The following is a 72,089-nucleotide window of genomic DNA, read 5'->3' as shown; positions in this document are numbered from 1 at the left end:
ACCCATTGGCCCCAGCCAGCAGCATACCACCCTGCATCCCTATTGGCCCCATTGGCCCCAGCCAGCAGCATACCACCCTGCATCCCTATTGGCCCCATTAGCCACAGCCAGCAGCATACCACCCTGCATCCCCATTGGCCCCAGCCAGCAGCATACCACCCTGCATCCCAATTTGCCCCATTGGCCCAGCCAGCAACATACCACCCTGCATCCCTATTGGCCCCATTGGCCCCAGCCAGCAGCATACAACCCTGCATCCCTATTGGCCCCAGCCAGCAGCATAACACCCTGCATCCCTATTGGACCAATTGGCCCCAGCCAGCAGCATACCACCCTGCATTCCTATTGGCCCCATTGGCCGCAGCCAGCAGTATACCAGCCCTGCATCCCTATTGGCCACAGCCAGCAGCATACGACCCTGCATCCCTATTGGCCCCATTGGCCCCAGCCAGCAGCACACCCTGCATCCCTATTGGCCCCATTGGCCCCAGCCAGTATCATACCACCCTGCATCCCCATTGGCCCCAGCCAGCAACATACCACCCTGCATCCCTATTTGCCCCATTGGCCTCAGCCAGCAGCATACCACCCTGCATCCCTATTTGCCCCAGTCAGCAGTATACTAGCCCGCATCCCTATTGGCCCCAGCCAGCAGCATACCACCCTGCATCCCTATTTGCCCCATTGGCCCCAGCCAGCAGCATACCACCCTGCATCCCCATTGGCCCCAGCCAGCAGCATACCACCCTGCATCCCTATTGGCCCCATTGGCCCCAGCCAGCAGCATACCAATCTGCATCCCCATTGGCAGCCCCATACCACCCTGCATCCCTATTGGCCCCAGCCAGCAGCATACCACACTGCATCCCTATTTGCCCCATTGGCCCCAGCCAGCAGCATCCCACCCTGCAGCCAGCCATACCACCCTGCATCCCTATTGGCCCCAGCCAGCAGCATACCACCATGCATCCCTATTGGACCCATTGGCCCCAGCCAGCAGCATATGACCCTGCATTTCTATTGGCCCCAGCCAGCAGTATACCAGCCCTGCATCCCTATTGGCCCCATTGGCCCCAGCCAGCAGCATACCACCCTGCATCCCCATTGGCCCCAGCCAGCAGCATACCACCCTGCATCCCTATTGGCCCCATTGGCCCCAGCCAGCAGCATACAACCCTGCATCCCTATTGGCCACATTGGCCCCAGCCAGCAGAATACCACCCTGAATCCCTATTGGACCCATTGGCCCCAGCCAGCAGCATACCACCCTGCATCCCTATTGGCCCATTGGCCCCAGCCAGCAGCATACCACCCTGCATCCCTATTGGCCCCATTAGCCACAGCCAGCAGCATACCACCCTGCATCCCCATTGGCCCCAGCCAGCAGCATACCACCCTGCATCCCAATTTGCCCCATTGGCCCCAGCCAGCAACATACCACCCTGCATCCCTATTGGCCCCATTGGCCCCAGCCAGCAGCATTCAACCCTGCATCCCTATTGGCCCCAGCCAGCAGCATAACACCCTGCATCCCTATTGGACCATTGGCCCCAGCCAGCAGCATACGACCCTGCATTCCTATTGGCCCCATTGGCCGCAGCCAGCAGTATACCAGCCCGCATCGCTATTGGCCACAGCCAGCAGCATACGACCCTGCATCCCTATTGGCCCCAGCCAGCAGCATACCACCCTGCATCCCTATTGGCCCCATTGGCCCCAGCCAGCATCATACCACCCTGCATCCCCATTGGCCCCAGCCAGCAACATACCACCCTGCATCCCTATTTGCCCCATTGGCCTCAGCCAGCAGCATACCACCCTGCATCCCTATTTGCCCCATTGGCCCCAGTCAGCAGTATACTAGCCCGCATTCCCTATTGGCCCCAGCCAGCAGCATACCACCCTGCATCCCCATTGGCCCCAGCCAGCAGCATACCACCCTGCATCCCTATTGGCCCCATTGGCCCCAGCCAGCAGCATACCAATCTGCATCCCCATTGGCCCCAGCCAGCAGCATACCACCCTGCATCCCTATTGGCCCCATTGGCCCCAGCCAGCAGCATACCACACTGCATCCCTATTTGCCCCATTGGCCCCAGCCAGCAGCATACCACCCTGCATCCCTATTTGCCCCATTGGCCCTCAGCCAGCAGCATACCACCCTGCATCCCTATTGGCCCCATTGGCCCCAGCCAGCAGCATACCACCCTGCATCCCTATTATTGGCCCCAGCCAGCAGCATACCACCCTGCATCCCTATTCCCCATTGGCCCCAGCCAGCAGCATATGACCCTGCATTTCTATTGGCCCCAGCCAGCAGTATACCAGCCCTGCATCCCTATTGGCCCCATTGGCCCCAGCCAACAGCATTCAACCCTGCATCCCTATTGGCCCCGGCCAGCAGCATAACACCCTGCATCCCTATTGGACCAATTGGCCCCAGCCAACAGCATTCAACCCTGCATCCCCATTGGCCCCATTGGCCCCAGCCAGCAACATACCACCCTGCATCCCTATTGGCCCCATTGGCCCCAGCCAACAGCATTCAACCCTGCATCCCTATTGGCCCCAGCCAGCAGCATAACACCCTGCATCCCTATTGGCCCCATTGGCCCCAGCCAGCAGCATACCACCCTGCATTCCCTATTGGCCCCATTGGCCGCAGCCAGCAGTATACCAGCCCGCATCCGCTATTGGCCACAGCCAGCAGCATACGACCCTGCATCCCTATTGGCCCCATTGGCCCCAGCCAGCAGCATACCACCCTGCATCCCTATTGGCCCCATTGGCCCCAGCCAGTATCATACCACCCTGCATCCCCATTGGCCCCAGCCAGCAACATACCACCCTGCATCCCTATTTGCCCCATTGGCCTCAGCCAGCAGCATACCACCCTGCATCCCTATTTGCCCCATTGGCCCCAGCCAGCAGTATACCACCCTGCATCCCTATTGGCCCCAGCCAGCAGCATACCACCCTGCATCCCCATTGGCCCCAGCCAGCAGCATACCACCCTGCATCCCTATTGGCCCCATTGGCCCCAGCCAGCAGCATACCACCCTGCATCCCCATTGGCCCCAGCCAGCAGCATACCACCCTGCATCCCTATTGGCCCCATTGGCCCCAGCCAGCAGCATACCACACTGCATCCCTATTTGCCCCATTGGCCCCAGCCAGCAGCATACCACCCTGCATCCCTATTTGCCCCATTGGCCTCAGCCAGCAGCATACCACCCTGCATCCCTATTGGCCCCATTGGCCCCAGCCAGCAGCATACCACCCTGCATCCCTATTGGCCCCATTGGCCCCAGCCAGCAGCATACCACCCTGCATCCCTATTGGCCCCAGCCAGCAGCATACCACCCTGCATCCCTATTGGACCCATTGGCCCCAGCCAGCAGCATACCACCCTGCATCCCTATTGGCCCCATTGGCCCCAGCCAGCAGCATACCACCCTGCATCCCTATTGGCCCCAGCCAGCAGCATACACCCTGCATCCCTATTGGACCCATTGGCCCCAGCCAGCAGCATACCACCCTGCATCCTATTGGCCCCATTGGCCCCAGCCAGCAGTATACCAGCCCTGCATCGCTATTGGCCACAGCCAGCAGCATACGACCCTGCATCCCTATTGGCCCCATTGGCCCCAGCCAGCAGCATACCACCCTGCATCCTTATTGGCCCCATTGGCCCCAGCCAGCAGCATACCACCCTGCATCCCCATTGGCCCCAGCCAGCAAGCATACCACCCTGCATCCCTATTTGCCCCATTGGCCTCAGCCAGCAGCATACCACCCTGCATCCCTATTGGCCCCATTGGCCCCAGCCAGCAGCAACATACCACCCTGCATCCCTATTTGCCCCATTGGCCCCAGCCAGCAGCATACCACCCTGCATCCCTATTGGCCCCAGCCAGCAGCATACCACCCTGCATCCCTATTGACCCATTGGCCCCAGCCAGCAGCATATGACCCTGCATTTCCTATTGGCCCCAGCCAGCAGTATACCACCCTGCATCCCTATTGGCCCCATTGGCCCCAGCCAGCAGCATACCACCCTGCATCTATTGGCCCCAGCCAGCAGCATACCACCCTGCATCCCTATTGGCCCCATTGGCCCCAGCCAGCAGCATACCACCCTGCATCCCTATTCCCCATTGGCCCCAGCCAGCAGCATACCACCCTGAATCCCTATTGGACCCATTGGCCCCAGCCAGCAGCATACCACCCTGCATCCCTATTGGCCCCATTGGCCCCAGCCAGCAGCATACCACCCTGCATCCCTATTGGACCCATTGGCCCCAGCCAGCAGCATACCACCCTGCATCCCTATTGGCCCCAGCCAGCAGCATACCACCCTGCATCCCTATTGGCCCCATTGGCCCCAGCCAGCAGCATACCACCCTGCATCCCATTGGCCCCATTGGCCCAGCCAGCAGCATACCACCCTGCATCCCATTGGCCCCAGCCAGCAGCATACCACCCTGCATCCCTATTTGCCCCATTGGCCCCAGCCAGCAGCATACCACCCTGCATCCCTATTGGCCCCATTGGCCCCAGCCAGCAGCATACCACCCTGCATCCCTATTGGCCCCATTGGCCCCAGCCAGCAGCATACCACCCTGCATCCCTATTTGCCCCATTGGCCTCAGCCAGCAGCATACCACCCTGCATCCCTATTTGCCCCATTAGCCCCAGTCAGCAGTATTGCATCCCTATTGGCCCCAGCCAGCAGCATACCACCCTGCATCCCTATTTGCCCCATTGGCCCCAGCCAGCAGCATACCACCCTGCATCCCTATTGGCCCCAGCCAGCAACATACCACCCTGCATCCCTATTTGCCCCATTGGCCTCAGCCAGCAGCATACCACCCTGCATCCCTATTTGCCCCATTGGCCCCAGTCAGCAGTATACTAGCCCCATGCCCTATTGGCCCCAGCCAGCAGCCCTGCATCCCCATTGGCCCCAGCCAGCAGCATACCACCCTGCATCCCTATTTGCCCCATTGGCCTCAGCCAGCAGCATACCACCCTGCATCCCTATTGGCCCCAGCCAGCAGCATACCACCCTGCATCCCTATTGGCCCCAGCCAGCAGCATACCACCCTCCCATCCCTATTGGCCCCAGCCAGCAGCATACCACCCTGCATCCCTATTGGCCCCATTGGCCCCAGCCAGCAACATACCACCCTGCATCCCTATTGGCCCCATTGGCCCCAGCCAGCAGCATACAACCCTGCATCCCTATTGGCCCCAGCCAGCAGCATAACACCCTGCATCCCTATTGGACCCATTGGCCCCAGCCAGCAGCATACCACCCTGCATCCCTATTGGCCCCATTGGCCGCAGCCAGCAGCATACCAGCCCTGCATCCCTATTGGCCCCAGCCAGCAGCATAACACCCTGCATCCCTATTGGCCCCATTGGCCCCAGCCAGCAGCATACCACCCTGCATCCTTATTGGCCCCATTGGCCCCAGCCAGCAGCATACCAGCCCTGCATCCCCATTGGCCCCAGCCAGCAGCATACCACCCTGCATCCCTATTTGCCCCATTGGCCCAGCCAGCAGCATACCACCCTGCATCCCTATTGGCCCCATTGGCCCCAGCCAGCAGCATACCACCCTGCATCCCTATTGCCCCATTGGCCCCAGCCAGCAGCATACCACCCTGCATCCCTATTGGCCTCAGCCAGCAGCATACCACCCTGCATCCCTATTGCCCCATTGGCCCCAGCCAGCAGCATATGACCCTGCATCCCTATTGGCCCCAGCCAGCAGCATACCACCCTGCATCCCTATTTGCCCCATTGGCCTCAGCCAGCAGCATACCACCCTGCATCCCCATTGGCCCCAGCCAGCAGCATACCACCCTGCATCCCTATTGGCCCCATTGGCCCCAGCCAGCAGCATACCACCCTGCATCCCTATTTGCCCCATTGGCCCCAGCCAGCAGAATACCACCCTGCATCCCTATTGACCCATTGGCCCCAGCCAGCAGCATACCACCCTGCATCCCATTGGCCCCAGCCAGCAGCATACCACCCTGCATCCCTATTGGCCCCATTGGCCCCAGCCAGCAGCATACCACCCTGCATCCCATTGGCCCCAGCCAGCAGCATACCACCCTGCATCCCTATTGGACCCATTGGCCCCAGCCAGCAGCATACCACCCTGCATCCCTATTTGCCCCATTGGCCCCAGCCAGCAGTATACCAGCCCTGCATCCCTATTTGGCCCCACAGCCAGCAGCATACCACCCTGCATCCCTATTAGCCCCATTGGCCCCAGCCAGCAGCATACCACCCTGCATCCCTATTGGCCCCATTGGCCCCAGCCAGCAGCATACCACCCTGCATCCCCATTGGCCCCAGCCAGCAACATACCACCCTGCATCCCTATTTGCCCCATTGGCCTCAGCCAGCAGCATACCACCCTGCATCCCTATTTGCCCCATTAGCCCCAGCCAGCAGTATACCAGCCCGCATCCCTATTGGCCCCAGCCAGCAGCATACCACCCTGCATCCCTATTTGCCCCATTGGCCTCAGCCAGCAGCATACCACCCTGCATCCCTATTGGCCCCAGCCAGCAGCATACCACCCTGCATCCCTATTGGCCCCATTGGCCCCAGCCAGCAGCATATGACCCTGCATCCTATTGGCCCCAGCCAGCAGTATACCACCCTGCATCCCTATTGGACCCATTGGCCCCAGCAGCATACCACCCTGCATCCCTATTGGCCCCATTGGACCCAGCCAGCAGCATACCAGCCCTGCATCCCCATTGGCCCCAGCCAGCAGCATACGACCCTGCATCCCTATTTGACCCATTGGCCTCAGCCAGCAGCATACCACCCTGCATCCCTATTTGCCCCATTGCCCCCAGCCAGCAGCATACCACCCTGCATCCCCATTGGCCCCAGCCAGCAGCATACCACCCTGCATCCCTATTTGTCCCATTGGCCCCAGCCAGCAGCATACCAATCTGCATCCCCTATTGGCCCCATTGGCCCCAGCCAGCAGCATACCACCCTGCATCCCTATTGGCCCCATTGGCCCCAGCCAGCAGCATACCACCCTGCATCCCTATTGGCCCCATTGGCCCCAGCCAGCAGCATACCACCCTGCATCCCTATTGGCCCCAGCCAGCAGCATACCACCCTGCATCCCTATTGGACCCATTGGCCCCAGCCAGCAGCATACCACCCTGCATCCCTTTTGGCCCCATTAGCCACAGCCAGCAGCATACCACCCTGCATCCCCATTGGCCCCAGCCAGCAGCATACCACCCTGCATCCCAATTTGCCCCATTGGCCCCAGCCAGCAACATACCACCCTGCATCCCTATTGGCCCCATTGGCCCCAGCCAGCAGCATACAACCCTGCATCCCTATTGGCCCCAGCCAGCAGCATAACACCCTGCATCCCTATTGACCCATTGGCCCCAGCCAGCAGCATATGACCCTGCATTCCTATTGGCCCCATTGGCCGCAGCCAGCAGAATACCAGCCCGCATCGCTATTGGCCACAGCCAGCAGCATACGACCCTGCATCCCTATTGGCCCCATTGGCCCCAGCCAGCAGCATACCACCCTGCATCCTTATTGGCCCCATTGGCCCAAGCCAGCAGCATACCACCCTGCATCCCCATTGGCCCCAGCCAGCAACATACCACCCTGCATCCCTATTTGCCCCATTGGCCTCAGCCAGCAGCATACCACCCTGCATCCCTATTGGCCCCAGCCAGCAGCATACCACCCTGCATCCCTATTGGACCCATTGGCCCCAGCCAGCAGCATACCACCCTGCATCCCTATTGGCCCCAGCCAGCAGCATACCACCCTGCATCCCTATTGGCATACCCATTGGCCCCAGCCAGCAGCATATGACCCTGCATTTCTATTGGCCCCAGCCAGCAGTATACCAGCCCGCATCCCTATTGGCCCCATTAGCCCCAGCCAGCAGCATACCACCCTGCATCCCCATTGGCCCCAGCCAGCAGCATACCACCCTGCATCCCTATTGGCCCCATTGGCCCCAGCCAGCAGCATACAACCCTGCATCCCTATTGGCCACATTGGCCCCAGCCAGCAGAATACCACCCTGAATCCCTATTGGACCCATTGGCCCCAGCCAGCAGCATACCACCCTGCATCCCTATTTGCGCCATTGGCCTCAGCCAGCAGCATACCACCCTGCATCCCTATTGGCCCCAGCCAGCAGCATACCACCCTGCATCCCTATTGGCCCCAGCCAGCAGCATACCACCCTGCATCCCTATTGGCCCCATTGGACCCAGCCAGCAGCATAAAAGCCTGCATCCCCATTGGCCCCAGCCAGCAACATACCACCCTTGCATCCCTATTTGCCCCATTGGCCTCAGCCAGCAGCATACCACCCTGCATCCCTATTTGCCCCATTGCCCCCAGTCAGCAGCATACCAATCTGCATCCCCATTGGCCCCGGCCAGCAGCATACCACCCTGCATCCCTATTGGCCCCATTGGCCCCAGCCAGCAGCATACCACACTGCATCCCTATTTGCCCCATTGGCCCCAGCCAGCAGCATACCACCCTGCATCCCTATTTGCCCCATTGGCCTCAGCCAGCAGCATACCACCCTGCATCCCTATTGGCCCCATTGGCCCCAGGGGTATACCACCCTGCATCCCTATTGGACCCATTGGCCCCAGCCAGCAGCATACCACCCTGCATCCCTTTTGGCCCCATTAGCCACAGCCAGCAGCATACCACCCTGCATCCCTATTGGCCCCAGCCAGCAGCATACAACCCTGCATCCCTATTGGCCCCATTGGCCCCAGGGGTATACCACCCTGCATCCCTATTGGACCCATTGGCCCCAGCCAGCAGCATACCACCCTGCATCCTAATTTGCCCCATTGGCCCCAGCCAGCAACATACCACCCTGCATCCTTATTGGCCCCATTGGCCCCAGCCAGCAGCATACAACCCTGCATCCCTATTGGCCCCAGCCAGCAGCATAACACCCTGCATCCCTATTGGACCCATTGGCCCCAGCCAGCAGCATACGACCCTGCATTCCTATTGGCCCCATTGGCAGCAGCCAGCAGTATACCAGCCCGCATCGCTATTGGCCACAGCCAGCAGCATACGACCCTGCATCCCTATTGGCCCCATTGGCCCCAGCCAGCAGCATACCACCCTGCATCCTTATTGGCCCCATTGGCCCCAGCCAGCAGCATACCACCCTGCATCCCCATTGGCCCCAGCCAGCAACATACCACCCTGCATCCCTATTTGCCCCATTGGCCTCAGCCAGTAGCATACCACCCTGCATCCCTATTTGCCCCATTGCCCCCAGTCAGCAGCATACCACCCTGCATCCCCATTGGCCCCAGCCAGCAGCATACCACCCTGCATCCCTATTGGCCCCATTGGCCCCAGCCAGCAGCATACCACCCTGCATCCCTATTGGCCCCAGCCAGCAGCATACCACCCTGCATCCCTATTGGACCCATTGGCCCCAGCCAGCAGCATATGACCCTGCATTTCTATTGGCCCCAGCCAGCAGTATACCAGCCCGCATCCCTATTGGCCCCATTAGCCCCAGCCAGCAGCATACCACCCTGCATCCCCATTGGCCCCAGTCAGCAGCATACCACCCTGCATCCCTATTGGCCCCATTGGCCCCAGCCAGCAGCATACAACCCTGCATCCCTATTGGCCACATTGGCCCCAGCCAGCAGAATACCACCCTGAATCCCTATTGGACCCATTGGCCCCAGCCAGCAGCATACCACCCTGCATCCCTATTTGCGCCATTGGCCTCAGCCAGCAGCATACCACCCTGCATCCCTATTGGCCCCAGCCAGCAGCATACCACCCTGCATCCCTATTGGCCCCAGCCAGCAGCATACCACCCTGCATCCCTATTGGACCCATTGGCCCCAGCCAGCAGCATATGACCCTGCATTCCTATTGGCCCCAGCCAACAGTATACCAGCCCGCATCCCTATTGGCCCCAGGCAGCAGCATACCACCCTGCATCCCTATTGGCCCCATTGGACCCAGCCAGCAGCATAAAAGCCTGCATCCCCATTGGCCCCAGCCAGCAACATACGACCCTGCATCCCTATTTGACCCATTGGCCTCAGCCAGCAGCATACCACCCTGCATCCCTATTTGCCCCATTGCCCCCAGTCAGCAGCATACCACCCTGCATCCCCATTGGCCCCAGCCAGCAGCATACCACCCTGCATCCCTATTGGCCCCATTGGCCCCAGCCAGCAGCATACCACCCTGCATCCCTATTGGCCCCAGCCAGCAGCATAACACCCTGCATCCCTATTGGACCCATTGGCCCCAGCCAGCAGCATACGACCCTGCATTCCTATTGGCCCCATTGGCCGCAGCCAGCAGTATACCAGCCCGCATCGCTATTGGCCACAGCCAGCAGCATACGACCCTGCATCCCTATTGGCCCCATTGGCCCCAGCCAGCAGCATACCACCCTGCATCCTTATTGGCCCCATTGGCCCCAGCCAGCAGCATACCACCCTGCATCCCCATTGGCCCCAGCCAGCAACATACCACCCTGCATCCCTATTTGCCCCATTGGCCTCAGCCAGTAGCATACCACCCTGCATCCCTATTTGCCCCATTGCCCCCAGTCAGCAGCATACCACCCTGCATCCCCATTGGGCCCAGCCAGCAGCATACCACCCTGCATCCCTATTGGCCCCATTGGCCCCAGCCAGCAGCATACCACCCTGCATCCCCATTGGCCCCGGCAAGCAGCATACCACCCTGCATCCCTATTGGCCCCATTGGTCCCAGCCAGCAGCATACCACACTGCATCCCTATTTGCCCCATTGGCCCCAGCCAGAAGCATACCACCCTGCATCCCTATTTGCCCCATTGGCCCCAGTCAGCAGCATACCACCCTGCATCCCGATTGGCCCCAGCCAGCAGCATACCACCCTGCATCCCTATTGGCCCCAGCCAGCAGCATACCAATCTGCATCCCCATTGGCCACGGCCAGCAGCATACCACCCTGCATCCCTATTGGCCCCATTGGGCCCAGCCAACAGCATACCACACTGCATCCCTATTGGCCCCATTGGCCCCAGCCAGCAGCATACCACCCTGCATTCCTATTGGCCCCAGCCAGCAGCATACCACCCTGCATCCCTATTGGCCCCAGCCAGCAGCATACCACCCTGCATCCCCATTGGCCCCAGCCAGCAGCATACCACACTGCATCCCTATTGGCTCCATTGGCCCCAGCCAGGGGTGGATCCCAAAATAAACAACGTTAACAGGGGTGGGTCCCGAAATAAACGACCTTAACAGGGGTGGATCCCGAAATAAATGACGTTTACAGGGGTGGATCCCAAAATAAATTATGTTTACAGGGGTGGATCCCAAAATAAATTATGTTTACAGGGGTGGATCCCAAAATAAATTATGTTTACAGGGGTGGATCCCAAAATAAATTATGTTTACAGGGGTGGATCCCAAAATAAATTACGTTTACAGGTGTGGATCCCAAAATAATTTACGTTTACAGGTGTGGATCCCACAATTAACGACGTTAACAGGGGTGGATCCCAAAATAAACGACCTTAACAGGGGTGGATCCCGAAATAAACGACCTTAACAGGGGTGGATCCCAAAATAAACAACGTTTACAGGGGTGGATCCCAAAATAAATGACGTTTACAGGTGTGGATCCCAAAATAAATGACGTTTACAGGGGTGGATCCCAAAATAAACTATGTTTACAGGTGTGGATCCCAAAATAAACAACGTTTACAGGGGTGGATCCCAAAATAAACGACCTTAACAGGGGTGGATCCCCAAAATAAATGACCTTAACAGGGGTGGATCCCAAAATAAACAACGTTTACAGGGGTGGATCCCAAAATAAATTACATGTACAGGGGTGGATCCCAAAATACATGACGTTTACAGGAGTGGATCCCAAAATACATGACGTTTACAGGAGTGGATCCCAAAATACATGACGTTTACAGGAGTGGATCCCAAAATACATGACGTTTACAGATGTGGATCCCAAAATACATGACGTTTACAGGTGTGGATCCCAAAATACATGACGTTTACAGGAGTGGATCCCAAAATACATGACGTTTACAGGAGTGGATCCCAAAATACATGACGTTTACAGGAGTGGATCCCAAAATACATGACGTTTACAGGAGTGGATCCCAAAATACATGACGTTTACAGGAGTGGATCCCAAAATACATGACGTTTACAGATGTGGATCCCAAAATACATGACGTTTACAGGTGTGGATCCCAAAATAAACAACGTTTACAGGGGTGGATCCCAAAATAAACTATGTTTACAGGTGCGGATCCCAAAATAAATAACTTTTACAGGGGTGGATCCCAACATAAATGACGTTAACAGGTGTGGATCCCAAAATAAACGACATTTACAGGGGTGGATCCCAAAATAAACAACGTTTACAGGTGTGGATCCCAAAATAAACGACATTTACAGGGGTGGATCCCAAAATAAACAACGTTAACAGGGGTGGATCCCAAAATAAATTACGTTAACAGGGGTGGATCCCAAAATAAATTACGTTTACAAATCAAATCAAATCAAACCTAGAGAGGAACCAGGCTATGTGGGGTGGCCAGTCCTCTTCTGGCTGTGCCGGGTGGAGATTATAACAGAACATGGCCAAGATGTTCAAATGTTCATAAATGACCAGCATGGTCGTATAATAATAAGGCAGAACAGTTGAAACTGGAGCAGCAGCACGGTCAGATGGACTGGGGACAGCAAGGAGTCATCATGTCAGGTAGTCCTGGGGCATGGTCCTAGGGCTCAGGTCCTCCGAGAGAGAGAAAAAAAAGAGAGAATTAGAGAGAGCATATGTGGGGTGGCCAGTCCTCTTCTGGATGTGCCGGGTGGAGATTATAACAGAACATGGCCAAGATGTTCAAATGTTCATAAATGATCAGCATGTTCGAATAATAAGAAGGCAGAACAGTTGAAACTGGAGCAGCAGCACAGCCAGGTGGACTGGGGACAGCAAGGAGTCATCATGTCAGGTAATCCTGGGGCATGGTCCTAGGGCTCAGGTCCTCCGAGAGAGAGAAGGAGAGAATTAGAGAACGCACACTTAGATTCACAGGAGAAGTACTCCAGATATAACAATCTGACCCTAGCCCCCCGACACATGAACTACTGCAGCATAAATACTGGAGGCTGAGACAGGAGGGGTCAGGAGACACAGGGGTGGATCCCAAAATAAATGATGTTTACAATGGTGGATCCCATAATAAATTGTAAATTGATAAAAACAAATGAAGTTTGTTAAGACATTTTATCGATAAAATAATAAGTATCATATTGTTTTTAAATGTGTGCATGTTTTTTCCTCTGACAAAACAAAGCTGATTTAAAGAGGGTGTGGAAGATCTCAAAACTCTTCAGTTGTAAGGTACACAGGATGCACATATTCTCCATGAAAATCATTTTCAGCAGATGTTATTGGTCACATACACATTTTCAGCAGATGTTATTTGGTCACATACACATTTTCAGCAGATGTTATTGGTCACATACACATTTTCAGCAGATGTTATTGGTCACATACACATTTTCAGCAGATGTTATTGGTCACATACACATTTTCAGCAGATGTTATTGGTCACATACACATTTTCAGCAGATGTTATTGGTCACATACACATTTTCAGCAGATGTTATTGGTCACATACACATTTTCAGCAGATGTTATTGGTCACATACACATTTTCAGCAGATGTTATTGGTCACATACACATTTTCAGCAGATGTTATTGGTCACATACACATTTTCAGCAGATGTTATTGGTCACATACTCATATTCAGCAGATGTTATTGGTCACATACACATTTTCAGCAGATGTTATTGGTCACATACACATTTTCAGCAGATGTTATTGGTCACATACTCATATTCAGCAGATGTTATTGGTCACATACACATTTTCAGCAGATGTTATTGGTCACATACACATTTTCAGCAGATGTTATTGGTCACATACTCATATTCAGCAGATGTTATTGGTCACATACACATTTTCAGCAGATGTTATTGGTCACATACACATTTTCAGCAGATGTTATTGCGGTGTAGCAAAATTCTTGTGTTCCTAGCTCCAACGGTGCACAATCTAACAATTCATAACAAGACACACAAATCTAAAAGTAAAATAATGCAATTAAGACATATATAAATATTAGATTGAGAAATGTAGGAGTGGCATTGACTAAAATAGTCTAATAGAATACAGTATATACATATGAAATGAGTAAAGCAGTATGTAAACATTATTAAAGTGACAAGTGTTCCGTTATTAAAGTGACCAGTGACATCTATGTATACAGGACAGCAGCCTCTAAGTTGCAGGGTTGAGTAAATTTCTTCAGCCTCCTGGGGTTGAAGAGGCACTGTTGTGCCTTCTTCACTACACTGTCTGTGTGGGTGGACCATTTCAGATCATCAGTGATGTGTACACCGAGGAACTTGAAGCTTTCCACCTTCTCCACTGCGTTCCCATCAATGTGGATGGGGGGATGCTCCCTCTGCTGTCTCCTGAAGTCCACGATCAGCTCCTTTGTTTTGTTGACAGTGAGGGAAAGGTTATTTTCCTGGCACCACTCTCCCAGGGCCCTCACCTCCTCCCTGTAGGCTGTCTCGTCATTGTTGGTAATCAGGCCTACTATGGTTGTGTCGTCTGCAAACTTGATGATTGAGTTGGAGACGTGCATGGCCACGCTGTCATGAGTGAACAGGGAGTACAGGAGGGGGCTGAGAACGCACCCTTGTGGGGTCCCTGTGTTGAGGATCAGTGAAGTGGAGGTGATGTTTCCTACCTTCACCACCTGGGGGCGGGCCGTCAGAAAGTCCAGGACCCAGTTGCACAGGGCGGGTTTCAGACCCAGGGCCCCGAGCTTGATGATAAGCTTGGAGGGTACTATGGTGTTGTATGCTGAGCTATAGACAATGAACAGCATTCTTACATGCTGACCAGACTTCACACATGTTAATTTTGTCCCCTCACACCAGATGACTCCTGCCTGAGCCGTTGAATTGCGACTATACTTTGTCCCTGTACTGACGTTTTGCCTGTTTGATTACCTTACAGATGGAATAACTACAGTTTTTGTATTCAACAATATTCCCAGTCACCTTTCCATGGTTAAAAGCAGTGGTTCACGCTTTCAGAATAGTGGCTATCGAGAGGGGAGGACAGTCTTCCATTTGCCTACTAACGAATTGACACACTACTCGACCACTTATCGGTTTTCGGCACAAAGGAGAGAGGATGGAGGATGGTCTTTTTCACAAACGGGAAAACCCCAATGTCGACTATTGAGATGGAGCTAGGTGATGAAATATGAAGCAACAGTACCACCTGCTGGTTCTTAGTGATGATGCAGTGCCTGCAGTTCACCATCTCACCAGCAGTGGCAGCAGAGGATCTGGTGGGAGACAAGTTCAGAACATGCAGGGGATGTCCTGTTTTTACTGCGTGTGTCTGTGTGTACTTGGCTGAAGGGCTTGAGAGCATATCCTGGTTGATTGATTAAATCCCTTCAGAAACACTGGTTTAGCAGTAGTGTACACATATCACACACACAGCTGGTCAGTAAAGGTGATGTACAGTTCACAAAAAATGCAGTATTTTCAAAGGACTCTTTTTACTGACTTGAGAGTCATGATTAATTTTTCTGAGTGACTCGTTCATTTTAATAGTTTGTTTGACCTGCAAGTGCTGTCCGCAATGAGTCCTACAGCAGGATTAATACACGCTCCTTGGCTCAGCGGATCCAGAGATGTCATCACCTGTCTGTCAAATGCACACAGGGAAATAGATCATGAGCATAGACAAGAACAATACATGTTTAGAACTAATCATTGATCACATGGTGCAAAAATGAATGCAATGAATTCATTATTGAATTTTATGATGGACACAGTTTTGTGGAACCAAGACATACACAGCCTCTGCTCAACAAACTCCAACCAGTAAAAATTGTTTGGAGGGGCTGCAGTTCGTGAATGACATTGTAGCTTATCACCCTCACGGCAGTCAAGCAATGTATTTTGTCAAGAGTCGTTCACAATCTAGTCCGGTTGCGGCCACAACTAGAACTCAATTCAAATGCATCTAGAAATAATCTTATTTGGATGCATAACAATCAACAAATGTAACTTCTCATCACTAGTCAGTAAGTGAAGACTGAACTTCCCATCACTAGTCAGTAAGTGAAGACTGAACTTCCCATCACTAGTCAGTAAGTGAAGACTGAACTTCCCATCACTAGTCAGTAAGTGAAGACTGAACTTCCCATCACTAGTCAGTAAGTGAAGAGTGAACTTCCCATCACTAGTCAGAAAGTGAAGAGTGAACTTCTCATCACTAGTCAGTAAGTGAAGAGTGAACTTCCCATCACTAGTCAGTAAGTGAAGAGTGAACTTCTCATCACTAGTCAGTAAGTGAAGAGTGAACTTCTCATCACTAGTCAGTAAGTGAAGAGCGAACTTCCCATCACTAGTCAGTAAGTGAAGAGTGAACTTCTCATCACTAGTCAGTAAGTGAAGAGTGAACTTCTCATCACTAGTCAGTAAGTGAAGAGTGAACTTCTCATCACTAGTCAGTAAGTGAAGAGTGAACTTCTCACTAGTCAGTAAGTGAAGAGTGAACCTCCCATCACTAGTCAGTAAGTGAAGAGTGAACCTCCCATCACTAGTCAGTAAGTGAAGAGTGAACTTCTCATCACTAGTCAGTAAGTGAAGAGTGAACTTCTCATCACTAGTCAGTAAGTGAAGACTGAACTTCTCATCACTAGTCAGTAAGTGAAGAGTGAACTTCCCATCACTAGTCAGTAAGTGAAGAGTGAACTTCTCATCACTAGTCAGTAAGTGAAGAGTGAACTTCCCATCTTTAGTCAGTAAGTGAAGAGTGAACTTCTCATCACTAGTCAGTAAGTGAAGAGTGAACTTCTCATCACTAGTCAGTAAGTGAAGAGTGAACTTCTCATCACTAGTCAGTAAGTGAAGAGTGAACTTCTCATCACTAGTCAGTAAGTGAAGAGTGAACTTCTCATCACTAGTCAGTAAGTGAAGAGTGAACTTCTCATCACTAGTCAGTAAGTGAAGAGTGAACTTCTCATCACTAGTCAGTAAGTGAAGAGTGAACTTCCCATCTTTAGTCAGTAAGTGAAGAGTGAACTTCTCATCACTAGTCAGTAAGTGAAGAGTGAACTTCTCATCACTAGTCAGTAAGTGAAGAGTGAACTTCTCATCACTAGTCAGTAAGTGAAGAGTGAACTTCCCATCACTAGTCAGTAAGTGAAGACCCAAACTTCCCATCACTAGTCAGTAAGTGAAGACTGAACTTCCCATCACTAGTCAGTAAGTGAAGAGTGAACTTCCCATCACTAGTCAGTAAGTGAAGACCCAAACTTCCCATCACTAGTCAGTAAGTGAAGACCCAAACTTCCCATCACTAGTCAGTAAGTTAGTGAAGTCAGAGAGGAAGAGGCAAAGTGGGCCCAAAATCTGTCTTCTCCAGTAGGTGTTGTTCTTTTTGGCTCGACAAGCAAAGAGTTTTTGAATGGAGGTCAATGAAAACGTGTATGGCTTATTTGTGTATGGCTTATTTGTGTATGGCTTATTTGCTATGTATGGTGTATTTGATCAAATATAAGTTTCATAGTGCTTAGGTTGTTTCGAGTGTATTGATACGTAGGACACATGACATGCTGGCAACTTTGAGAAAAAACACTTTACATTGGAGTTGTGCCTGTTGTTCACACGCATATCTGTCCTCTCATTGGCTAGAGTGGCCCCACCTGATCTTGCCTCCTCCCATTTATTTTATTTGTTAGAGTGGCTACTTGAGTATCTGGTCAATATAATGGATCTGCTGAAATTAAGTCTACTTCCTGTCGTCTGAGTGATGAGTTGGTCAGGATGGAACAAACCAAAAGAGACAGTTCTGTTTTTTTATATGGCATTCTTGTGTTGAAACACCCCAGACACTGTCAGTTTAGAAGAGGGAAATGACTAAATATTATTGTTATGTTTGATGTGTTAATAATAATAAAAGTCACTACCCCATGGAAAATACTGAAACGGTACTAAAGTAGCAGAATTTAGAGTGATTGGTAACACCCACTACATGAACATGAGAATATATGACATCATTCAGCTTGACTCATTGCTGGGATCGTCAAACCTCTGGCCAGACACCAACCAGCAAACACACCCCGACCAGCACGGACGGGAACCGGTGGCCATTTTGGATTAAAAAAAAAAAAAAATTCCACCAGTGGAACCAAAGATTTTTTATAAATAACCCAAGATAGACCACAGCCTGTTGTTTCCAACGGGAGCAAATTAATCATAGTGGGCAGAACAAGCAAGGAGGTGGGTAGAGCCAAGCACGAGTTAGCGAGAACCCATTGGCGCGTTCTACCATGTATTTACATATTTCCGTTAGGGAACGCCTACTCCGTGAAGCGTTCGTGTCCAATAATTCAATTCACCTTTGCACTCCTTCTAAACAACGCAATTTTTAAGAAACGTTGGAAAATAATAAAGTCTAGAAAACTCTGTCCACTCTGTGCGTAACAAATGTTAATTTTAGAAACAGAAAACGCTATTAAGATCAAATGTTCCATCGATGAGAAAATGAGCAGAATCTCGGCCAAAATCCATCTCGCCCCATCTTCTCCAACTGACGGTCATTAGGCTTCCATTGGGCTTCCTCTCACCACCATATAAGGTAGAGGGGAAACACTAACCGGATGCTTCACATTTATACATCCGGGAAAATACATGTTTCATTGTTCAATCTGTAGTAGAACGGAGAGTCCGAGCCTGGGATTGTTCCGGAATGGTCATGCAGAAAAACATTTGCCCTTTCTACAAGTCAACCTAAATTACGCCTTGACAATCTGTCCAATCGGGTTCAGCTGTATATTTGGAAAGCAGTAATGTGAGCCAATCACCGAGCGAGATTTTGACAGAAGGGGCGGAAAACAGACGTATCGCTAGGGTGTCGCGGTTGTGCCTGCATTTGAAGGCGACGTCACGGCTGTCGTTTGTTTCGGGGTCTAATCATCGACAAAACAAATAATTGTAATAAGATCGTTAATTTACACACTTTTTAACCTACGAAAATTTATAATTCTTCTCGATCGCAAGTCCCGATGAAGTTGTAATGACGGGGAATGCCAATAATTTTAATGAGCTCGTTGGTAGTTTGAAGAAAGAGTAAGTCGGGGAGGGGAGCCATTTTGTCCCGACAGTGCAAGAGAAAGAGAGTGGAAAAGGGGGAATCACACGGGATACCATTTTTTTTTTGTGTTTTTTAATTCAAATCCTGTAAGAAAACCCGTCTTGGTTACTCTTCGGTTACTGTTGCGACACGCTACCCCTGGTGGTATATAGCTAACTAGCCAACTAGATATCAACATAACTCAAATATTACAGACCGTTCCTCTGCTTGTAACTCAGGCTGGCTCTAGACCTGCGGGAGATAGTTTCTGCTCTGTCCGGCGAACACAACTTGTCTATCGATGGCGAAGAAGACCTACGACCTGCTCTTCAAGCTCCTGCTGATCGGGGACTCGGGCGTGGGGAAGACGTGCGTGCTGTTCCGCTTCTCAGACGACGCCTTCAACACCACCTTCATCTCCACCATAGGTGAGTTACCGGGACAGGGGTGTCAACACTACTGGGGGGACCACAGCTGTATGGATTCTGCGGGGGCAAATTCTCGCTAATAAATCACCACCCGTAGCTTCGTTGACGTAGATATTTCAACTGTCACGATGACTGACGGTCCCTAAATAGCAGCTAACAAAAAGGCCCATGGCGCAAGTTTGCTGTACTCTCTAACTAAATGGTTAGTTTTTTAAAAACGTTTTAAAATGACCTGTCAGTTACAAACTAACCAGTTTGTTCTGGTACATTATGCCTGTCTTATTTCTAAATTTCACTTATTTGTTTGCTAACATCAGCTAGTTGACTAGCTGGTTGGGTAACATACATGTACAATGTGTAGACTTAACTTACTTTACCTAGCTATCTGGTGGCCCTCAGTTGTCAACTAACTAGTCTAGTTTCAGAGAAACCAAGTAGTATAACCGGTTATGTATTTTGAAATGCTGGCTTGCCAAGCCACCAGACTGTGCCAGCTTTCACGTAGAATGGGCCGTTAGCTGGCTAATGATATACATTCGTACACTATATAAATTTTTTTAGTCATAGTTGTCAGGCAAGGGGCTTTGATAGCTAGCTTTCACTGATCTCTGTATGTCTTGGTATGTGAGGAAGATTCTAAAAACATCTAAGTTTTACTCTTCTGAAATCATAAACAATTCATGATGATGGCGTCACTCTGTATTTTGTCGCTTTTGCTGCCGCGTTCAAACAACTGGGAAATTGGGGTGGAAAACGAGCTCTGACTGGGGAAAAATAGGTTTGAAAGGTCAACCAACTCGAAATTTCAAATAGAACTCAGACCTCTTGCTAGAGCTCTGACCTGAAGATCACTGATATCATGATTTGACTTAATATTTTTCAGAGTTTCCAGTTGTCTTCAAAGCACCATAAACTCATGGTAGACGACCGACCCTTTGCTAGGCCGTATCTGTGTGATGCTGGATTCAGTGCTCTCATCTGCATTAAAACCAAATATCAATTTAGGTTGGATGTGATAGCAGCTATGAGAAAACTGAACCCAGCTTCACACAGATATGAGCTGGCAAATGGTTTTGTGGTGCTTTCAAGACAACTGGTAACCTGTCAGTGATCTTCAGGTAGGAGCGCTAGAAGATGCCAGAGTTCTCAACTTCGAGTACCGAGTTGGATGACCATTCAAAACACTTTCTCCCTATCGGAGCTCGTTTTTTCTTGAGTTCCCAGGTGGAGGCTGGGTCTAGATGTCTACACTTGAAACTTATATGCAACTTTTGCTATCAGAATACGAAGAGTGCGTTGAAAAGACTGGTCTAGCTGCACAGAGTTCAGATTGTGTTGAGATCTGTCTGACCACTTCAGGAGGTGGTCAGGGGTGTATTGTGAGGATTCCTCCTCAGTCTGGAGGAATTCAGGCTACTGAAAGCACATACAGGGGGTGACGTCATCACTCTGCCCACAAGTCTCCAGAAAACGTGTTTTGGGAGCAAGGTACTTCTATTTTTTTAATTATTATACATTTTTATAAACATTGGAAGAAATATATTCCTACCGTGTGAGGAATGTGTTTGTTGGCTTCATAAATGCTAGTTTATTTACCCTGTACAAAAATATAAATGCAACCATTTCAAAGATTTTACTACAAACTACAGTCACCACCAGACTATACCAGACCAATACAGGCTTCAGTCACCACCAGACTGTACCACACCCAACACAGGCTACAGATTACAGTCACCACCAGACTGTACCAGACCAAGACAGACCACAGTCACCACCAGACTGTACCAGACCAATACAGGCTAGACTACAGTCATCACCAGACTGTACCAGACCCAAGACAGGCTACAGACGACAGTCACCGCCAGACTGTACCAGACCAATACGGGCTAGACTACAGTTACCACCAGACTGTACCACACCCAAGACAGGCTACATTCACCACCAGCCTGTATTAGACCAAGACAGGCTACAGTCACCACCAGACTGTATTAGACCAAGACAGGTTACAGTCACCACCAGACTGTATTAGACCCAAGACAGGCTACAGTCACCACCAGACTGTTCCAGACCCAAGACAGGCTACAGTCACCACCAGACTGTTCCAGACCCAAGACAGGCTGGAGTCACCACCAGACTGTTCCAGACCCAAGACAGACTACAGTCACCACCAGACTGTACCAGACCAATACAGGCTAGACTACAGTCACCACCAGACTGTACCAGACCCAAGACAGGCTACAGACGCAGTCACCACCAGACTGTACCACACCCAAGACAGGCTACAGTCACCACCAGCCTGTATTAGACCAAGACAGGCTACAGTCACCACCAGCCTGTATTAGACCAAGACAGGCTACAGTCACCACCAGCCTGTATTAGACCAAGACAGGCTACAGTCACCACCAGCCTGTATTAGACCAAGACAGGCTACAGACTACAGTCACCACCAGCCTGTATTAGACCAAGACAGGCTACAGACTACAGTCACCACCAGACTGTATTAGACCAAGACAGGTTACAGTCACCACCAGACTGTATTAGACCCAAGACAGGTTACAGTCACCACCAGACTGTTCCAGACCCAAGACAGGCTACAGTCACCACCAGACTGTTCCAGACCCAAGACAGGCTACAGTCACCACCAGACTGTTCCAGACCCAAGACAGGCTGGAGTCACCACCAGACTGTTCCAAACCCAAGACAGGCTGGAGTCACCACCAGACTGTTCCAGACCCAAGACAGACTACAGTCACGACCAGACTGTACCAGACCAATACAGGCTAGACTACAGTCACCACCAGACTGTTCCAAACCCAAGACAGGCTGGAGTCACCACCAGACTGTTCCAAACCCAAGACAGGCTGGAGTCACCACCAGACTGTTCCAGACCCAAGACAGACTACAGTCACGACCAGACTGTACCAGACCAATACAGGCTAGACTACAGTCACCACCAGACTGTACCAGACCCAAGACAGGCTACAGACGACAGTCACCTCCAGACTGTACCAGACCAATACAGGCTAGACTACAGTCACCACCAGACTGTACCAGACCCAAGACAGGCTACAGTCACCACCAGACTGTACCAGACCCAAGACAGGCTACAGTCACCACCAGACTGTTCCAGACCCAAGACAGACTACAGTCACCACCAGACTGTACCAGACCCAAGACAGGCTACAGTCACCACCAGACTGTACCAGAGCAAGACAGGCTACAGTCACCACCAGACTGTTCCAGACCCAAGACAGGCTACAGTCACCAGCAGACTGTACTAGATCAAGACATGCTACAGTCACCACCAGACTATACAAATCCAATCAAATGTTATTTGTCACATACACATGGTTAGCAGATGTTAATGCGAGTGTAGCGAAATGCTTGTGCTTCTAGTTCCGACAATGCAGTAATAACCAACAAGTAATCTAACTAACAATTCCAAAACTACTGTCTTATACACAGTGTAAGGGGATAAAGAATATGTACATAAGGATATATGAATGAGTGATTGTACAGAGCAGCATAGGCAAGATACAGTAGATGGTATCGAGTACAGTATATACATATGAGATGAGTATGTAAACAAAGTGGCATAGTTAAAGTGGCTAGTGATACATATATTACATAAGGATACAGTCGATGATATAGAGTACAGTATATACGTATGCATATGAGATGAATAATGTAGGGTAAGTAACATTATATAAGGTAGCATTGTTTAAAGTGGCTAGTGATATATTTACATCATTTCCCATCAATTCCCATTATTAAAGTGGCTGGAGTTGTGTCAGTGTGTTGGCAGCAGCCACTCAATGTTAGTGGTGGCTGTTTAACAGTCTGATGGCCTTGAGATAGAAGCTGTTTTTCAGTCTCTCGGTCCCAGCTTTTATGCACCTGTACTGACCTCGCCTTCTGGATGATAGCGGGGTGAACAGGCAGTGGCTCGGGTGGTTGATGTCCTTGATGATCTTTATGGCCTTCCTGTAACATCGGGTGGTGTAGGTGTCCTGGAGGGCAGGTAGTTTGCCCCGGTGATGCGTTGTGCAGACCTCACTACCCTCTGGAGAGCCTTACGGTTGAGGGCGGAGCAGTTGCCGTACCAGGCGGTGATACAGCCCGCCAGGATGCTCTCGATTGTGCATCTGTAGAAGTTTGTGAGTGCTTTTGGTGACAAGCCGAATTTCTTCAGCCTCCTGAGGTTGAAGAGGCGCTGCTGCGTCTTCACGATGCTGTCTGTGTGAGTGGACCAATTCAGTTTGTCTGTGATGTGTATGCCGAGGAACTTAAAACTTGCTACCCTCTCCACTACTGTGTTCCCTCTGCTGTTTCCTGAAGTCCACAATCATCTCCTTAGTTTTGTTGACGTTGAGTGTGAGGTTATTTTCCTGACACCACACTCCGAGGGCCCTCACCTCCTCCCTGTAGGCAGTCTCGTCGTTATAGGTAATCAAGCCTACCACTGTTGTGTCGTCCGCAAACTTGATGATTGAGTAGGAGGCGTGCGTGGCCACGCAGTCGTGGGTGAACAGGGAGTACAGGAGAGGGCTCAGAACGCACCCTTGTGGGGCCCCAGTGTTGAGGATCAGCGGGGAGGAGATGTTGTTGCCTACCCTCACCACCTGGGGGCGGCCCGTCAGGAAGTCCAGTACCCAGTTGCACAGGGCGGGGTCGAGACCTAGGGTTTCGAGCTTGATGACGAGCTTGGAGGGTACTATGGTGTTGAATGCCGAGCTGTAGTCGATGAACAGCATTCTCACATAGGTATTCCTCTTGTCCAGATGGGTTAGGGCAGTGTGCAGTGTGGTTGAGATTGCATCGTCTGTGGACCTATTTGGGCGGTAAGCAAATTGGAGTGGGTCTAGGGTGTCAGGTAGGGTGGAGGTGATATGGTCCTTGACTAGTCTCTCAAAGCACTTCATGATGACAGAAGTGAGTGCTACGGGGCGGTAGTCGTTTAGCTCAGTTACCTTAGCTTTCTTGGGAACAGGAACAATGGTGGCCCTCTTGAAGCATGTGGGAACAGCAGACTGGTATAGGGATTGATTGAATATGTCCGTAAACACACCGGCCAGCTGGTCTGCGCATGCTCTGAGGGCGCGGCTGGGGATGCCGTCTGGGCCTGCAGCCTTGCGAGGGTTAACACGTTTCAATGTCTTACTCACCTCTGCTGCAGTGAAGGAGAGACCGCATGTTTTCGTTGCAGGCCGTGTCAGTGGCACTGTATTGTCCTCAAAGCGGGCAAAAAAGTTATTTAGTCTGCCTGGGAGCAAGACATCCTGGTCCGTGACTGGGCTGGATTTCTTCCTGTAGTCCGTGATTGACTGTAGACCCTGCCACATGCCTCTTGTGTCTGAGCCGTTGAATTGAGTTTCTACTTTGTCTCTGTACTGACGCTTAGCTTGTTTGATAGCCTTGCGGAGGGAATAGCTGCACTGTTTGTATTCGGTCATGTTACCAGACACCTTGCCCTGATTTAAAAGCAGTGGTTCGCGCTTTCAGTTTCACACGAATGCTGCCATCAATCCACGGTTTCTGGTTAGGGAATGTTTTAATCGTTGCTATGGGAACGACATCTTCAACGCACGTTCTAATGAACTCGCACACCGAATCAGTATTCGTCAATATTGTTATCTGACGCAATACGAAACATATCCCAGTCCACGTGATGGAAGCAGTCTTGGAGTGTGGAGTCAGCTTGGTCGGACCAGCGTTGGACAGACCTCAGCGTGGGAGCCTCTTGTTTTCGTTTCTGTCTGTAGGCAGGGATCAACAAAATGGAGTCGTGGTCAGCTTTTCCGAAAGGGGGGCGGGGCAGGGCCTTATATGCGTCGCAGAAGTTAGAGTAACAATGATCCAAGGTGTTTCCACCCCTGGTTGCGCAATCGATATGCTGATAAAATTTAGGGAGACTTGTTTTCAGATTATCCTTGTTAAAATCCCCAGCTACAATGAATGCAGCCTCCGGATAAATGGTTTCCAGTTTACAGAGAGTTAAATAAAGTTCGTTCAGAGCCATCGATGTGTCTGCTTGGGGGGGGATATATACGGCTGTGATTATAATCGAAGAGAATTCTCTTGGTAGATAATGCGGTCTACATTTGATTGTGACAAATTCTAAATCAGGTGAACAGAAGGATTTGAGTTCCTGTATGTTTCTTTTATCGCACCATGTCAGGTTAGCCATAAGGCATATACAGTTTACGGACGACCAATACAGTTTACGGACGACAGCTGGTTAGAAGTCTGTGTGTCGGTCGCTGTCTGTGTGTCGGTCGCTGTCTGTGTGTCGGTCGCTGTCTGTGTGTCGGTCGCTGTCTGTGTGTCGGTCGCTGTCTGTGTGTCGGTCGCTGTCTGTGTGTCGGTCGCTGTCTGTGTGTCGGTCGCTGTCTGTGTGTCGGTCGCTGTCTGTGTGTCGGTCGCTGTCTGTGTGTCGGTCGCTGTCTGTGTGTCGGTCGCTGTCTGTGTGTCGGTCGCTGTCTGTGTGTCGGTCGCTGTCTGTGTGTCGGTCGCTGTCTGTGTGTGTCACACATGAAGACCCATCCATAACTGTAGTGTGGAGGCCTGCCCTATGTCCCGTAATGGATGGAGACCCATCTGTACAAAAGTGCACCATTCCATCCCATGGAATCTGTTTTTTTATCAATATAGCAACTCACTGAACATCCCATATTTCATTTCATGCTCTGTAATCATGAGAAAGAACAATATGTCCCCATGAACAGCATCCCCCAACATGTTTATCCAACAAAAGTCAAAGCATGGGCATCTCGGTCCTCACAGCTGATGTCCATTTGGAGAGCATAATCTGGGGAGTTCTTGAGTCATTCATCAGAGTATAAATTCTTAGTTTAATGGTGTTATCTGACACAGGCATTGATGTGAGTTTCTGTGCCTCTGTCTCCCCACACATTGTTTTCACCATATTAATTGCGTCCGGTAATATCAAAGTCCCTGCAATAGTGTGTGGTTTCATTGTGTAGCTAGTCATTCACCGTAGGAATGTTTCAATAGTGTGTGGTTTCATTGTGTAGCTAGTCATTCACCATGGGAATGATTCAATAGTGTGTGGTTTCATAGTGTAGCTCGTCATTCACCATGGGAATGATTCAATAGTGTGTGGTTTCATTGTGTAGCTAGTCATTCACCGTAGGAATGTTTCAATAGTGTGTGGTTTCATTGTGTAGCTAGTCATTCACCGTAAGAGTGTTTCATAGTGTAGCTAGTCATTCACCGTAGGAATGTTTCAATAGTGTGTGGTTTCATTGTGTAGCTAGTCATTCACCGTAAGAGTGTTTCATAGTGTAGCTAGTCATTCACTGTAGGAATGATTCAATAGTGTGTGGTTTCATTGTGTAGCTAGTCATTCACCATGGGAATGATTCAATAGTGTGTGGTTTCATAGTGTAGCTCGTCATTCACCATGGGAATGATTCAATAGTGTGTGGTTTCATAGTGTAGCTAGTCATTCACCGTAGGAATGTTTCATAGTGTAGCTCGTCATTCACCATGGGAATGATTCAAGTACAACGGTCAAGTGCTGCCTTTTCCCATGATCCCATTAGGGTGCTCTCTCGTTGAATTGTATCTTTTAGATTATAATTATTTATTTAGATTAATATTAATCACACTACAATCATTTTGACATACATAGATGATATTAGAATATATATATTACATTTTTCTTCAGGGTTTTGGAAATTCTCCCGCGACCTTATTTTCATATCAGGCGATCCCTAGTTTGTAAACCGCTGTTATTTAGGTTACTATTCAAATGGTAAACCAAACTACAACAATTCAGCCAAAATTTATTTTGTTCAGAAGTAATAACTAGTGATTCCAGGCTATTGTGACATGGAGGAACCTGCTCTATGTAGCCTGCTCTTCTCCATTACCAAAACATGATCTATTTTTAGCCGATATTGGAATTAATACACACGCACTATATTAAACAGGGATAATGTTGTAGGTTACACCAGCAAGTAGAACAATATTTCCAGGGCTTGTTTTACATCTATTATACATCTGATTATTTGACATGAAGGTGTGGTAAGCTAAAACGGTTAGCTAGCTTGCTATGTTTTTAGCCACGCTAAAGCCACCTAGCCAGACTGCCAGCTAGCTACTACTAGCAAGGGAAGGTGTCTCTTCCTTGTTTTAACAAAATTAAATGACATAAGAAAAACGTTGCAATCATCCCCTTGTTCATGGTTGTGGGACTAGGGAGGATATCATGGCTCCAAAAGGTGTCTGTGGCTCCAAATCCCACTCCACCCACAGAGCAACAGAGTGGAGCTTGCAGTAACCTTTACTGGACACAGAGTTGGGCAGTGTGTACATCAGTATAGCCCAATAGGTGTGTGTGCACAGTGTAATAGGAGTGTCCCCCCCCCCCTTCTCTGACGCAGCAGTCATACCTTCAGAGACATGCAGCTTCTTCTCAAAATACACCACCGGAAACCCCTATTCTCTCTCGCCCTCTCTCTCCTCTCTCCTTTCCTTTCTCTCTCTCCTCTCTATCCTCTTTTGCCTCTCTCCTCTCTCTCTCCTTTCCTCTCTCCTCTCCTCTCTATTCTCTCTCTCTTCTCTCTCTCTCTCCTGTCTTCTCTCCTCTCAACCCTCTTTTTTTTCAACTCGTCCTCCTGTCTTTCTTCTGGCTCCCAAGTGGGTCAGCGGTCTAAGGCACTGCATCTCAGTCCTAGAGGCATCACTACAGACCATGGTTCGATTGCAGGCTGTATCACATCTGGACGTAATTGGGAGTCCCATATGGTGGCCCACAATTGGCCCGGCGTCGTTAGGGTTTGGCTGGTGTAGGCCGTCATTGTAATTGAAAATGTGTTCTTAATTGACTTGCCTAGAACCTGTTAAGCTTCCCCCCTACTTTTTCTGAAATTCTGTTAAAAATCGCGCAACATTTTGGCGTCCTGCTACTCAGGCCAGGAATATAGTATATGCATATGATTAGTATGTGTGGATAGAAAACACTCAGACGTTTCCAAAACTGTTTAAATCACGGCTGTGACTATAACAGAACGTCTGTTTCATCGAAAAGCGCAGGAAAATCTGATCACTGGAGATGGAAAAAAATATCCATGCGCCACTCCCATGAATTGTTAAAGGTGAACCGTAATATATTAGGCCAAGCTTGCAGTACCTACAGCTACCACAGGATATATAGAGTCTCCTCATTTGAATCTGAATTGATTCTTGGTAGATCCGCCCAAAGGGAACCGATTCTCTCCGACCACCGACCCGAGGCATTGTCTCTGTGTTTTTCCGGACATTTTTCCACACGGCAGGCTATGAATTTACATCGCCTCCTGATGATTTTTATAGCTTATTAACGTGTAGTTATACCTAAAGTTGCATTAGAAAGGTATTTCGAAGTGTTTTGTGAAAGTTTATCGTCGAATTTTTAACTTTTAAAAAATGACGTTACGTTATGAAACGCTCTTTTTTCCGTTTTCCACACAGTCTTCATAGATCGATATCTAGGCTATATATGGACCGATTTAATCCAAAAAAAGACCCAGTATTGATTATGGGACATCAAGGTGTGCAAAGAAAGAAGATGGTCAAAGGTAATTAATGTTTTATATTTTATTGTGCGGTTTGTGTAGCGCCGACTATGCTAATTCTTTTGTTTACATCCCCTACGGGTCTTTTGGGGTGTTGCATGCTATCAGATAATAGCTTCTCATGCTTTCGCCGAAAAGCATTTTAAAAATCTGACACGGTGGCTAGATTCACAATGACTGTAGCTTTATTTTAATACCAAACATGTGTATTTTAATGAACGTTTGCGTTTTAACTAATACTATTAGCATGTAGCGTCGCGCATGTGCATTTCTACAGCTCTAGGTGGGACGTCTGCGTCTCAAGTAAGCTCAAGAGGTTAAATAAAAAATGAACACCTTTCCTCTGCCTCCTCTCCTTAACCAGAAGCAGTTTGAACCTAGAATCTGTTTTCAGTCAGTAACTCTCCTGTGTCATAGTACTTATCTAGCAGTCGTTTTTTTAGCGTTCTTCATCAGAACTATTGGATTGATAGTGAAAGTTAGGGAGTATCTCCTAGTGTGTGCGTCAGGGTATCCGTTAGCCAGTAATAGCTGGCTTTTGGCTTGTCAAAAATGATTGAAAAGCCGATCAATAAAATTGGCCCTGGCTAATTGTCTGGGAGAAGGGAAAAAATCCCACTGCAAAATAATGCTTTTTAGCCTATTCATTGATGGAAATACCAGTTGGTGGAAATATATTTCACCAGTCATGCATATGTCTATAGGTTCATTTGTATAATTTATTGGAATTAAATTTATTTAGCCCGGTTAGCCAATGTGCGGGACTATCTGCATTGTGTCCCACCACCTGCCAACCCCTCTTTTACGCTACTGCTACTACTCTCTGTTCATCATATATGCATAGTCACTTTAACCATATGTACATGTACATACTATCTCAATCAGTCTGACTAACCGGTGTCTGTATGTAACCTCTTTTTTGCACTATTGTTTAGAGCCTGTAAGTAAGCATTTCACTGTAAGGTCTACCTACACCTGTTGTATTCATTCGGGGCACGTGACAAATACATTTTGATTTGATTAGTCGTTATGTAGCCTATATCATACATAAACTGTCTGCTGCTGCACCTCCTCGCTCAGCTCCTGTGGCTGCACCTCCTCCTCGCTCAGCTCCTGTGGCTGCACCTCCTCCTCGCTCAGCTCCTGTGGCTGCACCTCCTCCTCGCTCAGCTCCTGTGGCTGCACCTCCTCCTCGCTCAGCTCCTGTGGCTGCACCTCCTCCTCGCTCAGCTCCTGTGGCTGCACCTCCTCCTTGCTCAGCTCCTGTGGCTGTTTCACCATTGATGTGCATATAGGCAACAGTAGGCAGGCTTTAGCATGTCACACCACTTTGCAATGAGCTGGAGGCAGTTTTACTTCATGAGTCATGTCTTAAGTTGCTTCAAAGTATCAAATAATTTATGTTAGGCTATAGGCTTCAATTGAAACCACTATGGTTTCTCTCATGTTCTAATTGGTTTTCAAATCGACTTTCTGCTGTTGCCCAGTAGCCGAACGTCAAACCTAGTCATATGCTAGTTGATGTTAATCCTAGTCATATTAGCAAGCCATGCTAGTTGATAATAATCCTAGTCACATTAGCATTAGCAAGCCATGCTAGTTGATAATAATCCTAGTCACATTAGCATTAGCAAACCATGCTAGTTGTTGATAATCCTAGTCATATTAGCATTAGCAAGCCATGCTAGTTGATGATAATCCTAGTCACATTAGCATTAGCAAGCCATGCTAGTTGATGATAATCCTAGTCATATTAGGATTAGCAAGCCATGCTAGTTGATGATAATCCTAAGAATATTAGCATTAGCAAGCCATGCCAGTTGTCGCGTCTTTAGATCTCCTCCCTTTCAACATTTCTAACAGATGTTTTCTTCTGTCGCATGATACCACTCGTGTGGTGTGCTTTCGACAAGTGTTTTCCCTCTAATTGCATTATGGAAGGAACAGTCATGTGCAGTTTACTGCCTTGTGCACATTTCTGCACTTATGTGAATAAATAATAGTTGATCAATGTTTTAAGCTAAACATTCTGATCTATTGCATTAGACTCATTGCTTTTTGTTTTATGTAGCCTGGGCCTACTGATTGCCTGAATTTGAGATTTGTCGTCCCAGAGTCTGTTTGGAGTAGGCTATTTCTTTCTAGCACAGAACGACAAGCTGACCAATATAATAGGTAAACTTTTTTACTGTGGTGGCTAGTACAGGGCTCGACATTAACGCTGGTCCTCTTGTCTACTATGGGGTTGTAGTACAGGGCTCGACATTAACGCTGGTCCTCTTGTCTACTATGGGGTTGTAGTACAGGGCTCGACATTAACGCTTGTCCTCTTGTCCACTATGTAGTACAGGGCTCGACATTAATGCTTGTCCTCTTGTCCACTATGTAGTACAGGGCTCGACATTAATGCTTGTCCTCTTGTCTACTATGGGGTTGTAGTACAGGGCTCGACATTAACGCTTGTCCTCTTGTCCACTATGTAGTACAGGGCTCGACATTAATGCTTGTCCTCTTGTCTACTATGGGGTTGTAGTACAGGGCTCGACATTAACGCTTGTCCTCTTGTCCACTATGTAGTACAGGGCTCGACATTAATGCTTGTCCTCTTGTCCACTATGTAGTACAGGGCTCGACATTAATGCTTCTCCTCTTGTCCACTATGTAGTACAGGGCTCGACATTAATGCTTGTCCTCTTGTCTACTATGGGGTTGTAGTACAGGGCTCGACATTAACGCTTGTCCTCTTGTCCACTGTAGTACAGGGCTCGACATTAATGCTTGTCCTCTTGTCCACTATGTAGTACAGGGCTCGACATTAACGCTTGTCCTCTTGTCCACTATGTAGTACAGGGCTCGACATTAATGCTTGTCCTCTTGTCTACTATGGGGTTGTAGTACAGGGCTCGACATTAACGCTTGTCCTCTTGTCCACTGTAGTACAGGGCTCGACATTAATGCCTGTCCTCTTGTCTACTATGGGGTTGTAGTACAGGGCTCGACATTAACGCTTGTCCTCTTGTCACTATGTAGTACAGGGCTCGACATTAACGCTTGTCCTCTTGTCCACTATGGGGGGTAGTACAGGGCTCGACATTAATGCCTGTCCTCTTGTCCACTATGTAGTACAGGGCTCGACATTAATGCTTGTCTTAAGACGAGAGAAAAAAGTCTGTCAAGATTGTTTTAACTTGTCCACGCCCTTCTGACCACATACTGACCACAACCCCTTTGACCACCACCCCATTGACCACATCCTCTCTATAGATGTGTCTGTGTATTTACTGTTGAGATTGTGTGTGTAGTCGGCGTTACATACACTAAATACTGTGTGTGAAATTAGTTTTACAATGATATGATGGCGCCAGAAGATATGGCTGCCCTTTTATGGGATTCTAACCAATTGTGCTATTGTGTGGTGTGTGTTGTACATAATTTTTCTGCCACTGCCTCTTTTGACTGAAAAGAGATTCTGGAAATCAGCACAGCAATTAATCACCTCGTACTAGATCAAGATGTTTTATTTAACGAGTCGGACATGAAGGATTTACTTCAGACACTCAACAAGGCCCAAATCCCTGTCATTCGCATGAAGAAGAGACGGCGATATCGGGGAAGTAGGTCGGGGTGCCTTGTAAGGATCCGACGGCATGTGAGTAATCCCCCTCTACCATCAGAACTATTAGCCAAAGTGCTTCGGTCAAGACTATCCTACCAATGGGACATTAAACTGTAATATCTTGTTTCACTGAGTTGTGGCTGAATAATGACACGGATAACATGCAGCTGGCTGGGTTTTTGGTCCATCTGCAAGATAGAACAGCTGCCTCCGGTGAGACAAGTGGTGTCTATTTGTAAATAAATGGTGCACAAAATCTAATATTAAGGAAGTCTCAATGTTTTTGCTCGTCTGAGGTAGAGTATCTCATGATGAGCTGTAGACCACACTATTTACCAAAAGTTTTCATCTATATTCTTCGTGGGTGTTTATTTACAACCACAAACCGATGCTGGCACCAATATGGCACTCAATGAGCTGTATAAGACCATAAGCAAACAGGAAAACGCTCATCCAGAGGTGCTCCTAGTGGCCGGGTACTTTAATGCAGGCAAACTTACATCACTTTACCTCATTTCTACCAGCATGTTGACTTGCCTAGCTAAGGTTAAAGATTTTTAAAAATGTGCAACCATAGGAAAAAAAGCTGTAGACCACTTTTACTCCACACACAGAGAGACATACAACTCTATCATGCTTACAAGCAAAAACTAAAGCAGGAAGTACCAGTGACTTGCTCAATAAGGAAGTGGTCAGATGACGCAGATGCTAAGCTACAGGGCAGTTTTGCTAGCACAGACTGGAATATGTTCTGGGATTCTTCCGATGGCATTGAAGAGTACACTACATCAGTCACTGGCTTCATCAATAAGTGCAATCGATGACGTAGTCCCCACAGTGACTCTACATACATACCCCAACCAGAAGCCATGGATTACAGGCAACATCCGCACTAAGCTAAAGTGTAGCGCTGCCGCTTTCAAGGTGCGGGACTCTAACCCGGAAGCTTATAAGAAATCCTGATATGCCCTCCGACAAACCATCAAACAGGCAAAGCGTCAATACAGGACTAAGATCGAATCATACTACACCGGCTCTGACGCTCGTCTTGTGTGTAATACCAACATGTTTTAAGCAAACCACCGTAGTCCCTGTGCCCAAGAACACTAAGGTAACCTGCCTTAATGACTACTGACCCGTACTATTCACTTCTGTAGCCATGAAGTGCTTTGAAAGGCTAGTTATGGCTCACAACACCATTATCCCAGAAACCCTAGACGACCTCCAATTTACATACCGCCTTAACAGATCCACAGAAGATGCCATCTCTATTGCACTCCACACTGCCCTTTCCCACCTGGACAAAAGGAACACCGATGTGAGAATGCCGTTCATTGACTACAGCTCAGCATTCAACACCATAGTGCCCTCAAAGCTCATCACTAAGCTAAGAACCCTGGGACTAAACACCTCCCTCTGCAAATGGATCCTGGACTTGCTGACTGGCTGCCCCCTGGTGGTAAGGGTAGGTAACAACACATCCACAACGCTGATCCTCAACACAGGTGCCCCTCAGGGGTGCGTGCTCAGTCCCTTCCTGTACTCCCTGTTCACTCATGACTGCACGGCCAGGCACACCTCCAACACCATTTTTATTTAATTTATTTTTTATTGAACTTTTATTTAACTAGGCAAGTCAGTTCAGAACAAATTCTTATTTACATTGACGGCCTAGGAGCAGTGAGTTAACTGCCTTGTTCAGGGGCAGAACAACAGATTAAGTTTGCTCATGACACAGCAGTGGTAGGCCTAATCGCCGACAGCGAGAAGACTGCCTATAGGGAGAAGATCAGAGACCTGGCCGTGTGGTGCCAGGACAACAACCACTCCCTCAACGTGATCAAGGCAAAGGGGCTGATTGTGGACTACAGGAAAAGGTGGACCGTGCATGTCCCCATTCTCATCGACGGGGCTGCAGTGGAGCAGGTTGAGAGTTTCAAGTTCCTTGGTGTCCACGTCACCAACAAACTAACATGATCCAAGCACACCAAGGCAGTTGTGAAGAGGGCACGACAAAACCTATTCCCCTTTAGGAGACTGAAAAGATTTGGCATGGGTCCTCAGATCCCCAAAAGGATTTATACAGCTGCACCGTTGAGAGCATCTATACTGGTTGTATCACTGCCTGGAATGGCAACTGCTCGACCTCTGACCGCAAGGCACTACAGAGGGTAGTGCGTACGGCCCAGTACATCACTGGGGTCAAGCTATACCAGGCGGTGTCAGAGGAAGGCCCTAAAAATGGTCAAAGACTCCAGCCACCCTAGTCTTAGACTGTTCTCCCTGCTACCGCACATCAAGTCTAGGTCCAAGAGGTTTCTAAACAGCTTCTATCACCAAGCCATAAGACTCCTGAACATCTAATCAAATGGCTACCCAGACTATTTGCATTGCCCCCCCCCTCTTTTACGCCGTTGCTACTCTGCTTATCTATGCATAGTCATTTTAACTCTACCTGCATGTACATATTACCTAGACTAACTGGTGCCCCCGCACATTGACTCTGTACAGTAACACCCTGTATATAGCCTCCACATTGACTCTGTACCGTAATACCCTGTATATAGCCTCCACATTGACTCTGTACCAGTACCCCCTGTATATAGTCTCGCTATTGTTATTTTACTGCTGCTCTTTAACCTGATGGGTAAGGTGTTCCGCTAGCGGAACCCCACGACAACATTCCGCTGAAAAGGCAGCATGTGAAATTCAACAATATTTTTTAGAAATATGTAACTTTCACCCATTAACAAGTCCAATACAGCATGAGAAAGATGAACATCTTGTTAATCTACCCATGGTGTCCGATTTTCAAAAATGATTTACAGCGAAAGCACAACACATGATTATGTTAGCTCATAGCCAACTCAAAAAAACACACAGCCATTTTTCCAGACAAAGATAGGAGTCACACAAAGCAGAAATATAGATAAAATGAATCACAAATCTTTGATCTTCATCAGATGACACTCATAGGACATCATGTTACACAATACATGTATGTTTTGTTTGATAATGTGCATATTTATATCCAAAAATCCCAGTTTACATTGGCACATTACTTGCAATAATATTTTGATTCCAAAACATCCGGTGATTTTCCCAGAAATACTCATAATAAACATTGATAAAAGATGCAAGTGTTATTCACAGAATTAAAGATAGACTGATCCTCTATGCAACCGCTGTGCCAGATAACAAATAAAATAAAAACTACTGAGAACGGCGCTCAGCACCCCAAAACGGCCAAAGACAACTCCGCCATCTTGGAGTCAACATTAGTTAGAAAAAACACTAAATATTCACTTACCTTTTTGATGATCTTCATCAGAAGGCACTCCCAGGAATCCCAGTTCGACAATAAATGACTGATTTGTTCCATAAAGCCCATCATTTAGCCACTTGTTAGCCTGTTCAGCCCAGTAATCCATCTTCATGAGGCGTGACCATTTCCTCCATGATGACAACTCAAAATGTTCCGTTACAGGTCGTAGAAACAAGTCACAACATGTCTGCAATCAATCTTTAGGATGTTTTTAACATATATCATCAATAAGGTTCCAACCGGAGAATTTCATTGTATGAAGAAAAGTATTGGAACGGGAGCAAACTGTCGGGAGTGCGCGTCATGAGACCGAGTCTCTCTGCCAGACCACTCACTCAAATAGCTCCTATGAGCCCTCCTTTATAATAGAATCCTCAAAACAGGTTCTGAAGATGGTGACATCTAGTGGAAGCCCTAGGAAGTGCAATCACATCCATAACTATCAGGGATTTAAATGGCACTGTTTTGAAATTCGACTTCTCACTTCCTGTTTGGATTTCTTCTCAGGGTTTTGCCTACCATATGAGTTCTGTTATACTCAGACATCATTCAAACAGTTTCAAACTTCAGTGTTTTCTATCCAATAATAATATGCATATATTAGCATCTGGGACAGAGGAGGCCTTTCAGTTTGGGCATGCAATTCTTCCAAAAGTGAAAATGCTGCACCCTACCCCAAAAGGTTAACTACCTGTTACTCTTATATCTTATTCATATTTTTTATACGCCGTTGTTGGTTAGGGGCTTGTAAGTAAGCATTTCACTGTAAGGTCTACACTTGTTTTCGGCGCATGTGACTAATAAAATTTGATACCTGTTGTATTTGGCGCTTGTGACAATTTGAATGGACCAATATCATGCACCTGTCTCATTCCAATGGTGTTCGATGGGCTTGAGTTCAGAGCTCTGTGCTGGCCAGTCAAGTTCTTTCACAACGATCTCGCAATTTTTTTGTGCCTTTTTTTCACACTGCTTGATATAGAGGTCCTGGATGGCGAAGAGCTCTGTCCCAGTGATATACAGTCCGCACAACCCTCTAGCTCAATTTGATCAAAGGTGGTGCTATTGTCAGTGGTACAGCTGTTTAATCTTTTCAGGATTTGACGGCCCGAAGGCAGTGTTTCGACCTCCCTTCACGATTGTGTGTATTTGGACCATTTTTAAGTCTAGTCATTTGGACACCGAGGAACTTGAAGATCTCGATATACTCCACTGCCGCCGCTTCAACATTGATGGGGCGTGCTGTCACTTCATGGTTTCTGAAATTAAAATATTTTCTGGTCTTTGAAGCTGATGTACAAAACCCAAACTAAACAAATCGTAGAAACATTGAATGGATCTAACCTTTTATTAGGCTTGCTTTAAATTAGAATGAAAGATCTACACTGAGTGTAAAAAATTTAAATAAAAACATTAAGAAAAGCTTCCTAATTTTGAGTTGCATCCCATTTTTCCCTCAACAGCCTCAAATTTTCAGGGCATGGACTCTACAAGGTGTCAAGCGTTCCACAGGGATGCTGGCCCATGTTGACTCCAATACTTCCCACAGTTGTCTCAAGTTGGCTGGATGTCCTTTGGGTGATGGACCATTTTTTTTTCTCCTTTTATTTAACCAGGTAGTCCAGTTGAGAACAAGTTCTCATTTACAACTGTGACCTGGCCAAGGTAAAGCAAAGCAGTGCGACAAAAACAACACAGTTACACATTGTGAAGGAGTAGGCTATATTATATGGATTTATTCGACTTTCTAATGTGTTGCTCTGTAGAGGTCACTACTCTAAAGGAGGTCTGTATTGATGTGTTTCTTTGTGTTTTCCAGGAATAGACTTCAAGATCAAAACTGTTGAACTCCAGGGAAAGAAGATCAAACTACAGATATGGTGAGTGGAGGAGGTGTTTGTACAGGGTCAAATGGTATCTTTGTTTCTACTGGCCCGGACAGAATTTCTACTATCCTGGACATGGTGTCTACTGACGCGGACAGAATTTCTACTGGCCCGGACATGGTGTCGTCACTATTGGTTTGAACTTTTGTTTTAAGACTAATGCCCGACTGAGCGTTCTACTCAATGCATCGTCAATAATTGCTGATGAAGATTTGGTTTATAGTGCAGTACTGTGACTTGGAAAACACGATGACATTTAACCTGTTGCGTTGAGCCATCCCGGATCCGGGATTGTGAATACAGCCTCAAGCTCATTACCATAACGCAACGTTAACTATTCATGAAAATCACAAATGAAATGAAATTAATATGCTAGCTCTCAAGCTTAGGCTTTTGTTAACAACACTGTCATCTCAGATTTTCAAAATATGCTTCTCAACCATTGCAAAATAAGCATTTGTGTAACAGCTAGCGCACCTAGCGTAGCATTTAGCGTTAGCATTAGCAGGCAACCTCTTCACAAAAACCAGAAAATCATTCAAATAAAATCATTACCTTTGAAGAACTTCAGATGTTTTCAATGCGGAGACTCTCAGTTAGATAGCAAATGCTCAGTTTTTCCTGAAAGATTATTTGTTTAGGAGAAATCGCTCCGTTTGGTGCGTCACGTTTAGCTACGAAAAAAACCTGTATCCCGGAGTGTAATTATCCCCGCAGCTCATTAGCATAACACAACGTTAACTATTCATGAAAATCGCAAATGAAATGAAATTAATATGCTAGCTCTCAAGCTTAGCCTTTTGTTAACAAGTCATCTCAGATTTTCAAAATATGCTTCTCAACCATTGCAAAATAAGCATTTGTGTAACAGCTAGTGCACCTAGCGTAGCATTTAGTGTTAGCATTAGCAGGCAACCTCTTCACAAAAACCAGAAAATCATTCAAATAAAATCATTACCTTTGAAGAACTTCAGATGTTTTCAATGCGGAGACTCTCAGTTAGATAGCAAATGCTCAGTTTTTCCTGAAAGATTATTTGTTTATGAGAAATCGCTCCGTTTGGTGCGTCACGTTTAGCTACAAAAAAACCTGTATCCAGGAGTGTAATTATCCCCGCAGCTCATTAGCATAACACAACGTTAACTATTCATGAAAATCGCAAATGAAATGAAATTAATATGCTAGCTCTCAAGCTTAGCCTTTTGTTAACAACAGTCATCTCAGATTTTCAAAATATGCTTCTCAACCATTGCAAAATAAGCATTTGTGTAACAGCTAGTGCACCTAGCGTAGCATTTAGTGTTAGCATTAGCAGGCAACCTCTTCACAAAAACCAGAAAATCATTCAAATAAAATCATTACCTTTTGAAGAACTTCAGATGTTTTCAATGCGGAGACTCTCAGTTAGATAGCAAATGCTCAGTTTTTCCTGAAAGATTATTTGTTTAGGAGAAATCGCTCCGTTTGGTGCGTCACGTTTAGCTACGAAAAAAACCTGTATCCAGGAGTGTAATTATCCCCGCAGCTCATTAGCATAACACAACGTTAACTATTCATGAAAATCGCAAATGAAATGAAATTAATATGCTAGCTCTCAAGCTTAGCCTTTTGTTAACAACAGTCATCTCAGATTTTCAAAATATGCTTCTCAACCATTGCAAAATAAGCATTTGTGTAACAGCTAGTGCACCTAGCGTAGCATTTAGTGTTAGCATTAGCAGGCAACCTCTTCACAAAAACCAGAAAATCATTCAAATAAAATCATTACCTTTTGAAGAACTTCAGATGTTTTCAATGAGGAGACTCTCAGTTAGATAGCAAATGCTCCGTTTTTCCTGAAAGATGATTTGTTTAGGAGAAATTGCTCCGTTTGGTGCGTCACGTTTGGCTACCAAACAAAAAACGAAAATTCAGTCTTCAAAACGCTAAACTTTTTTCCAAATTAACTCCATAATATCGACTGAAACATGGCAAACGTTGTTTAGAACCAATCCTCAAGGTGTTTTTCACATATATCTTTGATATATCCTTCGTGGAAGTGTGCTTTCCCCTCTGAATCCCAGGAGAAAATGCCTGCGGCTGAAGATTACGCACCAATTTACACAAAGGAAACCGGGCGGACCCGTGGTAAATGTAGTCTCTTATGGCCAATCTTCCAATGATATGCCTACAAATACGTCACAATGCTGCAGACACCTTGGAGAAACGATAGGAAGGGCAGGCTCATTCCCGGCGCATTCACAGCCATATAAGGAGACAATAGAAAACAGAGCTTCGAAAATTCTGCCCATTTCCTGGTTAAAGTATCATCTTGGTTTCGCCTGTAGCATGAGTTCTGTGGCACTCACAGATAATATCTTTGCAGTTTTGGAAACCTTAGTGTTTTCTTTCCAAAGCTGCCAATTATATGCATAGCCGAGCATCTTTTAGTGACAAAATATTGCGCTTAAAACGGGCACGTATTTTTATCCATAAATTAAAAGAGCGCCCCTTATATCCAAGAAGTTAAAAAAGAGGCAAATAATTAGTAGGAGACCCTTTGCTATCTTTGTGATGTCGCCATATTTACTTTGGATGTAGTATAACTTAAGCTAGCTAAGATTGAGGGGACACCATCTCATTTTAGCATTGCTAGCTATTTTTGTCTCTAAAGTAAATTTGACGACATAAGTGGCAAAGTTGTTTCCTACTAATTATTTGGCGACTTTAGCAATGTCATCGTATTTTCAAGCCACTATAGTGTGAAGTTGATGAGTCATTAGCTCCTGTTCTACTTTTGTAGAGGTCGACCGATTTATGATTTTTCAATGCCGATACCGAATTATTGGAGGAACAAAAAAAGCCGATACCGATTAATCAGCCAATTTTTTTTACATTTTATTTTTTAATTTATTTGTAATAATGACAATTACAACAATACTGAATGAACACTTATTTTAACTTAATATAATACATCAATCAATTTGGCCTCAAATAAATAATGAAACATGTTCAATTTGGTTTAAATAATGCAAAAACAAAGTGTTGGAGAAGAAAGTAAAAGTGCAATATGTGCCATGTAAGAAAGTTAACGTTTAAGTTCCTTGCTCAGATCATGAAAGCTGGTGGTTCCTTTTAACTATTCCTTTTCAATATTCCCAGGTAAGAAGTTTTAGGTTGTAGTTATTATAGGACTATTTCTCTCCACACCATTTGTATTTCATATACCTTTGACTATTGGATGTTCTTATAGGCACATTAGTATTGCCAGTGTAACAGTATAGCTTCCGTCCCTCTCCTCGTCCCTACATTGGGCTCGAACTAGGAACACAACGACAACAGCCACCCTCGAAGCATCGTTACCCATCGCTCCACAAAAGTCACAGCCTTTTCAGAGCAATTGGAACAACTACTCCAAGTCTCGGAGCGAGTGACGTCATCGATTGAAACTCTATTAGCGCGCACACCCCGCTAACTAGCTAGCCATTTCACATCGGTGACACCAGCCTAATCTTGGGAGTTGATAGGCTTGAAGTCATAAACCGCTCAATGCTTGAAGCATTGCGAAGAGCTGCTGGCAAAACGCACGAAAGTGCTGTTTGAATGAATGCGTACGAGCCTGCTGGTGCCTACCATCGCTCAGTCAGACTGCTCTATCAAATCATAGACTTAATTATAACATAACACACAGAAATACGAGCCTTTGGTCATTAATATGGTCCAATCCGGAAACTATCTTTTCGAAAACAAATGGTTTATTCTTTCAGTGAAATACGGAACTGTTCCCTATTTTATCTAACGGGTGGCATCCCTAAGTCTAAATATTGCTGTTACATTGTACAACCTTCAATGTTATGTCATAATTACGTAAAATTCTGGAAAATTTGTTCGCAACGAGCCAGGCGGCCCAAACTGTTGCATATACCCTGACTCTGTGTGCAATGAACACAAGAGAAGTGACACAATTTCACCTGGTTAATATTGCCTGCTAACCTGGATTTCTTTTAGCTAAATATGCAGGTGTAAAAATACACTGCTCAAAAAAATAAAGGGAACACTAAAATAACACATCCTAGATCTGAATGAATGAAAATATTCTACATAGTTGAATGTGCGCCTCCATGCTCTGGACACTACGCTGACGGACACAGCAAACCTTCTTGCCACAGCTCGCATTGATGTGTCATCCTGGATGAGCTGCACTACCTGAGCCACTTGTGTGGGTTGTAGACTCTGTCTCATGCTACCACTAGAGTGAAAGCACCTCCAGCATTCAAAAGTGACCAAAACATCAGCCAGGAAGCATAGGAACTGAGAAGTGGTCTGTAGTCACCACCTGCAGAACCACTCCTTTTTTGGGGGTGTCTTGCTAAATGCCTATTTCCACCTGTTGTCTATTCCATTTGCACAACAGCATGTGAAATTTATTGTCAATCAGTGTTGCTTCCTAAGTGGACAGTTTGATTTCACAGAAGTGTGATTGACTTGGAGTTACATTGTGTTTAAGTGTTCCCTTTTATTTTTTTGAGTGTATATACTTCTGTGTATTGATTTTAAGGCATTGATGTTTATGGTTAGGTACAGTTGTGCAACGATTGTGCTTTTTTTGCAAATGCGCTTTCGTTAAATCATCCCCGGTTAGGTGAAGTTGGCTGTTCTTTTTAGTCAGAAATGGTCTTCGCACAGTTCGCAACGAGCCAGGTGGCCCAAACTGTTGTACATACCCTGACTCTGTTGCAAGAGAAGTGACACAATTTCCCTAGTTAAAAGAAATTCATGTTAGCAGGCAATTTTAACTAAATATGCAGGTTTAAAAAGAAATGCTTGTGTATAGATTAAGAAAGACATTAATGTTTATGGTTAGGTATACGTTTGAGCAACGACAGTCCTTTCTCGCGAATGCGCGCCGCATCGATTATGTGCAACTCAGGACACTAGATAACAACACCTGGATGATATTACTAGTTTAACTTCTTACGGCTGAAATCCCGTTAATGGGATCTATTTGACAACAGCCAGTGAAAGTGCAGGGCACCAAATTCAAACAAATCTCAGAATTACATTTTCTCAAACAATCAAGTATTTTACACCATTTTAAAGATGAACTTGTTGTTAATCCCACCAGTGTCTGATTTCAAAAAGGCTTTACGACGAAAGCATATTATGCGATTTATGTTAGGTCAGCGCCAAGTCACAGAAAATAACAGCCATTTTTCTAGCCGAAGAGAGGAGTCACAAAAAGCAGAAATAGAGAAAATTAATCACTAACCTGATCATTGATCTTCATCAGATAACACTCATAGGACTTCATGTTACACAATACATGTATGTTTTGTTCGATAAAGTTGATATATCCAACAATCTGTTTACATTGGTGCGTTATGTCCTGTAATGTTTTGCAGAGAGCCACATCAATTTACAGAAATACTCATCATAAATTTTGATGGAATTAAAGATGTACTTCTCCTTAATGCAACCGCTGTGTCAGATTTCAAAAAAGTTTTATGGAAAAAGCACACCATGCAATAATCTTGAGTACAGCGCTCAGGCACCAAAACAAGCCATACAGATACCCACCATGTTGTGGAGTCAACAGAAGTCAGAAATAGCATTATAAATATTCACTTACCTTTGATCTTCATCAGAATGCACTCCCAGGAATCCCAGTTCCACAATAATTGTCTGTTTTGTTCGATGAAGTCCATTTATGTCCAAATACCTCCTTTTTGTTTGCACGTTTAGTTCACAAATCCAATTTCACGAGGCGCAGGGACTTAGTCCAGACAAAGTCAAAAAGTTCCTTTACAGTTCGTAGAAACATGTCAAACATTGTATAGAATCAATCTTTAGGATGTTTTTATCATTAATCTTCAATAATATTCCAACCGGACAATTCCTTTGTCTTTAGAAATGAAAAGGAACACAGCTAACTCTCACGGCCACAAGCATGACTTCGCTCATGGCATTCTGCAAGACCCCTTAGTCAAACAGCTCTTATTCACTCCCCCTTCACAGTAGAAGCCTGAAACAAGGTTCTAAAGACTGTTGAAATCTAGTGGAAGCCTTAGGAAGTGCAATCGGACCAAATTTTACACTCTGTATTGGATAGGCAAAGACTTAACCTACAAACCTCAGATTTCCCACCTCCTGGTTGGATTTTTTTTTCTCAGGTTTTTGCCTACCATATGAGTTCTGTTACACTCACAGACATCATTCAAACAGTTTTTGAAACTTCAGTGTTTTCTATCCAACGCTTCTGGGCCTGAGTAGCAGGCAGTTTACTCTGGGCACCTTTATTCATCCAAGCTACTCAATACTGCCCCACAGCCATAAAAAGTTAACTAGTGATTTTGATTGTTTTTTATAAGATAAGTTTAATGCTAGCTAGCAATTTACCTTGGCTTCTTACTGCATTCGCGTAACGGGCAGGCTCCTCGTGGAGTGCAATGTAAGGCAGGTGGTTAGAGCGTTGGACTAGTTAACCGTAAGGTTGCAAGATTGAATCCCCGAGCTGACAAGTTAAAAATCTGTCGTTCTGCCCCTGAACAAGACAGTTAACCCACTGTTCCTAGGCCGTCATTGAAAATAAGAATGTGTTCTTAACTGACTTGCCTAGTTAAATAAAGGTAAAATAAATTTAAAAAACACTTTGATTAAATAATTAAGACACAAATGGATGAAGAGCCTGATGGTCACACTGTGTTTAAAACAATGGCAGCACAGTGTGTGACTGGCACACGTTGTCTCCCTCTCCTCCCTACTACAGAGAAAAGGCACCACAGCAGAGCAGTGTTTATCACTCTGTCCATGGTGTATCTGCAACATTTCAGCCATTCAGTTCCTTGTTTCTGACTGCAAAGTTCTGTTACTGAAATGCCAAATTTTTTCGGAAAAACATTCCCTCAACCCCTCGCTCTCTTTATGTGAAACGTGTGAGTGTCGGTATCAATAAATTGGTTCTAACAAACTCTGAACACATGACAGCAAAATGGAGGATGTGAAAAATAAACTGGGAACAGGGAATGTTGACTGGTTATTCAGGGGGGGACAGGGGAAGTCAGATCTGTGGAAGACATTTGACTTAGTTGTGGAAATGAGATCCAGACAAAGGAGGACCAAGAGTTGCATGAGTATTATTATGCCAAACAGTCAGTTAGATTACACTATTATTTGTTTTCACCATGTGGAACGGTGTAAACAACACTAAATAATTCTAAAAATAAATATAGAAAGTCTTTATTACAGTAGACTAAAAACAGTTGCATGCGTTTGTGAATTGCGGATTATTTATTCTTTAGGATAATTATTCAAAGCGCCCTTTGTTATTTAATTTAAAAAATTTTTTGATTGCATTAATGTCTCATATGCTGTGTGATGGCATGAACGAATGAAAGATTTGATTTATCCAGTAGCCTATATATTGAAATATAGGCCTAAGTAACAGTATCAAGACTGAACAGGACACGCTCTTAGGCCTGAAGCTCCATGGTGGTTATACAAGGGTGTTATACAAAGCCTACTAATGATAATGACATTACTTATTGTTATAATGGTGATAATAATACGAACAAGGAGATGAATAGAAAGGAGGGTACAGGAGCGAGAACTGCATATTGTGTGTGACAAACGGGTGCGGTTAGATATCATTTTTCTCTCTGTTTGGAACCGTGTAAACGACACTGAATAAATTCTAAGTTCTAAAGAAATTAAATGGCAAAGCCTTAATTACAGCAAAGAAAATATTAAAAACAGCCGCATCGGTGAAATGGCTTTATCTGCCATGTTGCATGAGGCTTGGTGCTCACAGAATCAGTAGGCTATTAATCACTCAAACGTGTAATAGAAGCTCTTACTTTTGAAAAAATATACAGTGCATACGCCCTGACCTTTCCTTTTGTTACATTACAGCCTTAATCTAAAATGGATTAAACTGTCCCCCCTCATCAATCTACACACACGACCCCATAATGACAAAGCAAAAACAGGTTGTTTAGACATTTTTGCAAATATCTTAGAAAATAAAAAACATCACATTTACGTAAGTATTAAGACCCTTTCCTCAGTACTTTGTTGAAACATCTTTGGCAGCGATTTCAGCCTCGAGTCTTCTTGAGTATGACTCTACAAGCTTGGCAAACCTGTATTTGAGGAGTTTCTCCCATTCTTCTCTGCAGATCTTCTCAAGCTCTGTCAGGTTAGATGTGGAGCGTCGCTGCTCTCAAGGACATTGAGACTTGTCATGTGCCTTTTACTGAGTGGCTTCTGTCTGGACACTCTGCCATAAAGGCCTGATTGGTGGATTGCTGCAGAGATGGTTGTCCTTCTGGAAGGTTCTCCCATCTCCACAGAGGAACTCTGGAGCTCTGTCAGAGTGACCATCGGGTTCTTGGTCACCTCCCTGACCAAGGCCCTTCTCCCCCTATTGTTCAGTTTGGCCTGGCGGCCAGCTCTAGGAAGAGTCTTGGTGGTTCCAAACTTGTTCCATTTAAGAATGATGACCACTGTTCTTGGACCTTCAATACTGCAGAAATATTTTGTTACCCTTCCCCAGATCTGTGCCTCTACACAATCCTGTCTGAGCTTTACGGACAATTCTTTTGACCTCATGGCTTGGTTTTTGCTTTGATATGCACTGTCAACTGTGGGACCTTATGTCGACAGGTGTGTTTTTCCAAATCATGTCTAATCAAGTTGAAAAACATCTCAAGGATGACCAATGTTAACAGGATGCAACTGAGCTCAATTTCGAGTTAAGTAAATAAGGCATTTCTGTTCATTTTTTAAATTCATTTGCTGATTAAAATTCATCACTATTTTAATAGTTTTGGAAACTTTTAGTGTTTTCTATCCAAATCTACCAGTTATATGAATATCATATCTTAGCAGGCTTTTCATCCAAAATTCCAAATGCTGCCCCCTACCCTAGAGAAGTTAACAGGGGGACAGCTGGTCAGGAGAGGTTTATATGTGTTTTTCCAGGGACACAGCTGGTCAGGAGAGGTTTATATATAATGTGTAACTTCTTATGGCTGCAATCCCGTTAACGGGATGATATGACAACAGCCAGTGAAAGTGCAGGGCGCCAAATTCAAAACAGAAATCTCATAATTAAAATTCCTCAAACATACAGGTATCTTATACCGTTTTAATGGTAGTCTTGCTGTTAATCCCACCACAGTGTCCTATTTCAAATAGGCTTTACAGCGAAAGCACCACAAACAATTGTTAGGTCACCACCAAGCCACAAACACAGCCATTTTGTTTTAGCCAAAGTGGAGTTTCAAAAAGCACAAATAGAGATCAAATTAATCACTAACCTTTGATCTTCATCAGATGACACTCATAGGACTTCATGTTACACAATACATGTATGTTTTGTTTGATAAAGTTAATATTTAACAAAATATGAGTTTACATTGGCGCGTTACATTCACTAGTTCCAAAAACATCCAGTGATTTTGCATAGCCACATCAATTCAACAGAAATACTCATCATAAATGTAGATGGTAATACAAGTTATACACATGGAATTATAGATATACCTCTCCTTAATGCAAGCGCTGTCTGATTAAAAAAATAATAAAAAATTACCTTACGGAATAAGCAAACCATGCAATAATCTGAAACGGCGCTCAGAAGTAAAAGTCACAATAGCCGCAATGATGGCGTCAACATAAACCAAGAAATTACATGATAAATATTCCCTTACCTTTAATCTACATCAGAAAGCACTCCAGGAATCCCAGGTCCACAATAAATGTTTGTTTTGTTCGATAATGTCTGTTATTTATGTCCAAATACCTTATTTTGTTAGCGCGTTTGGTATACATATCCAAACGCTCATTCTGGTCAGCGTTATGTCGGACAAAAACTTCACAAAGTTATATTACAGATCGAGGAAACATTTAAAACTAAGTACAGAATCAATAATTAGGATGTTTTTAACATATAGCTTCAATAAAGTTCCACCTGGAGTATTCCTTTGTCTTCATGATCAATGGAATGCAAGTGGATACCATGAGGAATGCGCGTGGTCAGAAAATGGCTGACAGCCAGACACCTGTTCATTCTGTCCTTATTCAGTCCCACAACAACGTAGAAGTCTCATTCAAATTTCTATAGATGGTTGACATCTATTTTTTTTTATTTCACCTTTATTTAACCAGGTAGGCTGGTTGAGAACAAGTTCTCCTTTGCAACTGCGACCTGGCCAAGATAAAGCATAGCAGTGTGAACAGACAACACAGAGTTACACATGGAGTAAACAATTAACAAGTCAATAACACAGTAGAAAAAAAGTCTATATACATTGTGTGCAAAAGGCATGAGGAGGTAGGCGAATAATTCCAATTTAGCAGATTAACACTGGAGTGATAAATGATCAGATGGTCATGTACAGGTAGAGATATTGGTGTGCAAAAGAGCAGAAAAGTAGATAAATAAAAACAGTATGGGGATGAGGTAGGTAAAAATGGGTGGGCTATTTACCGCAAGACTATGTACAGCTGCAGCGATCGGTTAGCTGCTCAGATAGCAGATGTTGGAAGTTGGTGAGGGAGATAAAATTCTCCAACTTCAGCGATTTTTGCAATTCGTTCCAGTCACAGGCAGCAGAGAACTGGAACGAAAGGCGGCCAAATGAGGTGTTGGCTTTAGGGATGATCAGTGAGATACACCTGCTGGAGTGCGTGCTACGGGTGGGTGTTGCCATCGTGACCAGTGAACTGAGATAAGGCGGAGCTTTACCTAACATGGACTTGTAGATGACCTGGAGCCAGTGGGTCTGGCGATGAATATGTAGCGAGGGCCAGCCGACTAGAGCATACAGGTCGCAGTGGTGGGTGGTATAAGGTGCTTTAGTGACAAAACGGATGGCACTGTGATAAACTGCATCCAGTTTGCTGAGTAGAGTGTTGGAAGCTATTTTGTAGATGACATCGCCGAAGTCGAGGATCGGTAGGATAGTCAGTTTTACTAGGGTAAGTTTGGCGGCGTGAGTGAAGGAGGCTTTGTTGCGGAACAGAAAGCCGACTCTAGATTTGATTTTCGATTGGAGATGTTTGATATGAGTCTGGAAGGAGAGTTTACAGTCTAGCCAGACACCTAGGTACTTACAGATGTCCACATATTCAAGGTCGGAACCATCCAGGGTGGTGATGCTAGTCGGGCATGCGGGTGCAGGCAGCGATCGGTTGAAAAGCATGCATTTGGTTTTACTAGCGTTTAAGAGCAGTTGGAGGCCACGGAAGGAGTGTTGTATGGCATTGAAGCTCGTTTGGAGGTTAGATAGCACAGTGTCCAAGGACGGGCCGGAAGTATACAGAATGGTGTCGTCTGCGTAGAGGTGGATCAGGGAATCGCCCGCAGCAAGAGCAACATCATTGATATATACGGAGAAAAGAGTCGGCCCGAGAATTGAACCCTGTGGCACCCCCATAGAGACTGCCAGAGGACCGGACAGCATGCCCTCCGATTTGACACACTGAACTCTGTCTGCAAAGTAGTTGGTGAACCAGGCAAGGCAGTCATCAGAAAAACCGAGGCTACTGAGTCTGCCGATAAGAATATGGTGATTGACAGAGTCGAAAGCCTTGGCAAGGTCGATGAAGACGGCTGCACAGTACTGTCTTTTATTGATGGCGGTTATGATATCGTTTAGTCCCTTGAGCGTGGCTGAGGTGCACCCGTGACAGGCTCGGAAACCAGATTGCACAGCGGAGAAGGTACGGTGGGATTCGAGATGGTCAGTGACCTGTTTGTTGACTTGGCTTTCGAAGACCTTAGATAGGCAGGGCAGGATGGATATGGGTCAAATCAAATTTTATTTGTCACATACACATGGTTAGCAGATGTTAGTGCGAGTGTAGCGAAATGCTTGTGCTTCTAGTTCCGACAATGCAGTAATAACCAACAAGTAATCTAGCTAACAATTCCAAAACTACTACCTTATAGACACAAGTGTAAGGGGATACTGTATCTAATGAAACCTAAGATGACCTGGGGTACCAATGTAAGACATAACACGTAAAAAAACAAAAAACTGCATAGTTTCCTAGGAATGCGAAGCGAGGCGGCCATCTGTCGGCGCCGGAAGTACTTTTGTACAGTAACAGTTTGGGTCCAGGGTGTCTCCCCCTTTGAAGAGGGGGGATGACTGCGGCAGCTTTCCAATCCTTGGGGATCTCAGACGATATGAGAGGTTGAACAGGCTGGTAATAGGGGTTGTGACAATGGCGGCGGATAGTTTCAGAAATAGAGGGTCCAGATTGTCAAGCCCAGCAGATTTGTATGGGTCCAGGTTTTGCAGCTCTTTCAGAACATCTGCTATCTGGATTTGGGTAAAGGAGAACCTGGAGAGGCTTGGTCGAGTAGTTGCGGGAGGGGGCGGGCTGTTGGCCGAGGTTGGAGTAGCCAGGCGGAAGGCATGGCCAGCCGTTGAGAAATGCTTGTTGAAGTTTTCGATAATCATGGGTTTATCGGTGGTGACCGTGTTACCTATCCTCAGTGCAGTGGGCAGCTGGGAGGAGGTGCTCTTGTTCTCCATGGATTTCAGTGTCCCAGAACTTTTTGGAGTTGGAGCTACAGGATGCAAATTTCTGCCTGAAGAAGCTGGCCTTAGCTTTCCTGACTGACTGCGTGTATTGGTTCCTGACTTCCATGAACAGTTGCATATCGCGGGGACTATTCGATGCTATTGCAGTCCGCCACAGGATGTTTTTGTGCTGGTCGAGGGCAGTCAGGTCTGGAGTGAACCAAGGGCTATATCTGTTCTTAGTTCTGCATTTTTTGAACGGAGCATGCTTATCTAAAATGGTGAGGAAGTTACTTTTAAAGAATGACCAGGCATCCTCAACTGACGGGATGAGGTCAATGTCCTTCCAGGATACATTAGAAAGGCCTGCTCACAGAAGTGTTTTAGGGAGCGTTTGACAGTGATGAGGGGTGGTCGTTTGACTGCGGCTCCGTAGCGGATACAGGCGATGAGGCAGTGATCTCTGAGATCCTGGTTGAAGACAGCAGAGGTGTATTTGGAGGGCCAGTTGGTCAGGATGACGTCTATGAGGGTGCCCTTGTTTACAGATTTAGGGTTGTACCTGGTGGGTTCCTTGATGATTTGTGTGAGATTGAGGGCATCTAGCTTAGATTGTAGGACTGCCGGGGTGTTAAGCATATCCCAGTTTAGGCCACCTAACAGAACAAACTCTGAAGCTAGATGGGGGGCGATCAATTCACAAATGGTGTCCAGGGCACAGCTGGGAGCTGAGGGGGGTCGGTAGCAGGCGGCAACAGTGAGAGACTTATTTCTGGAGAGAGTCATTTTTAAAATTAGTTGTTCGAACTGTTTGGGTATGGACCTGGAAAGTATGACATTACTTTGCAGGCTATCTCTGCAGTAGACTGCAACTCCTCCCCCTTTGGCAGTTCTATCTTGACGGAAAATGTTATAGTTGGTTATGGAAATCTCAGAATTTTTGGTGGCCTTCCTAAGCCAGGATTCAGACACGGCAAGGACATCAGGGTTAGCAGAGTGTGCTAAAGCAGTGAGTAAAACAAACTTAGGGAGGAGGCTTCTGATGTTGACATGCATGAAACCAAGGCTTTTTCGATCACAGAAGTCAACAAATGAGGGTGCCTGGGGACATGCAGGGCCTGGATTTTTCTCCACATCACCCGCGGAACAGAGGAGGAGTAGTATGAGGGTGCGGCTAAAGGCTATCAAAACTGGTCGCCTAGAGCGTTGGGGACAGAGAATAAAAGGAGCAGATTTCTGGGCATGGTAGAATATATTCAGGGCATAATGCGCAGACGGGTATGGTGGGGTGCGGGTACAGCGGAGGTACGCCCAGGCACTGGGTGATGATGAGAGAGGTTGTATCTCTGGACATGCTGGTTGTAATGGGTGAGGTCACCGCATGTGTGGGAGGTGGGACAAAGGAGGTATCAGGGGTATGAAGGGTGGAACTAGGGGCTCCATTGTAAACTAAAACAATGATAACTAACCTGAACAACAGTATACAAGGCATATTGACATTTGAGAGAGACATACAGCGAGGCATACAGTAATCACAGGTGTTGAATTGGGAGGGTTAGCTAAAACAGTAGTTGAGACAACAGCTAATCAGCTAGCACAACAACAGCAGGTAAAATGGCGTTGACTAGGCAGGGAGGGTCGGATTAACTACACACAGAGCCTGAGTGCGGCTGGGGCCGACAGATAAAACATAAACAAGCAGAATGGAGTACCGTGATTAATGGACAGTCCAGCATGCATCAGCTATGTAGCCAAGTGGATGGGGCAGGGAAGCTAGACTGGCGAGTATTATCCAGGTTAAAAAAACTGGCTGGCTGTGCAGAAGGTAAAAGCCGCTAGCAGTGGCTAACAATGACTAAATAGCTTGTAGCTAGTTAGCTGGTTAGCTTCTGGAGGTTCTTGAATGTGTTCTAAAAATTAAAAATAATAGCGATTCCGTATCACATTGGGTGAGGCAGGTTACCGTAGGGTATAATCGATTTAAGTGGATGGAAACGCTAGCCAGGAGTAAAGATCCAGCTGAAAATGTTCCGTTTGCGGTTGGAATCCAGGGATAAAAAATAATAGGTCCGTTATGCTCTGGTTAGTCGCGTTGTTCGAACTGGCGAGAGCTTTCCGAGCTAAAGGGTAGCTGATGACCGCTAGCAATGGTTTGCTGACTGATAGCTGGTAGTTAGCTGGCTAGCTTCAGTTGAAGGGTTCCGGATCCGAAGTAAATATAAATACTTTAGAAAAAAAAGCATATCCGCGCTACATTGGGTGAGGCGGGTTGCAGGAGAGTATTTAGAGTAGAAGTTGAGGTTTAGCCAAATGTTTTAAAAGATATGCAAAGAAAAATATGTTTATAAAAAAACGATATATACAAGGGATACGACAAGACGTCTGACTGCTACGCCATCTTGGATCCACCTAGTGGAACCCCTAGGCAGTGCAGCATTAGTATCTCAAGGGGATTTCATTGGGAACTGTGGTGAATACATACAAAGCTCAGATTTCTCACTTCCTGCCTTGATTTCTCCTCAGGATTTCCACTGCCATATGAGTTATGTTATACACAGACATCATTCAAACAGTTTTAGAAACTTCAGAGTGTTTTCTATCCAATACTAATAATATGCGTATATTAGCAACTGAGACTGAGGAGCAGGCTGTTTTACTTTGGGCAACTTATTCATCCAAGCTACTCAATACTTCCCCCCAGCCATAAGAAGTTAACAGGGACACAGCTGGTCAGGAGAGGTTTATATATATATATATATATAATGTATGTATGTATGTTTATATATATATATATATATATGTGTTTAACAGGGACACTGCTGGTCAGGAGCGGTTCCACACCATCACCACGTCCTACTACCGAGGCGCCATGGGCATCATGCTGGTCTATGACATCACCAACGCCAAGAGCTTCGAGAACATCAGCAAGTGGCTCCGCAACATCGACGAGGTACACATACATACATACACACACGGACATTATACACACCAATGTTTGAGACCACCTAAAGAGAGACTGGAGAAAATGGCGACAGAGTCAAGACCCAGGCCGGAAGGGGAAAATGCCAGTCCAATTCAAGACCGTTATTGTAATTTTGTCAAATCACCACCATAATAAGAGTTAAAAATGTCCAGTATTTTTTTGTTGTTGTTCATATTTCAGAACAACATATGGATTCTATATAGACATTGATTAATGAAAACATACACACTGAGGGAAAATAGAGCCACTCTACAAATTATTACTAACCCAAACACAGTGGGGAACAATGGGCTTTCTAAGCCTTCAGAGAAGGGCTAAAGAATTATTAAATAATAATTTTAGAAATTATATTTATTTAGTAAATCTTTTCTTAACTCTATTTTCTTAACTGTAAGCATTTCACGGTAAGGGTTCGAGTTAGTCTGTAATATGTTTTTCAGCATGCCAATGAGGACGTGGAGAGAATGCTGCTAGGCAACAAGTGTGACATGGAGGACAAGAGGGTGGTACCAAAAGCCAAGGGAGAGCAGGTGAGACACAACCCACACAGCAGGGTTTCCGTTATGAAAATGGACATATAAGGTCCTTAACCTGATTAGGGCGTCCACCCACGGTGCTCAGAATTAAAGAATTCACATTTAGGTTATGGTAATTAATTTTAACAGAACATGCAAGTCGAGGATGGTTGTCCCTACTGGGCACTTTGAAGATATTAGAATAACTGTCCACATTTCAAATCAAATTTATTAATATAGCCCTTTGTACATCAGCTGATATCGCAAAGGCTGTATAGAAACCCAGCCTAAAACCCCAAACAGCAAGCAATGCAGGTGTAGAAGCACGGTGGCTAGGAAAAACTCCCTAGAAAGGCCAAAACCTAGGAAGAAACCTAGAGAGGAACCAGGCTATGTGGGGTGGCCAGTCCTCTTCTGGCTGTGCCGGGTGGAGATTATAACAGAACATGGCCAAGATGTTCAAATGTTCATAAATGACCAGCATGGTCAAATAATAATATTCACAGGCAGAACAGTTGAAACTGGAGCAGCAGCAAGGAGTCATGTCAGGTAGTCCTGAGGCATGGTCCTAGGGCTCAGGTCCTCAGAGAGAGAAAGAAAGAGAATTAGAGAGCGCATACTTAAATTCACACAGGACACTGGATAGGACAGGAGAAGTACTCCAGGTATAACAAACTGACCCTAGCCCCCGACACAAACTACTGCAGCATAAATACTGGAGGCTGAGACAGGAGGGGTCAGGAAACACTGTGGCCCCATCCAATGATACCCCCGGACAGGGCCAAACAGGAAGGATATAACCCCACCCACTTTGCCAAAGCACAGCCCCCACACCACTAGAGGGATATCTTCAACCACCAACTTACCATCCTGAGACAAGGCAGAGTATAGCCCACAAAGGTCTCCGCCACGGCACAACCCAAGGGGGTGCGCCAACCCAAACAGGAAGATCACATCAGTGACTCAACCCACTCAAGTGACGCACCCCTACTAGGCCCCTGTAATAGGGTTAGAGGCAGAGAATCCCAGTGGAAAGAGGGGAACCGGCCAGGCAGAGACAGCAAGGGCGGTTCGTTGCTCCAGTGCCTTTCCGTTCACCTTCACACTCCTGGGTCAGACTACACTCAATCATATGACCCACTGAAGAGATGAGTCTTCAGTAAAGACTTAAAGGTTGAGACCGAGTTTGCGTCTCTCACATGGGTAGGCAGACCATTCCATAAAAATGGAGCTCTATAGGAGAAAGCCCTGCCTCCAGCTGTTTGCTTAGAAATTCTAGGGACAATTAGGAGGCCTGTGTCTTGTGAACGTAGTGTACGTGTAGGTATGTACGGCAGGACCAAATCTGAGAGATAGGTAGGAGCAAGCCCATGTAATGCTTTAGGTTAGCAGTAAAACCTTGAAATCAGCCCTTGCCTTGACAGGAAGCCAGTGTAGAGAGGCTAGCACTGGAGTAATATGATAAAAAAATTTGGTTCTAGTCAGGATTCTAGCAGCCGTATTTAGCACTAACTGAAGTTTATTTAGTGCTTTATCCGGGTAGCCGGAAAGTAGAGCATTGCAGTAGTCTAACCTAGAAGTGACAAACGCATAGATTAATTTTTCTGCATTTCTGGACAGAAAGTTTCTGATTTTTGCAATGTTACGTAGATGGAAAAAAGCTGTGCTTGAAACAGTCTTGATATATTCTTCAAAAGAGAGATCAGGGTCCAGAGTAACGCCGAGGACCTTCACAGTTTTATTTGAGAAGACTGTACAACCATTAAGATTAATTGTCAGATTCAACAGCAGATCTCTTTGTTTCTTGGGACCTAGAACACCATCTCTGTTTTGTCCGAGTTTAAAAGTAGAAAGTTTGCAGCCATCCACTTCCTTATGTCTGAAACACATGCTTCTAGCGAGGGCAATTTTGGGGCTTCACCATGTTTCATTGAAATGTACAGCTTGTGTGTCATCCGCATAGCAGAGAAAGTTAACATTATGTTTTCGAATGACATCCCCAAGAGGTAAAATATATAGTGAAAACAATAGTGGTCCTAAAATGGAACCTTGAAGAACACCGAAATTTACAGTTGATTTGTCAGAGGACAAACCATTCAGAGACCAACTGATATCTTTCCGACAGATTAGATATTAACCAGGCCAGAACTTGTCCGTGTAGACCAATTTGGGTTTCCAATCTCTCCAAAAGAATGTGGTGATCGATGGTATCAAAAGCAGCACTAAGGTCTAGGAGCATGAGGACAGATGCAGAGCCTCGGTTTGATGCCATTAAAAGGTCATTTACCACCTTCACAAGTGCAGTCTCAGTGCTATGAAAGGGTCTAAAACCAGACTGAAGCGTTTCGTATACATTGTTTTGTCTTCAGGAAGGCAGTGAGTTACTGCGCAACAGCATTTTCAAAAGATAGAGCGGAATGGAAGATTCGATATAGGCCGATATATAGTTTTTAAAATATTTTCTGGATCAAGTTTCGGCTTTTTCAAGAGAGGCTTTATTACTGCCACTTTTAGTGAGTTTGGTACACATCCGGTGGATAGAGAGCTGTTTATTATGTTCAACATAGGAGGGCCAAGCACAGGAAGCAGCTCTTTCAGTAGTTTAGTTGGAATAGGGTCCAGTATGCAGCTTGAAGGTTTAGAGGCCATGATTATTTTCATCAATGTGTCAAGAGATATAGTACTAAAACACTTGAGCTTCTCTCTTGATCCTAGGTCCTGGCAGAGTTGTGCAGACTCGGGACAACTGAGCTTTGAAGGAAGATGCAGATTTAAAGAGGAGTCCGTAATTTGCTTTCTAATAATCATGATCTTTTCCTCAAAGAAGTTCATGAATTTATCACTTCTGAAGTGAAAGCCATCCTCTCTTGGGGAATGCTGCTTTTTAGTTAGCTTTGCAACAGTATCAAAAAGGAATTTCGGATTGTTCTTGTTTTCCTCAAGTAAGTTGGAAAAATAGGATGATCGAGCAGCAGTAAGGGCTCTTCGATACTGCACGGTACTGTCTTTCCAAGCTAGGCGGAAGACTTCCAGTTTGGTGTGGCACCATTTCCGTTCCAATTTTCTGGAAGCTTGCTTCAGAACTAGAGTATTTTCTGTGTACCAGTGAGCTAGTTTCTTATGAGAAATGTTTTTAGTTTTTAGGGGTACAACTGCATCTAGGGTATTGCGCAAGGTTAAATTGAGTTCCTCAGTTAGGTGGTTAACTGATTTTTGTCCCTGGGTAGACAGGGAATCTGGAAGGACATCAAGGAATATTTGTGTTGTCTGTGAATTTATAGCACAACTTTTGATGTTCCTTGGTTGGGGTTTGAGCAGATTATTTGTTGCAATTGCAAATGTAATAAAATGTACCTTCAGTCAACAATACGAGTAATGAACAGCTAAATCACTAGCCTCTGTATAGGCAGTGAGTTTCAAGTTAGGGGAAGCAAATTTTCACAATAATGCACATTTATAATAAAGCATTCCAGGCATCATCACATTTGCAGACTAGACTACTATTCATAGTCATCTTGTTTATGTAGTCCACATAATAGACCAATGAGAAGGGGAGACACCATGATGTTGTCCATATAATAGACCAATGACAAGGGGAGACACCATGATGTAGTCCATACAATAGACCAATGACAAGGGGAGACACCATGATGTCCATATAATAGACCAATGAGAAGGGGAGACACCATGATGTTGTCCATATAATAGACCAATGAGAAGGGGAGACACCATGACAAGGGGAGACACTAATCTAATATGACATTCATCTATACGTTTAAGTGTCACTGACTCAACAGTGATGGCGTGAATATGACTGGTTTCAGGAAACTGGGCATTTGTCGTGCGTCACTACTTCACAGGAGAGACATTTGAACGTTAACTTTAAAAATAAATAGTGTTTTATGCTAGAAATGCCTTCTGGAACATGTGAACTTTTGTGTGTTTTAATAACAGATGTGTATGCCATCTGTAAATACAATTGTTAAATTATGAACCTAGTTGATTTAGCCACCGAAAAAGTCAGCAACCTTCCCGCTAGCCATGACTGGCTGAGATAATGAGTGGGCTGGACATGCCGATAGATGAGTTCGGATTGGTCTGCCATGTAGCACGCTTCTGTCTATAATATGAGCTGCTCAGTATCTGCAGGTAATCCTTTCTAAACGCAGCTGTTTGAAAGACGTCACGTAGTAGAACTGAAAAGGTGTTGCTCTCCACTTTCTGGAGGACCGAGTTTTGAAATCAGTGGAATTAGAGAATGATAGCTAAGGAGATGGAGAAAATTCTGGCATTTGATTTGCAAATATGCAGACAGAGTTGAAAAAAGATCACACAGAAGGCTGTGGTATAAAACACCTGTCCGGATTACATCTTCAATCTCAGGCAACCGTGACAGAGAGGGAGAAGCATCCATTCATACGGGTAAGAGAGTCTAGCTAGCTACATTTTCAGATATTACGCATTTCAATATTTTATCAAAGTAGTTTTCATTTCAAGTTAGTGTACTGTTAGCTAGCTATTTAATGTTAGCTGGCTGGCTAGCTAGCTAATGTTACATACAGTGCCTTGTGAAAGTATTCGGCCCCCTTGAACTTTGCGACCTTTTGCCACATTTCAGGCTTCAAACATAAAGATACAAAACTGTATTTATTTGTGAAGAATCAACAACAAGTGGACACAATCATGAAGTGGAACGACATTTATTGGATATTTCAAACTTTTTTAACAAATCAAAAACTGAAAAATTGGGCGTGCAAAATTATTCAGCCCCTTTACTTTCAGTGCAGCAAACTCTCTCCAGAAGTTCAGTGAGGATCTCTGAATGATCCAATGTTGACCTAAATGACTAATGATGATAAATACAATCCACCTGTGTGTAATCAAGTCTCCGTATAAATGCACCTGCACTGTGATAGTCTCATAGGTCCGTTAAAAGCGCAGAGAGCATCATGAAGAACAAGGAACACACCAGGCAGGTCCGAGATACTGTTGTGAAGAAGTTTAAAGCCGGATTTGGATACAAAAAGATTTCCCAAGCTTTAAACATCCCAAGGAGCACTGTGCAAGCGATAATATTGAAATGGAAGGAGTATCAGACCACTGCAAATCTACCAAGACCTGGCCGTCCCTCTAAACTTTCAGCTCATACAAGGAGAAGACTGATCAGAGATGCAGCCAAGAGGCCCATGATCACTCTGGATGAACTGCAGAGATCTACAGCTGAGGTGGGAGACTCTGTCCATAGGACAACAATCAGTCGTATATTGCACAAATCTGGCCTTTATGGAAGAGTGGCAAGAAGAAAGCCATTTCTTAAAGATATCCATAAAAAGTGTTGTTTAAAGTTTGCCACAAGCCACATGGGAGAGACACCAAACATGTGGAAGAAGGTGCTCTGGTCAGATGAAACCAAAATTGAACTTTTTGGCAACAATGCAAAACGTTATGTTTGGCGTAAAAGCAACACAGCTCATCACTCTGAACACACCATCCCCACTGTCAAACATGGTGGTGGCAGCATCATGGTTTGGGCCTGCTTTTCTTCAGTAGGGACAGGGAAGATGGTTAAAATTGATGGGAAGATGGATGGAGCCAAATACAGGACCATTCTGGAAGAAAACCTGATGGAGTCTGCAAAAGACCTGAGACTGGGACGGAGATTTGTCTTCCAACAAGACAATGAACCAAAACATAAAGCAAAATCTACAATGGAATGGTTCAAAAATCAACATATCCATGGCCAAGAATGGCCAAGTCAAAGTCCAGACCTGAATCCAATCGAGAATCTGTGGAAAGAACTGAAAACTGCTGTTCACAAATGCTCTCCATCCAACCTCACTGAGCTAGAGCTGTTTTGCAAGGAGGAATGGGAAAAAATTTCAGGCTCTCGATGTGCAAAACTGATAGAGACATACCCCAAGCGACTTACAGCTGTAATCGCAGCAAAAGGTGGCGCTACAAAGTATTAACTTAAGGGGGCTGAATTTTGCACGCCCAATTTTTTCAGTTTTTGATTTGTTAAAAAAGTTTGAAATATCCAATAAATGTTGTTCCACTTCATGATTGTGTCCCACTTGTTGATTCTTCACAAAAAAAATACAGTTTTATATCTTTATGTTTGAAGCCTGAAATGTGGCAAAAGGTCGCAAAGTTCAAGGGGGCCGAATACTTTCGCAAGGCACTGTATATGATGTAATATTATCCGTTCACCTACTCTGCGTCTCACAAACCAAAAATCTCACATTTGGACTCATCAGACCAAAAGACAGATTTCCACTGATCTGCTCGTGTTTCTTGGCCCAATCAAGTCTCATTGGTGTCCTTTTAGTAGTGGTTTCGTTTGTAGCAATTTGACCATGAAGGCCTGATTCACACAGTCTCCTCTGAACAGTTGATGTTGATGTCTGTTACCTGAACTCTTATGCATTTATTTGGGCTGCAATTTCTGAGGCTGGTAACTCTAATGAACTTATCCTCTCCAACAGAGGTAACCCTGGGTCTTCCTTCCCTGTGACAATCCTCACGAGAGCCAGTTTAAGCATAGCGCTTGGTTTTTGAAACTGCATTCCAAGAAACTTTCAAAGTTCTTGAAATGTTCCAGATTGACTGACCTTCATGTCTTAAAGTAATGATGGACTGTCATTTCTCTTTGCTTATTTAAGCTGTTCTTGCCATACTATGGAGTTGGTCTTTGACCAAATAGGGCTATCTTCTGTATACCCCACCTACCTTGACACAACACAACTGGAAAAACACATTAAGAAGGAAATATATTTCACAAAATAACTTTTAACAAGTCACACCACTTATTTGAAATACATTCCAGGTGACTACCTCATGAAGCTGGTTGAGAGAATGCCAAGAGTATGCAAAGCTGTCAAGGCAATGGGTGGCTATTTTGAAAAATCTAAAATGTATTTTGATTCGTTTAACACTTTGTTTGGTTACTACATGACTCCATGTGTTATTTCATAGTTTTGATGTCTTCACTATTATTCTACAATGTAAAACCCTGGAATGAGTAGGTGTCAACTTTTGACTGGTACTGTGTATACACATGCATGCATACATACAGCGTGGATTACACTAGCTTCAGCTTGTGCAACACAAGAACACACACACATTTAAAGGTTGTAAGGAAACCTGATTCCTGTCTCACAGGAGACTTGCCTTATTTTGGGACCAACCCTCTAATATTTTCATTTCATCTCTCGCTCTCTCGGCCCTCTCTCGCCTCTCTCTCGCCTGCCTCTCTCTCGCATCTCTCACCCTCCTATCTCTCTCTTGCCCCTCCTATCTCTCTCTCTCTCTCTCGCAGATTGCCAGAGAACATGGTATTAGGTTTTTTGAGACGAGTGCCAAGGCCAACATCAGCATTGAGAAGGCTTTCCTCACGCTAGCAGAAGACATCCTCAGGAAGGTGTGTGTCATAATGGTGTCGATGGAATGTTTCTATGCATAGTGTGTGTGTATATATATAACGTGGGTGTGTGTTGCAGACGCCCGTCAAAGAGCCCAACAGTGAAAACGTGGACATCAGCGGTGGGAGTGGAGTCACAGGATGGAAGAGCAAGTGCTGCAGTTAGAACAACCCTGTCTGTCCCTCACACACACACTAACGCACGGAAGCACACACACTCTCTCTAACCGCTAACTCAGTCTCTCTAACACTCGTCCCCTCTATCTGTTCTCTCTCTATCTCCATCTGTTCTCACTGACAATAAACCACTTCAGTCTTCTGTTCCCACCCCCATGGTCTCCCCCCTCATGGTCTGATGTCATCTTTCTGAAAATCAGTTTTGGTAATAAGAGATCATGTTTCCTGTTTATTTTCAAGGTTGCAAAACGCAAGTCAAAAAGTCAGTCACCTTTTTTAATCTTTTCTTTGCCTGAGTCCACCGGGCCCCCTCACCGTCGGTCAGGAAAATACATAAAATAAAAAAATAAAAGACAAATGTAGGACTAACATTTTGTACACTAGTGGGTTTCTGAGACGTGTTGGGTCATTTTGAGTTTTGTAACTGAGGGTTTATTTTGTCCTGTGCCTTATATGGAAGACGGGGGCGGAGCCACATCCACCCAATAAAATGTGTTTAATCTTCTTGCTCCTCCCATAGTGAGGCCCAGCAGAAAGATTTGAATTTCTGCTCCAACCAGAGAACAGCTTGTTAGGATGTCTGCTCCAACCAGAGAACAGCTTGTTAGAATGTCTGCTTAACGATGGGGGATTGTTTTACATTTTGATTTATTTTCCTTTATTTGGGGTTTAATTTTTCATGCATGCAGATGTGTTTGGGTTGGAAGCATTTGTAATACGTTGTTTCTGTAATGTTGGAACACTCTCTCGGTTGTATGGAAGGAGATTGAACGTTCTCAAGAAAATTCAAACAGTTTTGCAGATCCATTAAAAATAAGCTTGTTTAAGTTACTGGACTCGCTGGTGTGTTTCTGTTCATTACCGTGCTCCTTAGTGTGTCTGACAGTGCATGTTAGCTTGGTGCTACCGGCCTGTTCATTGGGTTCAACATTGTATTTTACTGTGGATGAAGTGAAGTGAAGGGAATGGTGAACACAGTGATCACGCTGGTTCCACCAGGCTAAAAGAGAATCCCAATTGGTTTTGCTTCCCTCTGTCCTCTGCTTGCCCTCTGTCCTCTGTTTGTCCTCTGTTTGTCCTCTGCTTGTCCTCTGCTTGTCCTCTGCTTGCCCTCGGTCCTCTGCTTGCCCTCGGTCCTCTGCTTGTCCTCTGCTTGCCCTCGGTCCTCTGCTTGCCCTCTCCTCTGCTTGCCCTCTCCTCTGCTTGCCCTCTCCTCTGCTTGCCCTCTGTCCTTTGCTTCCCTCTGTCCTCTGCTTGCCCTCTGCTTGCCCTCTGCTTGCCCTCTGCTTGCCTCTTTGGGGGGGAAAACAAGTAAAAGGTAATCAAGGAGAGGAAACATTGAAACAAATGCGCTTGTATGAAATGACTCCTCCACTCTTGGGGGCAATGCAAATAGTCTAGGTGGTCATTTGATTAGATGTTCAGGGGTCTTATGACCTGGGGTTAGAAGCTGTTTAGAAGCCTCTTGGACCTAGACTTGGTGCTCTGGTACCGCTTGCCGTGCGGTAGCAGAGAGAACAGTCTATGACTAGGGTGGCTGGAGTCCATGACCATTTTTAGGGCCTTCCTCTGACACCGCCTGGTATAGGTCCTGGATGGCCGGAAGCTTAGCCCAGGTGATGTACAGGGCCGTATGCACTACCCTCTGTAGAGCCTTGTGGTCGGAGGCCGAGCAGTTGCCACACCAGGCAGTGATGCAATTCACATAGGAATGTGTTGTAGATTGTCATTCTCATTGAAAGGAAGTCTAAGAAGTGGTAGATCTGTTCTATGTGTGCATTTTCTATTTAAATTTGCATCTCATACTTTCGGTTTTGAACACCAGATTCAAACAGCTGAAAATACAATACTTTTGGTTATAGAAAATATTTCACAGCTGTTTAGATGGTACAATGATTATCTACACTATACTTGTTTTGTCACAAACTGAATTTTAGCAACCAGGAAATGGCAGACAATTTTTTTTATAAATAACCCAAGATCGATCAGCATGACATTACCAATAGGAGCAAATAAACCATAGTGCAGAACAAGCAAGGAGCTGGGCGGAGCCAAGCATGAGCTAGTGAGATCCTATTGGCACATTCTAGCATTTTTCTTTTTTCAGTTTGGGAACGCCTACTCTGAAGGCACTAGCCAATCTTGGGGGATGGGATCATAACATTCATTCAGGACTGTTTTGAGTCCACTGACTGGATGACGGACAGCACCAATGACCTGGAAGAGGCAGCGGATACAGTCTCTGAGTACATCCGTTTCTCTGAGGATCTCGTTATTCCCAAAAAGAAAATTAACATCTTCCTCAATAATAAACAGTGGGTAAATGGAATTAAAAGAGCTCCTATACCAGCAAAAACGAGGAGACTCAAAAAGCAAGGAGTGCAAGGCAAATTAAAAAACCTTTCACCTCTGGTAACAGTTTGTAGACTTGTTTACGTGCTGCTGTGTGGTTTCTTGCTCCTTGCCAACTTTATGGTTTTTACTTTTTAATTACCATTTCATTTTTTTTTTTTTCATTCAACTTTTCCACCCCAGACGCTTTATCTGGCCGTGGTTCGTCAGGACCTCCACCAGCCGAAGCTAAGTCGGAACATTAACATGATGCCTTCAAATTGCAGTCGCTGTACTCATAATATACAGGAGAACGATCGCCTTACGGCGAGGATAGCCGTGCTGCAAGCCCAGCTTCAGACGCAATCGTTAGGCAAGGGTAATTTAACTCTAGGAAGGATGAAACAGCGTCTGTGCCACCAGTAAGTACAGATAGCAGTATAAATCCCCTCACACAGTCCCCGCAGCCGGACAACTTTCTCAAGGCTTCTGGAAGGAAATGCTGAAGGAATGCTCAACCGGTGTCGCTCATACAGCCGGCAGAAACTTTCAACCGGTTTTCCCCATTAAGCAACGAGTCGCAGTCAGAGGCCGAGCCTTCTCTTCTCTGTACTCCTCCCGTTACGGGGTCTTATACATCAAACAACTTCATTACCCGCAGTATTAGACTTAAAACGAATCATCCAGCGATCATACACTGTTTACCAGGGGGCAGGGCTATGGACGTTAAGGCTAATCTGAAGATAGTGCTGGCTCAAGCTAAATTTGGTGAGTGTAAAAAGTATAGGGATATTGTTATCCACTTTGGCACCAACGATGTTAGGATGAAACCGTCAGAGGTCACCAAGCGCAACATAGCTTCTGCGTGTAAATCAGCTAGAAAGATGTGTCGGCATCGAGTAATTGTCTCTGGCCACCTCCCAGTTAGGGGGAGTGATGAGCTCTACAGCAGAGTCTCACAACTCAATCGCTGGTTGAAAACTGTTTTCTGGCCCTCCCAAAAGATAGAATTTGTCGATAATTGGCCCTCTTTCTGGGACTCGCCAGAAAGCCTGGACTGTTGAGGAGTGACGGACTCCATCCTAGCTGGAGGAATGCGCTCATCTTATCTATGAACAAGACAGGGCTCTAACTCCACAATGAGATAGGGTGCAGGCCAGGCAGCAGGATGTTAGCCAGCCACTTTAATATTCACAGGGAAAAGTCCACAGACCCACTCCAAAAGGCTTTCGGAGCCGTCATTGACTCAGTGGGTTTTGTCCAACATGTCTCTGGACCTACTCACTGCCACAGTTTTTCCAACTTAATTGAGGAGAATAAGAACAATCCAAAATGTATTTTTGATAATGTCGCAAAGCTAACTAAGAAGTAGCATTCCCCAAGAGAGGATGGCTTTCACTTCAGCAGTAATAAATTCATGAACTTCTTTGAGGAAAAGATCATGATCATTAGAAAGCAAATTAAAGACTCCTCTTTAAATTAGCATATTCCTTCAAAGCTCAGTTGTCCTGACTCTGCACAACTCTTGCCAGGACCTAGGATCAAGAGAGACACTGAAGTTTTTTAATACTATATCTCTTGACACATTGATGAAAATAATCATGGCCTCAAAACGTTCAAGCTACATACTGGACCCTATTGCTTGGCCCTCCTATGTTGAACATAATAAACGGCTCTCTAGCCACCGGATGTATACCAAACTCACTAAAAGTGGCAGTAATAAAGCCTCTCTTGAAAAAGCCAAAAATATTTTTTAAACTATATATCGGCCTATATCGAATCTTCTGTTCCTCTCAAAAATGTTAGAAAAGGCTGTTGCGCAGCAACTCACTGCCTTCCTGAAGACAAACAATGTATACGAAATGCTTCAGTCTGGTTTTAGACCCCATCATAGCACTGAGACTGCACTTGTGAAGGTGGTAAATGACATGTTAATGACGCCAGACCGAGGCTCTGCATCTGTCCTCGTGCTCCTAGACCTTAGTGCTGCTTTTGACACCATCGATCACCACATTCTTTTGGAGAGATTGGAAACCCAAATTGGTCTACACGGTCAAGTTCTGGCCTGGTTTAGATCTTATCTGTCGGAAAGATATCAATTTGTCTCTGAATGGTTTGTCCTCTGCCAAATCAACTGTAAGTTTCAGTGTTCCTCAAGGTTCTGTTTTAGGACCACTATTGTTTCCACTATGTATTTTACCTCTTGGTGATGTCATTCGGGAAAACATAATGTTAACTTTCACTGCTATGCGGATGACACAAAGCTGTGCATTTCAATGAAACATGGTGAAGCCCCGAAATTGACCTCGCTAGAAGCCTGTGTTTCAGACATAAGGAAGTGGATGGCTGCAGACGTTCTACTTTTAAACTCGGACAAAACTGAGACTGTTTTGTCCCATCTTCTGTTGAATCTGACAATGAATCTTGATGGTTGTACAGTCTCAAATAAAACTGTAAAGGACCTCGGCGATATTCTGGACCCTGATCTCTCTTTTGACGAACATATCAAGACTATTTTCGTAACATAAAAATCACTTGTAAGCATGTGTAGGTACACGACCATTCAAAAGTTTGGGGTCCCTTAGAAATCTTATTTTTTAAAGAAAAGTGATTTTTTTCACCCTTTTGCTTCGGAGCTCTGCGAGATTTCTGTGATTTTCTTAAATAACACACACACACACTAAACCCTCCGTAAATAAGTCAGTTCTTAACATAAAGACTTAAAACTCAAAATTCGATAATTGCCTACCCCAAGGAGGATATGTGTTCACTTTCAGCTTCCTGTGTCAACCGGAAGTGCCTTAAAATGGTGTCATAGGTGCTGTTTCAAAACTTTTCAAAACTTCATATGTGTGATTAGGCAACCCCCATGAACTGTAAGTCAGTCATTTCTCCCAACAGATGTCAAAGAAAAGCTCTCTCTCTCACACACACACACACACACACACAGCAAGGATGGAGTGACAAAGTGCGGTGCTTAAAGACACACAGAGCCTGCAATGGCATTTCCATATTCTCTAGTCCGTGCCGAGTTCAATGAGATGCCCCGCTTGACCGTAGCTCGCGCAGAGTGCAGTGACTGTGAAAAAAAGTAGGCCCAAAATGAAGCCTGGCCCTAAATGTCATTTGCTTTTGGGTGACAGTGAGAGAACCGTTGAGAAGCACAATTCGACCTCAGGTACGATCCTGAGGTCCTCCCGATCTGTGCAAGCCTAATCTGTGTGGCATTAACCCTTAACAGTAAAAGAAGGTGTTTGCATCAAACAGTTTGCATTGTCTTCTCTCCCCATAGGAATACATTGCCTGCACCCCTAAATTCAACCTGAAGCCTATGTGGGTTATGAATGCCGTATGAACCTTTCTTCGATGACAGTCCATCAGGCCACTATGAGGTCTACCTGTGTCGATTCTAAGCTTCCTGGACCAACCGGAAGTGGTGAAAATCACCCTAAAAGTGTATACCCATACCCTACCTACCTACAGTTTGATAGAAATAGTGCATTCAACCCTGTGTAAATCATTCAGTTCTTAACGTAAAGACTTAAAACTCAGGATTCTGTAAAAGCATACCCTAATGAGGATATGTGTTTAATGATAGCTTCCTGTGCCAACCGGAAGTGCCATAATTGGTGTCACAGGGGCTGTTTCGAAGGGTTAAAAAAGTCAGATCTTTCCAAAACTTCATATGTGTGATTAGGCAACCCCCATGAACTGTAAATCAGTCATTTCTCCCATAAAATGTAAAAGAAAAACTAAATCACACACACACACAGCTTGGAAGGAGGGACACATTGGTGTGCTTAGAGACATACACTGCCTGCATTAGTTAATTTTGTTGGAACTTTTAAAGAACTGTCAGACCTAGAGTTCCGAAACTTTAGAAACCTGTTCTAGACCTCAGTTCGATAGTGCGTGGTGAGTTACGTGGCTCTAGAAGGTTCTCGGACCGAGAAACAGCCTCGTACATTTGCAATAACTTCAATTCATTTTTGCATCATGAAAATGACGACATTTAGAAATGTCCCAGAGTCGTAAGACTAGGTGCATTGCGACCGCCTCGGCCCATATGGACGGACCCCAATGTGTCTGTCCGATAGCTCATTCAAGGACCCCGTAGCAAGTCATGGGAAAAAGTGGATTTTCAGCACCAATTAGGGTCTTGCTCGGGCACCAAATGACCTATCGAGCCGAAACTTGGGATTCGGTAGCCTCAGCTAGGCCTACACATAACATCAGAACTGGACCCGCAGCTAGAACGTAACTACGTTTTTTACGTTTTTATTATGGTTTGAACAGAAGCCGTTGCGAATTTTGGGCCAGCTCTGAAGTATGTGATAGTTGGCTACTAAGCGAGTTGGAAAAAGTGGGTTTGGTGTCAGTTTGTATCAGTTTGGCGTCAGAATGATATCTAATTGACTGATGGACGGTGACTTGCTGGTGACTCTTGTCCATTTGCAATATGTTTAAACAGTGAGGTACCATCACCAAAGTAACATTCTGAAATCAACCCTAACGAGGAACCAGAATCACTGCCCAGCCATCCCGAGTTCATCGGGCCAGTCAATTTCGCATTCCTGCAGGATTTTTGAGCATGACAAATTCGTGATGATAAATGCCCATTGAACCATATTGCAAATGCACAGTGAATTTGCAAAAGTGAGAAAACATAAACAAATGGACATAATGAAATCAACACAACGAGCGATGGCAAGGAGCAACTATCACTGGCTGGCCATCCTGTGTTCATCAGGCCAGTCAATTTTGCATTTCTGCAGGATTTTTGAGCATGCCAAATTCGTGATGGTACATGCCCATTGAAACATATTGCAAATGCACTTTTCGATGTTGACCTGTGTTGCATTTGCAATATGAAAAACCACGGTGGAGCGCGCTCGCCACCTGTTGGATTTTCAAAGTGTTACACCTGGCATTTGCCATATGGCATTTGTAATCAACTTTGAACGAAACGACGCCGAATTGAGTGGTATTGGACACCTGTATATGGTTTGTCTAGTGCCAATGACTTCCCATTCATTTTTGTCCATTTCAGGGGGGTGTTCCCTTACATCTGTATTCCGTCCTGCAGGGTGGTATGCTAACCTGACATCTGTATTCCGTCCTGCAGGGTGGTATGCTGCCCTGTAACCCTGACATATGTATTCCGCCCTGCAGGGTGGTATGCTGGCCTGACATCTGTATTCCGCCCTGCAGGGTGGTATGCTGCCCTGTAACCCTGACATATGTATTCCGCCCTGCAGGGTGGTATGCTAACCTGACATCTGTATTCCGCCCTGCAGGGTGGTATGCTGCCCTGTAACCCTGACATATGTATTCCGCCCTGCAGGGTGGTATGCTGGCCTGTAGCCCTGACATCTGTATTCCGCCCCTGCAGGGTGGTATGCTGCCCTGTAGCCCTGACATCTGTATTCTGTCCTGCAGGGTGGCATGCTGCCCTGACATCTGTATTCTGTCCTGCTGGGTGGTATGTTGCCCTGTAGCCCTGACATCTGTATTCCACCCTGCAGGGTGGTTAACTGTCCTGTAGCCCTGACATCTGTATTCCGCCCTGCAGAGTGGTATGCTGTCCTGACATCTGTATTCCACCCTGCAGGGTGGTATGATGCCCTGACATCTGTATTCCGCCCTGCAGTGTGGTAGAATGCCCTGTAGCTCTGACATCTGTTTTCCGTCCTGCAGGGTGGTAATGCGCCCTGTAGCCCTGACATCTGTTTTCCGTCCTGCAGGGTGGTATGCTGCCCTGTAGCCCTGACATCTGTATTCCACCCTGCAGGGTGGTATGCTGCCCTGTAGCCCTGACATCTGTATTCCGTCCTGCAGGGTGGTATGCTGCCCTGTAGCCCTGACATCTGTATTCCGTCCTGCAGGGTGGTATGCTGCCCTGTAGCCCTGACATCTGTATTCCACCCTGCAGGGTGGTATGCTGCCCTGTAGCCCTGACATCTGTATTCCACCCTGCAGGGTGGTATGCTGCCCTGTAGCCCTGACATCTGTATTCCGTCCTGCAGGGTGGTATGCTGCCCTGACATCTGTATTCCACCCTGCAGGGTGGTATGCTGTCCTGACATCTGTATTCCACCCTGCAGGGTGGTATGCTGCCCTGACATCTGTATTCCACCCTGCAGGGTGGCATGCTGTCCTGACATCTGTATTCTGTCCAGCAGGGTGGTATGCTAACCTGACATCTGTATTCCGCCCTGCAGGGTGGTATGCTGCCCTGTAACCCTGACATATGTATTCCGCCCTGCAGGGTGGTATGCTGGCCTGTAGCCCTGACATCTGTATTCCGCCCCTGCAGGGTGGTATGCTGCCCTGTAGCCCTGACATCTGTATTCTGTCCTGCAGGGTGGTATGCTGCCCTGTAGCCCTGACATCTGTATTCCGTCCTGCAGGGTGGTATGCTGCCCTGACATCTGTATTCCGTCCTGCAGGGTGGTATGCTGCCCTGTAGCCCTGAAATCTGTATTCCGTCCTGCAGGGGGTATGCTGCCCTGACATCTGTATTCCGTCCTGCAGGGTGGTATGCTGCCCTGTAGCCCTGACATCTGTATTCCGTCCTGCAGGGTGGTATGCTGCACTGGCATCTGTATTCTGCTCTGCAGGGTGGTATGCTGCCCTGACATCTGTATTCCGCCCTGCAGTGTGGTAGAATGCCCTGTAGCTCTGACATCTGTTTTCCGTCCTGCAGGGTGGTATGCTGCCCTGACATCTGTATTCCACCCTGCAGGGTGGTATGCTGTCCTGACATCTGTATTCCGTCCTGCAGGGTGGTATGCTGCCCTGACATCTGTATTCCACCCTGCAGGGTGGTATGCTGCCCTGACATCTGTATTCCACCCTGCAGGGTGGTATGCTGTCCTGACATCTGTATTCCGTCCTGCAGGGTGGTATGCTGCCCTGACATCTGTATTCCTCCCTGCAGGATGGCATGCTGACCTGACATCTGTATTCCCTCCTGCAGGGTGGTATGTTGCCCTGTAGCCCTGACATCTGTATTCCGTCCTGCAGGGTGGTATGCTTCCCTGACATATGTATTCCGCCCTGCAGGGTGGTATGCTGCCCTGTAGCCCTGACATCTGTATTCCATCCTGCAGGGTGGTATGCTGCCCTGTAGCCCTGACATCTGTATTCTGCCCTGCAGGGTGGTATGCTGCCCTGACATCTGTTTTCCGTCCTGCAGGGTGGTATGCTGCCCTGTAGCTCTGACATCTGTATTCCGCCCTGCAGTCTGGTATGCTGCCCTGACATCTGTTTTCCGTCCTGCAGGGTGGTATGCTGCCCTGTAGCTCTGACATCTGTTTTCCGTCCTGCAGGGTGGTATGCTGCCCTGTAGCCCTGATATCTGTATTCCACCCTGCAGGGTGGTATGTTGCCCTGTAGCCCTGACATCTGTTTTCCGTCCTGCAGGGTGGTATGCTGCCCTGTAGCCCTGACATCTGTCTTCCGCCCTGCAGGGTGGTATGCTTCCCTGTAGCCCTGACATCTGTCTTCCGCCCTGCAGGGTGGTATGCTGCCCTGTAGCCCTGACATCTGTCTTCCGCCCTGCAGGGTGGTATGCTTCCCTGTAGCCCTGACATCTGTATTCCGTCCTGCAGGGTGGTATGCTGCCCTGTAGCCCTGACATCTGTATTCCGTCCTGCAGGGTGGTATGCTGCCCTGTAGCCCTGACATCTGTATTTTGGCCTACAGGGTGGTATGCTGCCCTGACATCTGTATTCCGCCCTGCAGGGAAGAGTTGAGGTAAGAGTTGAATACCCCTGGCCTATACCATTCCTGCTGAAGCAGTCTGCTGCCAACATCATTATTAGGATATAAAAGGTGCCTATGATTTGAATAGTTTGGGTGCCGCATGCTCCTCTTCATGGGGTGTCGTACTCATAAAAAGATTTGCAGGTCTGTAAATGTGTAAAGTGATTAAAGCACATGTAGGTAGTTGTGCAAGACATTTTCTAAATAAAGGATTAATGGTTTTTAATGTGTGGATGCTTTTCTCCTT

At 46.1% G+C, this 72,089-nt stretch overlaps 1 protein-coding gene across 1 annotated transcript; it reads left to right on the top strand.

Moving 5' to 3' along the window:
* The first annotated feature begins 19,080 nt into the window (after positions 1 to 19,080).
* Positions 19,081 to 62,575, top strand: LOC112223341 (ras-related protein Rab-10). Its single transcript, XM_042321303.1, has 6 exons — positions 19,081 to 19,729; positions 38,071 to 38,131; positions 53,461 to 53,599; positions 54,073 to 54,162; positions 61,466 to 61,567; positions 61,647 to 62,575. Exons 1-6 carry the CDS (start codon positions 19,603 to 19,605, stop codon positions 61,731 to 61,733), a joined length of 606 nt encoding a protein of 201 aa, XP_042177237.1. The 5' UTR covers positions 19,081 to 19,602; the 3' UTR covers positions 61,734 to 62,575.
* Positions 62,576 to 72,089: the final 9,514 nt, after the last annotated feature.

Source organism: Oncorhynchus tshawytscha, linkage group LG05 (genome assembly GCF_018296145.1).
Source record: "Oncorhynchus tshawytscha isolate Ot180627B linkage group LG05, Otsh_v2.0, whole genome shotgun sequence".
NCBI lineage: Eukaryota > Metazoa > Chordata > Actinopteri > Salmoniformes > Salmonidae > Oncorhynchus > Oncorhynchus tshawytscha.
Note: the sequence above shows the minus strand (reverse complement) of the source record. Positions and strands in the feature narration are given on the sequence as shown.

Bases quoted from the DNA above. Each gene is read 5' to 3' on its own strand.
- LOC112223341 (XM_042321303.1), top strand. From the start codon at position 19,603: ATGGCGAAGAAGACCTACGACCTGCTCTTCAAGCTCCTGCTGATCGGG. The intron at 53,600-54,072 runs GTACACATACAT...TATGTTTTTCAG, and splicing joins GGCTCCGCAACATCGACGAG to CATGCCAATGAGGACGTGGA. The intron at 61,568-61,646 runs GTGTGTGTCATA...TGTGTGTTGCAG, and splicing joins CAGAAGACATCCTCAGGAAG to ACGCCCGTCAAAGAGCCCAA.